Source organism: Nymphaea colorata, chromosome 7, assembly GCF_008831285.2.
Source record: "Nymphaea colorata isolate Beijing-Zhang1983 chromosome 7, ASM883128v2, whole genome shotgun sequence".
NCBI lineage: Eukaryota > Viridiplantae > Streptophyta > Magnoliopsida > Nymphaeales > Nymphaeaceae > Nymphaea > Nymphaea colorata.
Window position 1 is genome coordinate 14,296,046 of NC_045144.1, and position 72,089 is coordinate 14,368,134.

Consider the following 72,089-nt stretch of genomic DNA (forward strand, 5'->3'; position numbering starts at 1 on the left):
AGAATAGAAATAATGAACCTTTATATCAAAAAGTAGAAGATATGAACTCCTTTTCTGAAATTACGATGAAAGCATGTTTACATTTGAGAATTGTAATAGTGGACTTTATATAAAAAAATAGAAGAAATGAAGTCCTTTTCTGGAATTTCCATGAAATGATGAAGCTTTTGATGAAGATTTCCCAAAACTGAAGAACAAATCAAAACAAAAAGGACAAAAGAAAAGAAAGAGGGCAACAGATTAAAGAAGTAGTGGAAACTGAAAAGAAAGGAGGAGGCCTCATCTTCAGAAAGAGGAAAAGAGAAGGAACCCCACCAGGAGGGGAAGGAAGGGAGAGTCACCGCCAAAACCAGATTTTGAGGCACTCGGACAACTCACCAGCTGAGCTCATCCTCTTTCTCTGTCTCTCTCCCTCTCTCTCTCCCTCTCCCTCGGTGGGTGGAAGAGAAGAAGAAAGAACCGAGAGAGAAGAAGCGCCAGAGGGAGAGAGAGGGAGGCGTTGTTCCCGAGGGGATGCTGTCGGATACGACCGAAGTTGGGAGGGCTGCGCGGCCGTCGCCGTCCATGGTGGACCACTTCGACCGGCTGCCCGAGTCCCTCCTCCTCCTCGTCCTCAACCGCCTCGGCGACGTCAAGGCCCTAGGCCGCTGCTCCGCCGTCTCCAAGCGCTTCTCATCCCTCGTCCCCCTCGTCGAGTCCGTCGTCGTCCGCGTTGACTGCGTCATTTCCGGCGACGACGACGACCCCGCCGCCTCCATTGCCGCCCCGGCTTCTTCGTCGTCTGCCACGACGGCCGCCTCCTCCGCGGGTTCCAAGCCCCGGGGGGTCGTCGCTCACCTGTTCAAGCTCCTCCTCAGCAGCATCATCCTCCGTCCGATCCAGGTAATCCAGCAGCTGATCGGCCTCAAGAGGGTCATCCTCGCCGAGGTCTCGCACCACTCTCCTGGGGAGGTCCTCCGGTGCTTCACCGAGCTCCGGCGGCTCCGGATCGAGCTTCCTGGCGGCGAACTTGGCGTCGACCGGGGGGCACTTCTCAAGTGGAAGGCCGAGTTTGGGAGCTCGCTTGAGAGCTGCGTCATCCTCGGAGCCACGTCCTTCCGACGGTGCGACGACAGCGAGGCGGAGGAGTCCGACTCTGCCGACAGCGAGAGAGACCCCAATTACGGCACTGACGATCAGGGCAGCATCCCGGAGTCGTTCTACACCAATGGAGGGCTGAAGCTGCGCGTCGTGTGGACGATCACCTCGTTGATTGCCGCCTCCGCACGGCATTACCTTCTCCAGCAGATCGTCGCCGAGCACCCAACGCTCGAAAGCCTAGTCCTTACGGACGTCGACGGGCAGGGGATGCTCTGTATGGGGAAGGAGCAGCTCACGGAGTTCCGAAGGTCGCCGATCGCGCCGTCGACGTCCTCGGCGAACAGGACGCAGGTTCCGGCTTTGAACATGAAGCTGTGGTATGCCCCTCGCCTCAAGCTGGCGTCTGGTTACGTGATGGAGGGTGCTACCCTCGTCGCGATTAGGCCAATAGATTGGCCGATCAAGAAGGAGACAACGGAAGCATTCATTGCGAGTGCCTTCGATGAGCCCTTCGGAGAAGCTGCAAGAGCCATGGTAAAGAGGAGAACTTACCTTCTGGAGATGAACCCATTTTGAGCGAAACCTCGTTGCAAACTTTGGGGAATTTCTGATTTCGCCCTGGCGAAGCGAGACGGAAGGGGAAGAAGATCCTGAAATTGGGCGGAAGGGCTTGAACAGATGGGAGTAAACTGGATACTGTACATTTATCCGCGAGGTTGGCTTGTGATGATCTGAAGTAAGATTAACGACCCACGGACTACGGTGATGGTCGTCATGATGATCATGATAATGTTGACGATGAGGAACTCTGTAAAACAATCCTCAACAAATGTTTGTAATAACGATTTCCTGATGTAATTTCTTTTTTTATTTAGTGCTGTGAATTTTGATTCTCTCTCAAAATGATGGCGTTCATCACTTATTCTTTTTTACTGTTTCTTCACCTTGGACTGATCCAATGCCCGTGGGGAGAAAATGGTGGACTTTGCTGCTTTGAGTAATTAATATAGTTGGGGTGGATCAAATATATCTGTTGGATAATAGAAAATACTTTGCTTTTGCATTTGATATCTGAGATAATTGTGTTTCCATGTCGATCGCTTGTTGTACAGCATTTGACACTTTCCCGTCTATATCTTGTTTCAGGTTATGTGATATTTGTTAGGATTTTTCAGCATTTTCTTTTGGTCGCTATCTTGGTTCCTCGTAAAGCTCCAACAATATTGGTTTTCCTCAATCTTGTCATTAATTCCGTTGTGCATCGTGTCCCATTTCTTTTTAAATCACTTGGTTGTGGTGTATTTAGCTGTTTGTGGTGAGCCGCTGAGATTTGGACAGAAAACATGTAAAGGTATGAACACGTATCTACCTGAAATGTCGATGATTCTTTTTGAGTCATATTATTGGTCTTACCAAGCAATAATAGTGCATCCTGGCTTGGAATGTATACAGGTTAGTTTCGTCTCTATCTTTTAACATGGAAAAAACCCATCTTGCCTGGCTATTAACAAAAAAAAATTGACTATGGCCTTGGCCAAGTACCTGTCTACTGATCCTGAAAATTTCTCTTTGTTGTTGTTAAGTGTATACAGTTAAAATATCGATTATTTTATTTCATGAGTCTTGGAGATCATTGTACCTTTAGTTTACAGTGAAATGCAATTTGTAACATAAAACGTTTGTTCTTATGTGGGTAACAAGTTTTGACCTGTGTGCTCTGTTTTGTAGAGGATGTTGAAGCAGTAAAAAAATATCTCCGTCGTTGTTACGATGGTGCCATTAAGTTTGACTATCTCCAGTAGCTGCTGTATGGAATTATGACTTAAAATGAAGATCATTATGGACACTAGTCTGACATTCATCCTGGAAGATGTAATTGCAAGATTATCTTCATCCCTTCTCTGTGTGTTCACTAGTCCTCATGACCTGTCTGTATTGCCGGCTGGTGGCATTTTACATATTTAGGATGAGTATATTCCTAAAGAATGGCACCCTGTAAGTTGTCTTTTCTTTCCCTTCTACTAATTCTGTTAGTTGTCTCAATAATGATAAGCTATATGATAGGACGATGAAGATGGTGGTTACCTGATTAACATATATATCTAGTTGACATCATTGCTGGATTTATTTTTATAAAGCATTGTTACCACATTAAATCCTTGTTCACTGGTCTGGACCATTTTTGATTAATAATGATATTACTAGTCTTTAAATATGGGGGTGGGTCATGGCTCAACTATCTCTTCTCCACTACTGAATAGAATGCTCCTTTCATCCTTGGTCATCTAAAAAGGTGTTGATTGAACTTGAGAGCATCATTCACAATTTTTTAAATATCGGGGGTGGTTCATGGCTCAACTATCTCTTCTCCACTACTGAATAAAAGGCTCCTTTGTCCTTGGTCATCTGAAAAGGTGTTTAAGTGAACTTGAGAGCATCATTCACAATTTTTTTTTGGGTCTCAGCCAGATTAAGATCAGGCGTACCATCTTTTCTGTAAATTTGTGATAATGTCTCTCATAGGCAGATAGACCTTCAGTGTTTTCACTGTCATTGACAGAGTCATATATTTCCTTTATTGGTAAATTACTAAATTTCTAGAGTAGGTTTGACCTACGTTGTAATGATAAATAAAATATTTCTTATTGATTTCTAGTAATCTAGTTTTATATGAGCCTTTTTACTGTTTAAATATCTGAATGCTAGATTTAAGATGAAAATTTTCTCTTAAACATCTGTTAAAAGATTTACCCTCTTATACAAGTAGTCATAGCACTTAATTTTTGAGGCTTGGCATTGTCTTTGAAACTCTTTGATATCAAACTAGAGAATGGCTGGAAACGATTGTGTGTGTAACTCGACTTTTTGAAGCGACACTTTTTTAGTCACTTATACAATGTCTCTAAGATGACTGAAACTAATGGGCTAAACGTTTTCCATGCGAATATACCATGTACTAACGGGTACAGATAAGGTAAAATGTACATTACACCACATATAATAAGTGCTGGTAGTACTTATCGAATTAACTGCGAGTAAGTTCTCCTGGTGTGGAAGAACTCGTCATAGCATGTAAATATAATGACCTAGTATTACGAAATTTCCCCACCATATATTACTTGGTTTTCCAATTCATACTTTTGGAGCTCAAGCATACATCCTACTTCTGTTCGGTCTAACTTTTTGAGTAAGAACCTCGTTATTGGTTATAAATTTCCAATCTCAATAGTTATGGGCACTTTCTGCTTGGATGGAGCACATGGCTCAGATGTCGAGTTTTAGTTCAGAAAATTGGTTGTTGAGGAGTTATTTCTTCACTGAATAATTAGCAGCAAAAATCAAGAATAGTGGATTCAAGCAAAGATGAAATGGCATCAGAAATAAGGAGATTTAGGGACCCAAATTGACATCTCAAATACTATGCAAGCTATTTGTGTCTTTTCAATCTTCCAGCAACTTCCGATCTGAGTAGCCTCTTCTTTCAAGTCGGTTTTCTGCAGAAATGAATTCCACGCAGCTTCTTTTCTTACTAATGGACCACCACATATGTCAGAACAGTAGCCTTCTTCAATTCTGTGTGATACCTTGGTTGTCAGTTACTAAATCTATGTCACATAGGTGCGGTACTGGTAACTGGTGTCTAGTATGGAAGGGCTATAGCGGGTTTAAAGGGTCGTAGTCTTTTTTTTTTAGGAAAAATTAGAGAAAACTTTGACAAATTTTAAAGCAACTAATTTTTTGGCGATAAAGAGAAAGGTGGCCAAAATCTTTAAAATAAAATGTGAAAAATATGGAAATAAAATTCTGGTAATAAAAAACTTAAAAGAACACGAAAAATGAAAAAAATGGAAGAGCGAGAAAAAATGCAAACACCTATTTTTTTTTAAGTTTTTTTTTTCGTTTCTGGTTTTTTTTATTTGAAAAGAAAACGTGTTTCCCCCCTTTTTCGGCTGCCCTGTTTTTAACGTTTTTGACATTCTTTTTTTAAAATGCATTTTCTGTGGCTATATATATATGTGTGTGTGTGTGTGTCTATATATATATATATATATATATATATATATATATAATCCACAAAAAATAAAAGATAAAGAAAAATGGGAGGAAAAATATGGAAGCTGGATGGGAGGTTGATTAAACAGAAGAGAAAAATCATAATTAAAGCAAAAAATTATGTTTGCATAAACTTTTCAGTTTTGAAATATAGCTGTACTCAGGTGTCGCCTTACCCGTGTACCAACATGGGTATTTGGGCTTTTCACACGTGCAATGTTCAAATGGGCCATGATTTATTGATTTCTGAATGTCACCATCGTCACTTAAATATTTCATCAAAAACTTGGTGGTTAATAGGACCTTGAATACTGTATTAATTTGGGAGGACCAGTTTACATTTGATGATCATTATGCTTGTCTGGCATACATTAGAATATGAGATATGTCTTTGAGCCTGAGTAGATGAGAAACTAAGCTCAAGATTTGATTAGGCAAATAATTTATTCACGATCATAGCTTTCTGCCTTTATTTTGTACTGGAAGGAAAAATGTATGATTGGCTTTGTTGATAGTTGCATCTATTTGAAATTGTAAATTAATTTCAACAGGCACAAATATGTGTTCAATTTGAATATCCAGAAGGCTAGCATTTTTAAGAGCAAAATGACAAGTAGCCAGAAGAATTTCCAGGATTGGGGTGGGGTTTGGAGGGAAAAATTTTTTGAGCCACGGAAGTGGGAAACCATTTATTGTCACTTTCCACAATCTTTGGTGTATAATCCTAGCATATCCCCTCTTATCCATTGGGTGGCTATCTTTTCTGCTCCACCATCAAGTCTTTGAGTGTCCACCCTTCTTTTTCAAACATGGGACAGGAATTTACAACAACCCACTCTTTAGCCAGGTCTGGGGCTTCATAGTAGGTGAACACTTTTTTTGAGCAGACGTGGATAAGTTTTGGCTATCTTCGTGTCCAACTACTTAACTTTTTGGTAGGAGAATATAATAGATGGGCACCAAGGCTGCTGATGTAATATGTGATGTCTATCTGGATAAGATCATATTGCATACATTCTTGTTGAGCTCAACCGAAGATTGTAAGCATCATTCCTCGCTCTTCTGAATTTTTGAAGTCTTTCTTGCCACACAATTGGGATCATAAATATCATTGTCGCAAGTGGAAGGACAAGAATGTGAGGCTGGAAGATAGCAGAAATGATATTGGAAAGCATATTGTATTGTTTTTTTTTTTTTTATAACTGAAGGATCATGGCGTAAAGTGTTTAATCACATTATTTGATTTTTAAATGTTCTCCAAAAGGAAGGACAGTTTATAATGCCTATCTTTCTACAGTTTTTCTTCATAAAATCAACTCTACTTTTCATCCATTGTCGATTCTGATTTGTAGAGATTTTTTTTTTGTTCAGACCATGATTGTTTGCAGCATCAGATAACTTTGTCATTTAGTGTCTGTACAGCTCTGAGGGAAATTTAGCGAACCTTCTACGTCAAATCAAACTGTTCTTTCTTGCATTGTCAAGTTTGGTTTGAAAATAGTTCATTTGTTCAAACCATTTTTGTTCATCTCTATTGCAGTTTTGTTTGTCCAGCGTTTGCATAATAACTTGCTGTGAAGGAAATTTATTAGTTTCTTGGTTTGATAGATTTTCAGGGACCCACAGGAAGGAGATACAAGATCAGTTGTGTTTTTCTTCTCGAGAATGCGGAGGGGATCCTCTTCTCTTGGTTAACCTTGGATTGCCTCTCGGATTCTACCTTGATGCCATTGGACTTTTGTAAAGTTTCAGATGGATGTGCCCTCTTGACTTGTTAATTATCATCCTTTTCAGAAATCTGGATCCATGCATTCCGTAAAGCTAATCCAACAAAATCTCTGCATTTTGCAACATCTGGAGGAATTGATTGCATTTTGGAATCACATTGTGGAACATGCAGCAGGTGAGCCTCAGTTGAGTTTGCATGGAACAGGAAAATGGGGAAAAAGTGAATCCCAATGTCCACCACTTTCATTGACCTAATTTGCAGTCCTTACTAGCTTGGTTGAATAAGCTTTGAATAGTTTCAGCATGATAAAAAAATAAGCTGAATATGGAACCATATTATTATAGGCTTATGGACCATGTTGAATGTCCTGAAGAAGTAAAAAATTTGATCTGGACATGTTTATTATGCAAATACTGTTCTGAGGCCTTGTTCTAGAAAAGGCAGAACCCGGTGCCAGAGGCCTACATCGTTATAGTGTCCTTGGGTGAGCGACTGCATGTGTGAAACCTTGCCAGAATCACAGCGAAACGCAGCTAACGCCGGAGGAAGAATGAACTCGCGAAGCCCTTGGAACGGCTGCCAAAGGGAGGAAGAATAACTTTTACTACATTGATGTGGATATGTACTGCTGTGTCATGCTGCATTTCTGAAAAATTGAGAGTGCAATGGAGGGCATCCATGAGTTAAGCTGGGAGGCTTGACCTTGACATGTGTAGCTTAGCTCAAACTTGGTTCCAACGAGTTTGAAGAAACAATAGCTTGGCTCGGCAAAGCTCGAGACCTATGTCACACGGATACTTGGGTTTGGCCCACGTATCCGTATCTATACTCCGATACCTGAATCCCGATACCGATACTCCTTGGATACGTCTGGATCGGGTCTGGGTCAAACCCGATCCCAACCCGTTAAAGAAAACCCGATTTTTTTTTATCGACCTTTCTTTCTCCCTTTCACCCGACGAGGTCTGTGCCCAGATCATGGGCAAAGATGGCGGATAGTTTAATGTTTTTTGTGATGAACTATTAGTTTAAGTTTAATGTTTTTTTTTCATTTTATCATTTGATAATATAAAATTAGCCGTATCCGCGTATCCTAAAAAATTTAAAATTGCTGTATCCGTACCTGTATTCCCGTACCCGTATCGTACCAGTATCCGTGTGACTTAGCTCGAGACATGCCGTGAGCCAGGCCTACAACTAAGCGCAGGTCAAACCATGAGCTGAGCCGAACGACAAGTGCAGGTTAAGCCGTGAGCCAAGCAGAGCCGAATAAAGACTACAAAAGTAAATGTCATCTGACGATTTGGAAACAGAGAAAAGGCATCATAACAAAATCAAAGGAAAGTGTTATGTAAAACGTGTATACGGGGAGTTCAAATCTGCCGGTTGCTGCTGTCAGTGGCTAAAAATTTAAAATGTACTCGTAAAAAAAAATGTCAATATAGATTATAACTGATGGTTTTTAATGCAGACATAGTTCATGAAACTTTTAGCAACTTTTAGTAATGGTTCATGATGTTTCACTAATTGAACTTTAACTTTCAGCCCTACCACAACATCCAGAAAACACACACACACACACACACACACACATATATATATATATATATATATATGTGTGTGTGTGTGTGTGCTCATCTTCACCATTATTGCACAATCCTACTCGAGCTACAACGAGTAAAATTCAACTCGCTTCACAATTAAATTGAGTTCGAACTGAGCTTACACAAGTCGAGCAATTGGACTTGTGCAGCCTTAGATGTGGGTGTGTATTCTACTTCTTATGTTACTACTTTAAGCTGGACAGAGGGTGGATTTTTTTTTTTAAGACATCAGCTTGAAGCTCAAATATTTCTTTTGTGATTTTTGCGATAAAACATCATCTAATTGTAGCTGAACATCGGATTTTGTTAGCATTTAATAAACAGATTTTAATGATCATAAATTAGAATGTAAAGCACATAGCAAGTAGATGAATTTATGAAAAGGGAATGGCCACCTTCATAAATTGCCTTGTGGGATCAGAAACCGATGTTCAATTTGTTTCTTTTCTCGATAACTAACACACACATTCTCGCACTCTCTCTCCTGATCGTGAAAACGTGATAGGCAGACGGTAGCTTGTGTTAACATAGAATTCATAGGGAAGAAGAAACTGTTTTTGAGGTTTATCTTCACAAACTCTAGTTCTCATCATCAATGCTAGCATATCCAGTTTCTCTGCAATGCCATTCTCATGAGCTCTGATCCTACTAGCCACAGTTTTTACCAAATTAACAGCAAGCCATAAGGTCTACATTCACTTCATAATTAGGACTGAAGCATCCTGCCATACATGCATTTAGGGGCTGTTTGGCAATGGAAATGAGTTGCTGCTGTTCCATGAATCTTCTTAAAAAATTGAGGTAGATTCATGGAACACTATGTCACATTATTTCATAAATTTGCTCAATATTTGGGGCCAGTTCATGAATTAATAACAAACCCTTACTGTTGCCAACTATAACACGTTGTTCTTGTCCATCACATTTGCCTCAATAAATGAAACAAGTTCATGAAGCACTTTAACGAGTGTCTCATGAATCTACCCTATTTTTTAAGGTAGACTCATGGGACATGAACATTATGTTACTATTGCCCAACAATCTCTTGGGGATCTTGATAGCAGTTGAGAAATATTCATGGGACAATAGTTCTAATGTTCTACAAATTTGCTCCATTCTTAAAGTAGATTCATGTAGAACAAAAAACCAAGGATTCACCGACGGCCAGATAACATTGGTAAAACAAGGATACATGTCGATAAAACTTTTACCAACGTCTGATAAGGTCATCATTGAAGTTAGCGACAGTGAAAATTTTCACTGACAATCCATTGTATGCATTGGTGTAGATGACCTACACTAGCACAGTTAGCGCATAGGTAAAATAAATTATTATCAATGTTAGGTGACTTCAATAGTAAAATTCTTACCGGCATGGTTTGGGCATCAGTAAAACATTTATTGACATCAAGACCGAATGTCGGGAAAACTTTTTATCCACATATCAGCTGATCGTCAGTAAAAACTTTGTCCACTCAATTTATCAGCATCTTCTTTCCTTCGTGATGTATCACATTTACTATATGTATCTTTCGTTACATTTTTATTTTTGATTAACATACAATTATTGGGACACATCAATTTTTTGAGAATCGAACCCCAACTTCTTAGTGATCTTCTTTTCTTCATAAACTGACTTCAGTGGCTATATCTTTGTAGGAAATGCTTCCATTAACAGCTCAAATAACAAATCAAAGCTTTAGCGAGACCACTCACATAGATTTTTTAAATGAAACAACCATATTAAAAAACTCACATTTGTTATTATACTATAGATATAGTACATGTTCAACATCTTTAATCAATTTTTTATAGTCAATGCTCTTTTAACAATCTTCAGTATTATATACCCTCTGAAAACAATGTATTCAGTTGTATATGAAACATGTCGGACAGTAACCTTTGAATGTTTTTGACAGCTGTTTTTGATGCACCATCATGTGAAATTCTTCATTCCCTATGATATTATCACCAAACATATATTTGTACAAAGTCATTACATATGCTGTGATCGATGATAAATTTAGCTGTCTTCGTGATGACATTATTACATATCGCACAATAACATCTCATTCTTTCATTTCATCGTATTATATGTGATAATAAAGTCGAAAATTTGTTTCACACCTTGTTTTTGTAATCCAACTTTGGTTATCCATCATGTAATAGGTTAATACAAGTAACTTCAATATGATCGACTCTCCATATTGTAAATGCTATATTTTAATAATTTTGTTTCCAATTCACACAAATAAATACTCATTGGGTAGCTTATCATATTATCTTTCAAACAAGTACCTAAATAATTTATTTCGATAATCCTATATCTTTCAAAGAATGTCATAATGTGACACCTTAAACGTATATGCAACACAAATATCATGTTATCCTTAACTCAAACATAATTATAAATGATCAATTGTACCATTTAACGGTGAAACATGCTACACAATTCCTAAATGAAGCTACAATTCAAACGGTTCAAGAAGATTATAAGTCCTTAGTCGTTTAAAGAATTCATCAAACACTTAGTGAGTGAGTAAAAGGTTAGGGACTGAAAACATTTGAACAACACAAAATGCATTCAAATGATAACCAATCAATGTAATATTTTGTAACTAAGTTCATGCGTGGTAGAATTAGACATGTTTAAAAAATGATGCTGGAATCCGATGATGACAAAATTTAGAAAAAAATTGAGAGTTTTGTGTTTGTGTGGATATTTCATGCAATTAATATAAAAAATTGAAAGTAATAAGCTCAACAATAGTTACTATAAAGTTTTATGGCCAAATACTACCAAAAACTAGCAAAATCTCACCGAGAAAATTTGTATATATACCATAAAAGAACGTTATATCCTGAAACCATTCACCAAAAAAAAAAACTTAACATCAAGATGGGGTACCTACATTGTCGTTGGTTAGATGTCAAAAAGCAATGAAGAACGTTTGGGCCAAAAAACTTCGTTCACTGTTGGTGGAAAGAAGATGGAGGAGAAAGGAAAAAAGGAAAAAGAAAGAGAGAGAAAAAAGGGTAGAATGGAGTCAAGAAGTCAGGAAAATCTTACTGACCCATGCGAAACATCGGTAAAGGTATCACTTATAAATGTTGGTGAAAGTATTGCAAAAACTTTCACCAATGCGTAGTGGATGTCACTTATAATCATTTTACCCATGTCTATATAAAATGCGTCGATGATGTTTTTTCTTATATTGATACTACTTCTTGACATCTATAATGCTTCGTTGGAAAATAATTTCACCTACACGAGAGTGAAGACATGTAGGTGAAAATGTCTTTTTACTGATGTTTGCATTCTAGCCGTTAGTAAAAGCTTCTTTTCAATGACAGTGCCCTTCAAGTGTCAGTGAAGAATGATCTGCAGCAAAGTTTTCACTTTGGACGTTGGTGAAATTCGATCTTCATTGACTTTACTGACATCCTCCTTTTCATGCATCGATAAATTTTCTATTTTTTGTAGTGAGGGACACTCCCATAATATCCTGATGCCAAACGACCTTTTAGCGGTATTGTTAGTGTTCCTTACTTGCGTTGTCCCACTTAAGGATGCAAATTAGAAAATTGGAAGTGGTGATAGAAATTTGCTCTCTCTCTCTCTCTCTCTCCCCCCATGCCTCCATATTCTTACTCTATTGTTAGCTATATAAACAATTAATGAATAGAGAGGAAATAAGGAATGCATAACAAAATCTTTCAGCTCCTACCAAACACATACTACCAGACCTCCAAGAACCAACAATAATGCTTGGAAAATATCAAGCCTACTAAAGCAAGGCTGCAGCAACCTCCAGCGTAGGCTCCTTCCTGCAGATTTCAAAAGTGTGCAAGAATCTTAGTCTCCATACGAGACCCTTGTGAAGACATTTCCACTCCTCTAGGCACTTCTTGACCAGATTAACCATCTAATTCCTTGATTAGAAGTCAACAATTAGTTTTATGCTATTTCCCACCATCTGGCTCAAGATGTTCCCTAGTAGGAAATTACAAGGAGTTGGTATTAATTTATGCAGAATTGCTCCACATATAGTTCCCCGAACCACATTTTCCAAGCGAACCAAAGACAATCTGAATTGATCCTGTAACATATCTGCTACAGAATGAATACGTTTATTTTCCAAGTGATTCATATCATCGAGTGTACCCATTCCAAATTTCATTCCGATCAAATGATCGGCAACAGCCAATACATCTCGTGGTAACAAAAACATATTGTTCTGGGGTATATCAAGATTCAGTCTCTGGTTCATATTTCGTCGGCCAATCCTTCTTAACTCACATCTTTGTTGAAAAAATTTCTTTTGTAATTCTTTACATAAGGACTCAGAAAACACCGTATCACCGCCTACACAAGCAAAATTTTGATAAAACTCTAAAATGGCATTCTCCTTTGAACCAATCTTTTTTTTCTCCTTCTAGTTTGGGAAAGACAACAAATTTCAGGGTAGCAAACATTGTCTAGAATTTCTCTTAGACTTGAACCCATAGCTGATGATAGAACTAGAATAAAATTTTTTTGTTTCCTGCTTACACGGGCCCATATCCTTTCTTTTCTATCAATCTCTAATTCTGATCTTCCTCCCCAATCTGATATTATTGTACCAGTATTGACAGAAATTCCGTTATGATTCAATCCTGTATTGTAATAAATACCGGGACTTTGTCTTCCAATTCTGTTTTCCTTATCCTATCCATCTTTTTACCCAACTTACTCTTCCTCTAGTTGAGATCATTTTCTTAGATTTTCTAAGATCTATTGTATAGTATCTCAACATAAGACCTAAAAACTTCCCTTTTTATTGATTGCATTAAAATAAAAAGAAAATAAAGAATAAATTTCCAGTCACAGTCACTTAATACTTAATTGGAACCATGAACTATTTCACGAATGTGAATGTGAATTTACAAATGGTTCTTTGGATCTCCAAATGCTTTACCTTAATGTAATAAGAAGAAAATCAATCAAATTAATACATGACGAATCAGTATCAATCCAATTCAATTCCAATTAATTATAATAACAACTATGTGTTTTTGTAAAACCCAAACAGTAAGATAGCTTACACACCCTTATAGTCAATCATGATCCATTTGGAATAGAAATTCATGATATAGCACGAACGAAATATATATCCAAGTGTAACTGCAATAAAGTATGGGCTAGCGAGATTAGCTAGCTCCGCATTACTTCATCATCCACATTACTTCATCGATACAACTCCTCTTACGTACATGCAATTGTATTCTAGTAACAACTAAAATGAAATGGTCGAAATAGATCCCTCCTTTGTGTGAATTATCTTTTGAACAACGGAATCAACGAGCTAAGTGCTAAAATAAAAGCCACCCGGATTTTTCTAACGTTCTGATTATTCTGTCTCTCTATCATTTATATAACATAGATATAGTAGATATAGAACAGATCAAATCCCGAATCAATCCATTTTTTGGGTACCTAACCAGATCTGATCATAATATCATAACATAATTGATAGATAAAAGGTAAAAGATATACAAAGAAATTGGATCAAATAGACCATTTGATATTCTCTAATAAGTAATAAGATTCCATAGGTATGGTATCCATAGGATAGCCCTCTCTCAGCTTGAGAGGTTGCTTAGACACAAATTTGCGTGCTATCTAGACACAGCTCCCTAGTGTTAGTAACAAGACAATCACTAGAAAAGGAACCAAATCTATGCCACATCTTGCATTTCATCAACTCTACTGTGATAAGTTACTCATTATTTTCATTGCTAGTACCATTTGGCACACTACTCAAAGAAATTTATCTTTCAATTTTTTTAGGATAATTTTTTTTGATAATCTAAAAGAAATTTATATTAAGTAGACTATACAATATTAGGTTGATGAAAAATTGTGGGACTAGTTAAATGTTAATTTTATGTTTGTAGATAGTGGTATGTGTTTTGGTATTTTTTTTCCATTTTACAGTGTAAGTGTAGTAACTCTATTCTGGATCACCCTAGCTAAGTATATAATATATAATTACTGAGTGAGAGCTTGCAAAATAGGAATTGTTGTAAATTCTAACTTCCATTGTGCCATGAAGAAAAAGGAGGTGAAAATGAACCTTTGTGACTGTTGAAAGATCATGTATTATGATGAAGACAAAAAAATAAAAACAGTACATGGCATCTTGTTTCAGCAACAATCTTTTATGTGGTTGCATATATAATTTTCATTGCAGTCGCTGACTTATTGCAGGGACCACACAACTCATCTCTATTATCAGGAAATGAAATGAAATACGTATGCACATATGATCTCACATGTTCAACATGAATCCGTAGCATATCCAAAAAAATTTAAAATATTTCAATAAACATTATAACTTACATGCTACAATAGTATCAACATACAAACGAAGGCATTACCTTGCACTTTTTTGGGTGAAAAAAACAATTACTCTATCTCTCTTAGTGTTCATGTGGCCTCCTCTCGGTGACTCCCTCTTAGCAACCACCTTCCCTACCGGCTGGTGGGCTGACCAAGAGCAGTGGCCATTTTTGGGTTCTAGTTGAGAGATGGAGACAAAGTCTCCAAAGGCCTCCTAGACATATATTGTTGTGGGAGATCCCATCGAAGACCCAGAAGAGGCTCTCCTTTCGATTGAGGTTTCTGACCACAATGGCCACCCATGAATCTTCATTATTGAAGAATCATACTAGCAAATGTTGAAGCCGTTCCAATGGACCTCTATCAGATGTCTAGTTAGGGTTGCAACCAAAGCTAACCTCAATACAACAATGTCTTCCATGAACTTTAGTAAAAACAGCTGGTGATGCATAGTTTCACTATTCTCTATAGGGGAGACTTCGTCATCATTTGAGAAGCAAGAAAAAGCTCAATGTTGTTCCTTGCAAAAGGGAGTACACTCCAAAATGATCGTGCATAAACCTCCATGTATTTTGGATTCCCTCAACTCAAGCAAAGTTGTTCTTATGGCTTGCTGGTATCTAAGGATAGCTCTTCAAATAAAGTCTATACTCTTGACCCCTTTATGGTAAAAACTACAGGGACTTCCACTACAGAAGGTGTGGTGTCAACATGCACCCAACACAGAAATGGCTGTCTGAGGAGTCCATTGAATGATTATAGGTGGCTCAACAGAAGTCCCAAGGGGGCCCATAGATCTTAAATAAAGGCAAGGAGATGCCTAAAGCGAGAGGCTCTTGTGACTCAGGTGGCCCCTGTTTGCATCCCAAAATTTTCGTTGGTTTTTGAGTGCTCCAGAAAAATGAGGTTTTGTTTTGAAATAAGAAAGAAAGGGACTCGCCCGTTGGTATGAAGATCAACCATTCCCGGTGCCCTTACCAGGGGTAATCAACCTAATGACTATGTTTATCATTGATGCATTTTGTTTTAACTTAAACATTTTTTTGATTCTATATGTGGTGTAGAAAAATATTGAAAGTTTGATGTTTCAAACTTTCGAAAAGACACTTCAAGAGTTGCTTGAGAATGTGAAATATTTTGGAGAAAACAAAAATTGAAAAATATCATTTGGAAAACTTGAGAGACCATTTTGAAGTCATTTTAGTGTTCTCTTAAGACTTTTAAGTAGGTTTGAGATTTTACTCTAATTCAGTTACCACCTACTTAGAGCTTCATCTCAACTTCCTTAAGTTCTTATAGAGATGTGATTGTGCTCATTTGTGATATTAAGTGAATGTGAATACATGGATGCATTCATTCTATATGATTGGAAGATAATAATGCATTCATACCATGACATTCATATAAAGTCATTCCTACCATAACACATATCTAAGAATTTTGTTTTTATAATTATTGTATATAATAAAGAAAAGTTTTTGAAAGGGGATTGAGATTGTATACCATCAAACATGATTCCAATATTGGATCATTACTTGGTTTGTGGTCTTAATAAAGTCGGTAAATAAAAGGATCATGAGAGGAGAATTTTAAAAAGAATACAAGAGATAAAACACTCTTCTGAAAAAAAAAGAGAGAGATAGAGAAAGACATGCATATATGTGTACATACCATCACATATACACATATATGAAAGCTTATGAGAAAAAGATGTATTGATTTTAAGAGAAAGAGAGGTTTTAGAGAAAAAGAAAAATATATACATACGCATATATGAATATGTATAAGAAATTTTGTAAGGAAAGATATTTATCTTGGAAAGAGGAATAAAATATTCGAAAGAGAGGAAATAGAGCACATGTGCATACACATTCATGCGCATATGAAAATTTGTAAAATAGAAAGTGAAAGCATAGAGAGAGAAAGATAGAGGGATCATCATGTGTGCATAGATGTATATAACATGTATATACATACATATTTTCATAAGATTAGAAATCAAGGAATAACTTAAAATTACCAACTTCATGTTTAATGTGGGCCGGAGGGAAGCTTGGATTTATGCAAGAGTCTAAGCTAGGTCCCTAAGGCCGTATTAGAAGGTTTTTTTTTTTTAAATGTTTTGGAAAATATAATTTATATGTAAACATAGAATGTTATTACTTAGTTTGTTACAAGGGATACATTTCTTCCACCATTGGGTATGTAAGAAAAAACAAGCAATATAACGAGGCATTCGTTAGAGTTCCTAATTGGGTGATTAAGAAGGAAACTAGCGCCAAAATGACATGCAAATGCATATTAACATGTACATTTTATGCTCCCAATGCACTTGAGCATAGCCTCTTGTCTCTAAAAAAAAGAGATTGAGTGCTATCTCCTTTGGCCATGGGGAGATGAAGATGAGAGGAAAATGAAGAAAGAAAAACAATGCTATATCTAATAAAAGAGAAAACATGATTCAATCATAAAATGAAAGATCATCTCACCTTTGTATGCTCCCAGTGCACTGGAGCATAACCTCTTGTCTCTAAAAAAAAGAGATGAGTGCTATCTTCTTTAGCCATTGGGAGATGAAAGTGAGAAGAAAATGAAGAAAGAAAAACAATGCTATATTTAATAAAAGTGAAAACATGATTCAATCATGAAATGAAAGATCATCTCATCTTTGCATGTTTCCAGTATACTGGAGCATAGTCTCTTGTCTCTCTAAAAAAAAAAGAGAGATTGAATGTTATCTCCTTTGGCCATGGGGAGATGAAGGTGAGAAGAAGCTGAAGAAAGAAAAACAATGGTGCTATCTCCCAGTGCACTTGAGCATAGCCTCTTGTCATCTCATATTTACATGCTCTCGGTGCACTTGAGCATAGTTCTTGTCTCTAAAAAAAAGAGATTGAGTGCTATTTCCTTTGGCCATGGAGAGATGAAGATGATAAGAAAATGAAGACAGAAAGATGTGAGATATTGATTATATACCTCTAGAGAATAATTTAGGGAGGATGAACACCTTAGGTCCTAGACTTTCTTAAGTTGAAGCTCCAAAATGGTGAAGTTGTGGCCTCCAAGAGAGTTGTGATTTGATGAAGCTCGCTCCCAAGTGTTGGAGAAGGAGAGAGAGAGAGTGAGAATGGGAGAGAAAGAAGGCAATGGAGGAAGAAGACTAAAATTTTTAAGTCTTCAAGTGAAGATTTGCAAGAACTTTTGCTAGCTCTCACCCAAGAGAGAGGAAAATGGGAGGTATTTATAAATGATTTTGAAGCCAAAACCCAAAATTCATTTTTTTTTGAAATTTTATAACATTTTCATCTGAATTTCAAATAATTTTGAATTATTTTGAAAAAGAAATGGTTTGAAGTGGGTATGATTGACCATTAGACTGCAAAAAATATTTTCTGATGTGGGCAAGGCCATTGCCCACCCAAAAGGACCAAAACCGCCCCCCTAAAGGGGTGGTTTTTCTTTTGTCAAAGGGTGGAGGGGGAAGGGGGGGTCATGCCCGATGCCGCGCGACCACGACACGCGCGGTCGCACGATCGTTCGATCGTGCGATAATGATGCGCGATCATTCGATCACGCGATGCCGACGCGTGATCACAATTAATTAATTTTTTTTAAGTTCAAATTGAATGTTGTTATTTTAGTTAAAATAGAGACCTTAAACCATGGTCCATGCACGCGCGACGCTCAAATGTTGTCGTTTCGAACTTAATTGGGTTTGAAATGCTTGATTTGGATCTAATCAGTGGTTTTGGATCTAATTTGGATCCAAAAATTAGATTTTGGGCTTGGAAGAATTTGTGGTGATTACAGCCCCAAATCCCCTGTTGTCACTCTGTCAAAGACTCAAAGAGGGTGAATAATGAAAAAAGGAAGATTGATTGAGCACATCATGAGCTGGGTTTGACTTCTCTGATCATGATAAAAGACTAGGTAGTTCTATGCTCCCCTACTATGAAAGAGAGTTTTTTTTTTTTTTTACTTCTCTTATCATGATGAAAGACTAGTGAATGAACAACTCTTATTGAAAGTACTCTAGATAGAACTAAATACCAACATTGAAGTACAACATTCAAGAAAATAAACCACGAAACTAGGACTGAAGTATCATTTATTTGAAGGAAAACTCCAATATATAATTGATCAAGTTAAAATAGCCAGGCAGTTGAAAACCTCCTCCCAAGAAATAAGAAGAGCTTCATGGTGTGAAATTACTATAACCTTTCATAGTGACCCAAACAGAGATGCCCAGTAGGCCTTCCATCAAGGTTGTAGAGGTAAGATCATGATTGAATACTTTGAACAATTATCATTCATAGTATTTGGACCCTGTTATAAAAACATTCAAATGAAAACCCAAATTTTGGTAAGCCATTGTAATCATGCTGATGTTGCATAAGGCTAGAGATTCTTATTGTGAATTTCAACGGGTTGGTGAACTGAAATTGAATCTATCATCCTCTATAGATAAGTCAAGTGAACTTAATGATAAGGCTAAAAAGGATCACAATAAAAATCTTTTCTTATCTATTGTAAATTAAAATTGTAAAAAGAGAGACCCAACACATTGGAAAATCTCCTCAATATTTGGGCATGTGGAGTTGAATATCTTTTAATAAGATTCACTCTTCTCGTGGTGAGAGAAAATGAGAGAAGAGAGGGCTAAGCTGGAGCATTATCTCTGAACCATGTCATGCATGTGTTTTTCCTCGTTGTACTCTTTCATTTTCTATTTTTCATTTTAATATGGTATCAAAGCTTTAGCAAGGTGGCTATTTTGTTGCTTGTTGTGGAGGTTGACTGCATGTGCTTTCTTCTAGTCACTCTCTTGTGGTTTTCCTAGGAGCTTTTCTTTTAGCAATATGGTAGCTTCAGATTGGCTCTTACCTGCCAACTATGCATTCCATCTACTCTTCAAGCTCCATTAAACCTTCAACATTTTTGAATGTCAAGTTGAATGCCAAAAATTTTTATTGTGGGAGTCTTAGTTTACTCCCCTTTTGAAAACATAGGATTTATACAACTTCATTGATGGCACCAAGCTGTGCCCTCCTTAATGTATTACTAAAATATTGCTGATAAAAACCCAGAGTATACTGCCTAAGTACGTCATGATCAATTTATATTGAGCTGGCTGATCTCATCCTTGACAAAATTAGTTCATGCTCAAGTCATGGGACTAATGACCTCTTGTGAGGTTTGGAATGCTTTGATGCTGACCACTCAAGATCTCAAGTCATGCAGTTAAAAAAACAATTGCGGATACTCAAAAAGGGACTTCTAAACCTGTCAATGAATAAGATCAGATTATGCACATCATGTGAGGGCTTCCAACTGCATATGCTGCTTTTAAAAGTTTAGTCTCTACACGAGTTAATCCTTCACTCTCACTGACCTGCATGGTCTACTTATTGTTCAAGAGACATGACTCACAAACCAAAAAAATCATTTGATGTCTCTATTCTTGCTGCTGGTAATGTGGCACAACATTGTTTTCAACCTAAGGGTACATACTTTAAATAAGGAGGAGGTAATTTCTATCATGAACATGGACACTCTAAATGAAGGCATAGTGGGGGACAATAAGATAATAATCCAAGCCACTCGCTAGAACTTGTTTTTAATCACATGCATGAAGGTGCAAAAAAAAAAAAAAAAACAAAACAGTGGCAATAATGAAAATGACGATTTCCATCCTTTAGCTCTACATATTGTTAATGACAATAGTTGGTTCCCAAATTTAGGAACGAGCCACCACATCATTAATAGCTTACAAGGCCTGTCATTGCACAAGTCAAATTCCCACAATGATGCTATTAAAGTTAGAAACAGTTATAGTTCTCACACATCTTTTGATATGGCTTCGCATGCTCCCCAAATGATCCACAATCTCCTAACTGTTAACAAGTTTTTTGGAGACAACAAGGATATATTTGAATTTTATTTTGGCGAGTGAGGTTTGGTTAAGAACCAACAAGGCGGTGTTGTACGGTGAATGCACTTCTCTTGATTGGTGGCAAGAGAGGCTAAGACATGTCACATTTCTCATAGTGAAAAACATGACTCAGTAGTTTGTTTTTGTGTGCTTTGAATTTTTGTTAATGAAGGCAATATTTGTGATGCATGTCTATGCAGCAAATCTCATACACCACTTTTTGCTAATTTTGTTTATGAAGCTAACGAAACATCTTGAAATAACTTGTTTTAATGTTTATGGACCTCTACCCATTCCAAGTTTAGACAGATAAAAATACTAATTATTTTTTGTGGATCATTATTCTAAATATATGTAATTGTATTTGCTTGAAAACAAGTTAGATGTTGAGCATTGCTTCAAATTGCTTAGAGCCAAGGCAAAAGTATTTTTAAACAAAAAAATTAAATATTCCAAATCAAATCATGGACGCAAATTTTTTACTACCAAATTTTTTCTTAAAAAAGTGGAATTTAACAAAGAATTTTGTGTCCCTACACTCATGAACACAATGACTTTGTTGAAAGAAGACATTGCATGGCTGTTAAAAAAAAACTTTACTCTTATGAAGCACGCTGATATGCCATCTCACTTCTGCATATGCTTTAAGTACAATTGCTTATTCATGATTAAGATCAACATAACATCTTCTGCCATTTCAAATTCTAAGTATCCTTTTGATATGTTTTTTTGACATTCACCAGTCTTCAATCCTTACAAGTGTTTATATGTAGTGCACACCTATTCCTTGAACTATCAAAAAGTACAAACTTAAGTATAAATTCAAACAACATAGGTTTCTTGGATATTCTGATGTTCACAAGGATTGCATTTGTCTTGGTTTAGGCACCAAGACAATAATTGTCAAACATTTTCTTTCAAGTGACCTAAAATGGAAGGTGCTTATAGGAGCATTAATTTTTAGATACTCCAAACATTGGGAGATGCACACAACATCTAAGGAATTAATTGTGAAAGCATGAGCTGTTGATGGAAGAGGTGTCCAATGCCTGGATTATTATTTAAACTTAGATGGGTCAGAGCTTGTTTACATTAATGGAACAAAACTGGTTTAGAAAGGATTGGTGTCACTATTAACATACTTTACAAAAGTTGTCTAAGCTGCAAAACACAAGTAGCCTTTAAGGAAGGAACATGTGCATGCAGATTTAACAATGGCTTTGGCATAAGAAGAGATAATGTCAAAGTAAAATGCTCAGATTAAATGAATACAAGAGGGGGATGAAAACAACATATTTTATGTTCTTTATGTAGAGCAAAATGAGAAATAATTATATATTTGAAATTGAAACAAATGAAGATTTCTTTGATTACCGTATATCAATTCAAAGTGCTTGTTCTAATAATTTCAAAAGGAGAATTGTACTGGTACTCTCCCAAATGATATATGGTAGGTTGAAACAGTGTCTATGGAGGAAATGCAAAACTCCCCCATTTTAGACAAGGAAATTTCTTGGGCTGTGATGGGAGCAAGCTCAAACAGTTTGCTTGGTCCAGATGCGTTTCCTAATGCCTTTTCCAAAGGCATTAGGACAGAGTAGGCACGGACATGACACAAGCTATTCGAGAATTTTTTGTGAAAGGAAACCTAGTAAAAAAGGTAAGATGCACTCATATGGTATTAATTCCAAAGAAAGGAAATTCAAGATGTATTTAAGATTTCAGGTCCATGGCTCTCATGAACAACATACTCAAGTTCATATATATAGGTCTATATGGTCTTGCAAATGAAGTGTATTCTTGATAAGCTGATTCCTAGTAAGTAGAATGTGTTAATTTTTCATCGGTGTGATTGTGAAGTAGTCACTAACACCTTTTGTTAGCCCACAAGATAATTCACTCAATGTCAAGAGCAAGGACTGGCAGCATATGAGCCAAAATTGATTTGTCAAAGGTGTAGATTGAGATTTCTTTAAGGTTTCTCTGATTCATTTGGGGTTTCATCCAATTTAGATTGATAGAGTAATGAATACAGTGATGACAACCTCGTGCATGATGCTTACTAATGGGAAGAAAGGCAAAATTTTTTGAAATCTCTAGAGGGTTGAGGTAAGGTGATCCTCTATCCTTGTATAGTAATGAAATTTTTTATACGATATCTTAAAGGCAAAAAGGAGAGAGAATATTATGCTACCGTAGTCCGGCAGGGGTGTGCCAAGGGTAGCGTCAATTATGTAGTGGGTGTGTATTACTATTTACAAGGTGACGATGAACTCTTTATATAATATGCCCACTACTTTAGAAAACTTTTGTGGTAGAGATGGTGCAAAAGTTAATGAAGAGAAAACTATGTTTTCATTTTCAACTTGAGGAGGTTGAGGATAAATAGTTTGAATGGATGGAAAGTGTCATGCTGTTGTCCCTAATCAGCTTTATGTGGCAGACTAAGATAAGGAAAATAAATATTTTATCATATGTGCGCAAGCTTCACTTGATAAAGTATGTTTTGAATGCTCGACCATATATTGGTTTTTAAATGGCATGGGTCACAATTAAAGGGTTGCAAGATTTCATAATAAAATTTGTGGCCATTTGATACTCGATAACGGAGTACTATCTCTTGCTGTTCTTTCTCTGCTTTAAGAGTAGGAGATGGTTTGATTATTTGTAATGTTATTTTTTTTTTATGTTCAAACATTCTTTATCCTTTCGTTCTTTGTTAAATAAATGAAAGGGGAATTCACCATCTCACTTTCGGCAAAAAAAAAAAAGACTGTTAATTGAAATATAATGTTTAATGAATGTCGGTTTCCCTTTCTTGAAGAAAAACCTAAATAGCATACTCAAGACTCAACATGAGTTTGTATTTCTATGCCTTACCAATGCCACACTCCCTAGATTTGTTAGTCCTTGCTAAACCTAGTCATTTTGAACGAACCAGTCAAGAACATGAAAATCAACATGACCACCCCAATGAACCTATTGAATAGTCTTCATCACCTCTATCATCTATGACTTCTATTTGAACCCACCATATGGTGACAAGTTCATAAGACAGAACACGGACCCAAGGTATATCACTTCACTCTCATCATTTTTCTACGGTCCTTACTACTAGTAATGATGATATAAAACTTAAAATCTATCACCAAGCCATAAAACATACTAAATGGAGATGGATAAATAACTTGAAGCTCTTCAGTGCAACAACATGCGGACCTTGTGCTTTCTCTAGGGCATCTAGTCATTGGGTAATAAATCTGTCTACAAAGTAAGCAGTAGTTGATGGCACCCTTGAAAAATATAAACACGTTTGGTTGCAAAGATGTATGATCAAATAGGAGTGGATTACTTTTGATACATTTAACCCTGTGGTTAAGTCTGCTACCATACATACTATGTGGTCTCTTGTTGTTACACATGGATGAAGTATTTAATAATTGGATGTTAAGAATGTTTTCTTGAATGGTATTTTACAAAACACATCTACATGGAACAACCACTGGGTTACTAGGATCCTTGCATACCATTATACGTGTGTCACCTTTGGAAAATTTTTATGGGCATAAGCAGGCTCCACTAGCCTAGTACTAGAGTTGAGCTCTTTAATTCATGTTGGGTTTGAAGTTGCTTCCGTAAACACATCCTTATTTATTCTTAATCAAGGCCAACTCAAAATTTAGATGATAGTCTTATTGATGACATTCTCATTATAAGGACATAAAATTCACACCCGCCCTTAATCAGAAGTTTTCTCTAAAAGATCTTGGGCTATTAAATTTTTTCCGTGAAGTGCAGGCTACTAAGACTCCCACTGGCCTCTTGGGATCACAACACAAATATTCTCTTGACCTTCTATGCCACATGGAAGGAGCTAGCTGATTTGGACTCCCAATGCCCACATCTACGGCCTTGGTTTAGGTTGGTGTTCCATTTCAAGATCGCACTTATATTGACAAACTAATTGGAGCTCGTCAATACTTGTCCTGGCCCTAGCTCTCATGGCTTAGCCTATGCTATGAAGAAAGCATGTCAGTTCATATGGCCTCCTACTGGTGAACAATAGACTACAGTGAAATGCATATTGTGTTATCTTAAAGCTACTTTGCATTATGGTATGCTCATTTAGCCTAGTGTGGTTAGGCTTTCATGCCTATGCAGATGCTGATTGGGCTGGCTGACCAAATAATTGCAAATCTACTGATGCATATCTTATCTTTCTTGGGAAAAAATTGATCTCTTGGAGCTCTAAAAAGCAACCCACAATCGCTTGGTTCCCTTCTAAATCTGATCATAGAGTGATTGCTAACATGGCTTTTAAGGCTGTATGGTTACAATACCTTCTTCATGATTTGGGAACTTCCAATGTGCACATACCTATTATCTGGTGTGATAATGTTAGTGCACATATAAGTTGGCAAATTCAGTTTATCATCACAAAAGCAAGCATGATGAAATTAATTTACATTTGTGTTTGTCATGTGTTGTCAACTCATCAGCTTGTTGACTCTTTCACCAAATCCCTTGCCATTGATCATGGATCTAAAATAGATGTTCTTCCGGGCCCATTGAGCTAGGGGCTAGAGGAATGTCAGAATAACATAATCAAATGAAGTTCTGGATTTTGGTGAACCAAGTATAGCCATGTTGAACCTGGATCACATGGGCTGGAGATGCTCACAATTTTGACAATATGTTGAAGATTGATATCATAATTGGAGAAGCTGACTATGTCCTTGAGGGAGGCCTGAACGAAAGAATTCTACATAAACAAGATGTTGATAATGTAACCATCAGCCGACTTAGAGCTGAAGGATGCCCCCCGGTATGTGAACCATATGCTGCCAATTAGATACTTCTGCCGTCTGTCGCCTTTGTTTTGACAATAGCTAGGAAGTCTGGCTTAAGGATCCGAGTGCTACTGGGTAAGAGCAATTTTTCACTAGGGAAATTTATGCCCGTGGCGTTACAAGAACAGTTGGAAGGATGTCTTGGGCACACACACACACACACAGACTGCCTGCCCAATTGATGTTTTTAATTTCTAATTCTGTTTTAAACTGATTACTAACCAGGCCACTCCTAAGATATAATTAGTCTAGAGTTATTGGCCTACACGATCTTTATTGGAGTTTTGGGAAAAAGCCAAACAAAAGCACCGCCAATTTAGAGAGATAAGAGACAGTTCTTGTATCTCTAGCTCTTTAGCCCTGTCATCGATCCACATAAGAATTGCACTTATTTCTGGCAATAGCGCTTTCACTTGGCCCACATCCGGTTAGTGATTTGTCAGCCATGCCTTATCTTATTTTAGCTTCCTGCAAGCAGGTATGGACTGACTACCCTTTTGGCACATGGAATCATATTGGAACCAATATCTACTTTTCGCATAGATATCCCAATAAGCGACAGATCAAATTAATGACAGTGACATTTGAGAGGCTGATGATGAAAGCTTTAACAAAGCACCCTCCATCCAATCTGAATCACCCTCCATCCAATCTGAATCTGGAAGGTCAGCTTTAACAAAAAGAAAAAAATCAGAGCCCACCGATTTATAATAACTAATCAATTACGGGTTGGTATTAGATGTTTTTACTGAATTTGATGGCCATCCGGGTTTAGTTGCATGTAAGATTTCGTTACATGCAAAATTTCTTACAGGTTTACAATTTCTAATTTAAACTTGAATTTGACTAAACAACATTTTCCGATCATCACATATAACGATGGTTTTTTCCTATCTGAAGAATATGATCCACTGACATCAGTACCGGTTTCCTTCTCACAATAAAAGCTCCAAAGGAAGGGAAAAGGGACATGGTTTCTCTCTCTTTTGTCAGCATATATCACTGTATTGAAGGGCTTACTTTGGATCCGCTAAAGATGTTATTATTATGCCGAAATAGGCTTATTACTCCATTTCTGGAATTCATCTTCCACTAAAATGGTGGCATTATATATATATATATAAATATGTATCTCAAAAGCATAAACAGACAATCATTTCGTTACGATCCCAAAGTAGGTAAGTTCACACTTACAAAGCCGCTATTAACCCAACCTTTGGAGTCCACTTTCAAATGTTAGCCTCGAGTTTGAAGCCTGTCATCTTGGAACATGTGAAATCTTGCGGTTTCTCATATAGTCGTGTTAGCTGAGAAGTGCTTATTCTTTGTTATGAAGCAAGAAAGTAGGTTACCATCCTTCTGCTCAGCGTGGTTACGCTGCTACCGACCAGTCAAGGGCTCCCACTTGAGGTTTTGCCAAAAGGTGGCGCAACTAAAAACGATCTTCTCAAAGGATAAACTAAGAGCTGTAAGCATGACAATATTGTTCATTTGTTTAAGCAAGAAAGTAACAATGAAGGGATTAATTAAGGCCTGCATTTATGGGGGAAAAAGTGCAACGAGCTATTTCTTGAGCAGGCAGCAAGGCGTTACTTCATTTCAAATATTCCAAGAAAAAAATGGTTGAACATAAATTCGTCATGTATGGAATAGGGATGTAAACGGTTCATATTCAGGTTCAACCTTGATTCTGCCTTATGTAATCAGATTCATAATGTTTGGATTCGTATTGCGACCCCATTCTTTTAAACTCTACAAGATCCAACGTTTATATATATTTAACCGGCCGGGTCCTATTTTATCATATTCAAGTCAGATATTGGACTCGGATTCAAATATGGTTATAAAACTACTCACAAGTTCGTATCTAATTAGTAGTTTGATCAAAATTTCTCTGCCAGACCCGTCTAAATGAATTTAAAACTGTAACCGTAGTTGCATATATATAGTCGATCCATTTGCATCCCTACAGGCAGTTTCTAAACAAATCGAATTTCAATTTTGCGTCAAATTAAGACAAATGCATGCATGCAGCCCACGTGGACAAGCTTCTCTCTTTATAGCTGCAACAGTTCAAGGTATATGTGGCTTTGAGTCATGTTTAGGTAAGCATAAACTGTCGTTATAAGAATTGGACATATGCGTGCTGCTTAATTCAATTGAGCCTCTAAAAGGAAGAAGCGATGGAGAGGAGGATCTGCTGCATATTCCCGCACTCCCGGTTGGAGGCCATGTGCAGGAAAACAGTTTGTTTTTATATAGCGGAAAGGGAAATTAAAGGACATGAAAAGAACAAAATGTGCTGCAGTGTTGGAAGCACGGACTTGCTTTACGGGTCATACTTGATAAGTTTTGCTCCATATGGTGACGTGCCATGCCTTTGCTTTTTCTCTTTCGCTGTTACTCTCCTTGCTTTAATCCAAATCTGTGTTCATAAAGCGAGATCGTCCAGCCAAGAAAACAAATCAATAAACAAAAGCAAAAGAAAAGTTAAAGCTGCGCACTGTGTCCCCCCCTGCTGCTTTTCGGTAAACTCCACAAATATTATCCTACTTTTGCTTTGTCTCGTATATTAGTATCTTTTACTCATCATAGCTTCTTTAATGGAAGACTTGTGGATAAAATAGTAAGTAGATTATTATTAATGATAATGTTGTATAATGTGTACAAGGGCCTAGAGTTTACATATACTATATTCAAATACATGAGAGTTTCTCTTATTATGACTGACATCATATATATGTATATATATATATCCCATAATGAGCTGCACATGTGGGTCACCTACAAGGATAGAACAATGGGCAGGAATCTCTCTGTATTTTGTCCTTGTCCACCCTCAATTTGTTGATCTTCTGCTCGCACCAATGTAACTGTTCTTCGTTGAGTCGTGCCGTCTTCAAAACCCTTAACACCACTTTGACATCTATCAAGGCCAACAGAACTTCAAACTGGTCTGCGCTTTTCAGCTTTAATCTTCTTGTGAAGTATCTCCGCCTTCTCAGCATCTCCTTCAGCTCCTTTCTCTTCTGCAAAATTACCAACAAAGTTTAGCTGAACTGGATGGTAAAACGTATCAAAGTGCAATATATTCGGTTGTTAACCCCACATACACACACTCTTTACTGTGTGCGGTGTGTTCTAACACGGTTTATGCGTTTGGTCGGGCTTTATGCATTTCTTTGATGACGCTGGTTATATACACAGGTCTGTGCACGGTGCACAGGTCCCTGCATGACACATCCTATGATTCGGCCAAAGATACATGTTATGCACTGGGGCTGTGCATGCTGCGTCGGTGTGCACAACCACCCCTCCGGTCTTTTATGTTTTGAAGGAGGGGTTTTTTGTTCTTTCAAGCACTGGACCATTTAGACCCCATGCACACACCCACACGCACGCATATGTTGTGCTTGCCTTGTGGACAGCTTTCTTTATAGCCAGATCTGGCATGCAGATCTACACACACACACACACACACACGCATGTGCTTCTTGCCTTGTGGGCAGCTTTCCTTATGGCTCGAATACGCGAATTATACGCAGACCTACGCAACCTCCGGCACAATCTCCTGAAGATGACACATTTGTCCTCTTTTTCTGCCTTGAGAAATTCCATGAAAATCCTGATTGATTCTTCCATCAACTCAAGGAGTTCTGCTGTCGAGATCTTTGTCTCCTCGGTGGCCTCACCTTCCACATTGCTTTCTGATTAAGTTAAAGAGAAAGAAGCAAAACAAGGAGCCATGTGATGCCATCACCCTTAACTTAAGCAAGGAACTGATTAACGATAAGAGCATTTGAACACCGACTAATTAAGGAAACAGATTCAGATGCAAACGCTCTTACTGTACAAAAGAAACAATAGAATGTTTTGATTGACCAATAACGTACCTCTAAGTTCAGGAACTTGAAGCAATTTCGAACTGGAAATCCTCGTTCTTGCATAAATTTCCGGTCGGCGGCCATGCTCATAAGGCTCGATCTCTATAAACTGCTGCAACAGGACTTGAAATTGCTGAAACTGCTGAGCAACATGAGCGTAGTAGCCGAACTCTGCATCTTCCTTGCCTGCCATCAGCTTCTTGAAGTTCTTGTAGTTCCAGTTAAGAGCTTCCCACGTCAAGCAAATTTGGGCAACATAAGCGGCTTCAAGTTCTTGCTGTGGATTCCTAACGTCCTCCCTGAGCCTCGGTGTCTCTTCTAAATATCCTCTCAAGTTGATCATTATTCTCTTTGACACTGATCTTGGCAATGGGTTCATCATTCTGAAGGATTCTGGGATTTTTAACATTGATTTGGGAAGGCCCACAAGACATCTCAAATCAGAACCATACAGTTCGCAAGAAATGATAAAATCGTTAAATTGGCAATTGAACTATTGCAAGGACTTGAAAACCTCTTGCTTTTTGGCAGCAAAAATGTTGGTGAAAAAATTGATAAAACACGAACGGCAAAAGATTTCCACGAAACAATAAGAAACAAAAGACCATTTGTTATCCAACTATCTAATGATTTATGACAAAGTGACGAATTTGTAACATGAAGTCTTGAATTTCATCGTTTGAGGGAAGAAAAAACAAATTGACGTGGAGACAAATCCGACAAAAGTTGCAAGGGCCACATATGTGAAGAGAAAAATGCAGAGTTCAATGGCATTTAAATCCAAGAAGCCAATGTGGCCTAATCATGCTTAGAGTGTACTTGACTAGAAAAGCTGCAGAGTGATAATGTGAAAAATGAAACTTTGCTTGAAAATTCAAGCTCAGCAGGACTTTAAGAAATGATGGCTTACAAACAAGGCCATCAAAGACCCTGCTATAGCAACTCTTTTTACAAGCAATTAGCTAGAGAGAGTATTTAATTACCTGTTTCTTGTAATTTCTGGGCACTAATTTTGTCATAAAACATCATCTCTTCGTCATACTTTTTGATGAACAAAGAATCAGCAGAAGAAGAGGAAGAGGAAGAATATAGATCTTCCATCTCTGAATCCCTGTAGTTGGTGGAGCTTCTCCATTCCCATGAGCTCTTCGACGTTGTCTCTGCAGTAAACTGCACCATTGCCATGAACCCATCTTTCCTTTCTTCACCGCTTGCTCCATCTTCCATTGCCATGAATCCATCTTTCCTTTCTTCACCGCTTACTCCACCGTCCCTCACTTCAAGCTCTAGCTTTCTTGGCCTTCCATTTTCTTCACCATTATCTCCATCATTCTTCTCTTCAAGCTCCTCTGGCTTTCTTGGCACTTCATTTTCTTTAATTTGTTTCTCTTCAAGCTCCTTTGGCTTTCTTGGCACTTCATTTTCTTCAATTTGTGTCTCCTTTCTCTCCTCCTTAGCATCCGTTTTCGTCTCCTCACACTTCTCGTCATCTGCATCCTTAGGATTATATTCTTCAGGGGAGATCGAATCAGAGTTGCAGATAACTTCATGGGCCTTATTCACTTCGCATATCTCATCAATTGCTCCTCTTCCGTCAACTTTGTAAGGCAAGAACAACAGAGTCTCCCCATTGAGAACGTCTGCAATAAGATCTTCTTCCCTCGCTGAGTTCTCTTCAATTGAGATGTCCGAACTCCCATCTTGTGATTCACTTTCTTGAGGAACCCTGCAAAAATGAAAGAAGGAAAAAAAAAAAGGAACTAAATGGGTTGTCGAGACCAGCGATGCATCGTGAAGAAGTTGGGCACAAACCTTTCGAAGCTGTTTCGGAAGAGGATTGATTGGAAACACTTGCAGATCAGGAAGGAGGAGAAACAGAAGAAGAAAGTGGGATGGAAAAATTGGAGTAGCCTTAATAATATTTTTGACATTCTTAATCGATGATCTAGAGGTTGGTAGGCTCCATCGCATGGGGGAGAGAGAAAGAGAGAGGGAGAGAGAGTGGCTGTATAAATTAAGCTTTGTAGCCTGTATGTTCTAGAACAGTGGAACCATGAAGGAGTCCTACCGGTCCCCTCACATGCCAAAGCTGCACCTAGTGTAAGATAAAGAGATCGGCGATGGTGGAGACAAAGTATTTCAAGCAAAATTTCCCTCTTTTCGATTTTCAGTTGACAAATATCTTCCTTGGTTCTTGGTTTAGCCTTTGCACTGCGGGAATATTTATCAGCTGCAAAGATGTCGACAGGAGAAAAATTTATCATCTTTCTATATATTACGTTATTAACCCGATTAAAGTGATTCTCGTACTGTTTATAATGTTCACTTTCATAGTCAGGTCATGTGTAAAGATGTCTTTGAAATATATACAGAGGAGCTGAGATCCTTTTGGCCATCTTGAGCTCCATCCACTTACGGCTGCCTGATGCTAAAAGCTTCTTAAGGAATTTTCAGTGACACGAAGAAAAATTGTAACAGTAAGGTGTAGTTTGGGAGTTGGAACTATGTTAATGTTTTGTAAATCTATATTCATGAAACATTAGAACTAGGTACCTATGAATCTGCCTCAATCTTTAGGATAGATTCATCAAATATACTCACAAAGTGTTTCACTTACAAAAAACCCATAAAAGACTACTTTTTTCTGACTGTAAACACCCCAAAATTTCCACCAATTCAAATTTCATCTAATACACAAGAGGATATGGTGAACAACTTCTAGATTAGTGGATTAGACTTTTGCAACTTGCAGAAATGCCTATTCCATTCAGTTTTCCGAGAGAAAGCAATTTAAATTTTAACATCTTTTACTGAACTTCAATAAAATTATATTTTTCACGTATTTAATTGTGTTAATCTTAGGGGTCAATTGTGTTAATTTTTAGAAAGGTAGACGGTAATAAGTTGATATATGTTTTCACTTTGAAAAATGATTGTATGTAGCAATCATTATGAACCATCAAATTTATTCATTGTGCAAATTTTGCTACAATATGTATATATATACACATTTCTTGTGTCGTTCTACAGTGTGCTATTTTGCAGCCATTTAAATTTGTTTTCGTTAGATCCGACCATATGGATGCCGTTGGAAAACGCTAAAAGCTAACTGAGAAAAGGAGTCAGATATATGGCAGGAATGGGTATCTTAGACACGGAAACATGGCCGCGCGTACACACACACACACACACATATTAAAAATAAATAAATCAAACTCTTTTACATAATAGGTACTTATCAATCTTATAAGTTCATAATAAGAAACAGATAAAGTCCCTAATACAGTTTGACATCGTTAACAAACTGTTTAAAATCAGGCTGCTAAGTCATACAAGAAAACAAAGTGCCTTTGTTGCTATGAACTTGTCAGTTATCAGTTTCTTATTACATAATAAACAGACATTAAAAAATTGTGTCAAATTCAGTCAGGAACTGCTTCTTCTCCTTTGTATATAGGCTGTGAGTTGTTTTTTAAAAAAAGCACAAACGTTGAACCACAATAGACTTGCTCAATTTTGATGAGTCCAATACTGGTCAGATACAGCTTTGAGCACATTGACGGCATCAGATACGGTCAACGACTCAACCCCATGTGCTAAGCAGCTAAGCTGCACCCATACCCGCAACCATTTCGAAAGTGTGTGTTACATAAGGAATTAGAAATATATGATTTATTAAAGAAATTATTTTATTTTACAAAATCATCTAGCAACGTCAGATACGTTGGCTCAAAGAATCTAATTTATACATTAAAGTGACTCAAAGCACATGTGAGTAATTTGATTCACTGAAAGCAACTTCTGACCCCCTCTCTCTCTCCACATACACAAACAAAAGTTAATTGCGGTGGGCACACACAAAGTGGAGGGCACAAGAATTACAATTAAATGATTCGATCTATTTAGTTGACAATTCACAAGATAAGCAGTAACTCTAGTTGAATTTTTTGACCAGCAGCATTACGGGTGAACCATCAACTAGTTTGATCGACCCGAGACTAATAGTAGTGTATAAGTGTATAATAGTCTTTATATTTACTTTAGTTTATACATCACACTATAAACTTAACTAGTTTGATCGACCCGAGACTAATAGTAGTGTATAAGTGTATAATAATAGTCTTTATATTTACTTTAGTTTATATACATCACACTATAAACTTATATATATATATATATATATATATATATATATAGGAAAACTGAATGATAACATTCAGTTTGTGTAGACAGCTACGCATATCAATGGACCATCCAATTTAGAATCTAGATGACTTATATTTTTCTCTTTTTCCCTTCTCTCTCTCTCTCTTTCTCTCATTTTCTCAAGGAACTCAGCAGGGCAGGCCATCGCCACAGGCCAGCCCGTGGGGAGGAGCCGCCAGGCTCCCCCTTTGCTCTCTACCCATGGCTAGAGGTAAGGGGGAGCCCTAGCGGCCTCCCTTGCCATCGCCGGCAGGCAGATGACACCAGACAGCATCAGCCCTGCCGGCAACAGCAAGGGAGAGTGACTAGGGGGCTCCAACCTATAGTCATCGGCGGGACAGATGCTGCCCCGCGGCGTGCAGTGCTGGTCCCACTGGCAAGGACTGGGGGGCTATCTCCGGAGGGGCCACTGATCGGAGCGACGCCGGACACCGGCCCGGTGGCTAATGGCTTCCCATTGCAAGTGTAAAGTGGGAGAGGGAGAGAGGAAGGAGAAGGATCGAGGAGAGAAAAGGAGATGGAGGGAGGGGGAGAGAATTAAAAGATATGGACCATTTGATCTTAAATGGACAGTACAGATTTGAGGTTTTTGGATGTATATTAAATCCAGAGTCATTCAGGGAATATATATATATATATATATTGGCCTTTTTTTTTTTCTCTCTCACTTTTTCGTCTTTTTTTCTTTTTCACAACTAACCTTCTCTCCTTTCAAGTGAGTAGGAGACTAGGAGTATTTCATCTTGTTATCTGCCTCAGAACTCAACCCTCCACCCTTTCCCTTTCTGGGAGCGGAAGCCCCGCCATTCCCCCCTCGTTCTCTCCTTACGTATGTTTGAAAAAAAAAAAAAAAAAGACGCTGATCTAAATTACTTTAACTTGTCATAAACTTGCCTTTTTGGTAGAAAACATATGAAATCGGAATGTTGTAACCTCATTTAATTGGCAGTGGGGTTAATGACACACTTTTACGTCTAAATAATATTTTTCTAATAACTAATTCATGTCTTCACATTTAGTAATACAACCGTAAACAGAGACAGTTTTTCATAAAGAAATTTATATATATATATATATATATATATATATATATATATATATATATATATATATATATATATATATATATATATATATATGCATTTTATATGTGATAAGGTTAACCTCAAACTAAAAGAATTACAACATGATAATTGATGGACATTTAGTGTTTATGGGAAAAAACACTTGTCCAGTGTCGAACTCTCAACCTCCTCTAGTTTGAAGAACTTTAAGACTAAATTAACTTTCGATTGGATAGACATATTGCCACATTTCATTAGTTAATTATATCAGAAAGCATGTAATCAGTCACGAAATTGTTGATTCATTAACTATTAATATATTACTTAAAAGTTGGTTTAATCTACCTAAAATTATCATTAGCTTTATTCTTCATCAAATTTGGTGATAAAAGTAAATCCCATCCAGCCATCCAGGGGAGATTCCCAACCACGACCAACTTTGTTTATATGTCGAGATCTTGGAGTAGGAAGCATGGTCCACGGGGATATCGGCATAACTTGTACTTTGATCTATTCTAAAGATCTGATAGGAGAGAGAAGCAGATCAAATATAGCAGCTGAACGGCTTCCAAATTAAAGCACTTCAAGACGGGTTGGATTTCGTTGGTGATTATCCATTTCATGATTTCAAAACTTAGTTGTGCTTCCACCTTAATTTCAATTGCCTAAACTGAATTCTAAATATGTATATGTACATATATGACTCTTTTTTTTGGGGTTTCCGTACTTAGTAATTCAGGATTAGGTGCCATCCGATCCAAGTATGGCATTTCCACTTTAATGTGACTTTGCTGTACGTAGAAATTTCAAAATGACATTTGTCATTATTATCAAGATCACGCTTGTTCTAAATCTGTTTCAGATTTAATTGGAAAAATTCACAAGTTTATTCATGTCAAGGTAATCGTTAAATTTAAAAAATACCATTATATCTTTTGAAAAAGCTACAAGGGTTGTAGCATTACTGGTAGGACAGGCGGTCATGTAGAAAGCACATTGTTGGTTTGATTCCTGTGGATGTTATTCCTTTATACTCTAAATGGTGGAATGACATCACTCTAATTAAGGGATGTATTGTACTTCACTGAAATCCCAACACAGCCTATGAGCCTTGGATTCCAAGGGGGTGGGGAGGGAGCTGAAGGAGGCCTTTGGTCATCTTTTCCATGAGAGATTTATTAATCTATGTCATTGTACTGGGTAACTTTTTGGAGAATAATAAGGAAAAGAACATTTTCTTAATCAATTCCATATTAATTAGAAAAATTAGTTTAACTTGGTTTCCTTAGAACATATATTTGTGGAATTGGGTAGAGAAAAAAAGATCAAGACATACAGACTAGCCGTTATAGTACACGTACTTTAGTATGACTTGGGTACACCGTATTTTCTCTCATTGATTGAAACCGGCAGTTATGACAGAGTCACAGACTTTAATCTATCAACTGTCCTTTTTATTTCCAATTAATGACTTAGGTGTATTTTAACAATATTTATGACTTAAATGCGTTCTTTGTTATTGTCAAACCTTTATGTGTATTTGAATATGACTTTTTCTTGCTGATATTCCAGTACCATGACATGTATCTTAGCGTCCAATCAAATATCGGATCTGTTTCAGTGCAAACTCAGACTGGAATCTACTTTTATCATTTTGGATTGGCTTTGGAAGTAGCAACAGCTAATCGCTAATATATATATATATATATATATATAAACACAAAAAACTACTCTTAATCTTGAAAGGATGACGAGAAGAGGGAGGCATTGTCTCCCACTCGAACGTAATATTCAAAAAACAATAATTTTTTTTGGCGATATAAACTGAAAAAGAATCTGCTTTAGTTTATGGGAGGAAGAAATTGAATTTGCAAGTTGAGTGGGACCGAGGCATAACGACCGATCGAACACCCACTGAATCCTGCTGACAGACATGACTAAGCCACAGCTCGAATCAACTTTCTACCTCACAAGGTTCTATCTCACTCAACAAGTAATGAATTGATTCAAGAGACCGGATGATGTTTAGGTGCCTGCTTTCCACAATGGTACTGTCCCATAATTTAATGCTCAAATCTTAAGCCCAAAAGCAGACCCACTTGCTTCTTACTCTCCCTTCTGAAAATGGAAAAGAAATGAGCATCAAGCTCGAGTACAAGAAGACCTACCCTTCTGTCAAACCCTTTTTAAAAGGTGGGTGGGCACACGTACTGGCGCCAAAAATTAACCAAGTGGGGTCCGATTCTTTATGTACATATTCGAGCAAGGAATCTTTGGCTTTTGTTTAATTTTCTGCTTTTGGAGACTCAGATCTTAAGGAGGGAGCAAGCTGCAGTCTTTAGGAGGGAATACTAGATCCAATGCTCTCATCTCAATCCTATTGGAAAGGGGCGATCATGTCTTGGGTCTCAATGTTTCCGGTTGTATCAGTTCTTTTACTTGGATCTGAACGCAAGTACATAGCCAGATTCCCTGACTAGATTCATCATATTAAAACTTGGGATATGGTTTCTGGGTTTTTCTCCAGTCGTTTAAGGGGTCGTTTCGGATTGTAATGAGGATCGGGTTGGACAAGGGACCAAGTATTGTTTTTCATCAAGGTTTGGCTTCTTGAAGGTGAAGGGTCATCAAATACAACATTGTGGCATATAAATAATCTTTTGGTATGTTGGTACGAGCGCAAATATCATTTACGTTGAACACCATATCAAAAAAAGATGTATTTCTAAACTTTTAAAATTTAATCTTATCGGTATTGTAGGGCTTCAAGTGAGGGTAACACACACAACCAACGGTTTTCAGGTTTTCATGAAAACATAGTCTGGCTCTCTGTTAAAAAGAATCTGATAAGGACTTCACATCCCAACATCAAGAGGGTGGTCTATTAATCAAATAAACAGCAATCAAGAATGCAGCAAGCGGACGCACATTAAAAAAAAAAAAATCTAAAGGTCCATCGACATTGTTTGATGTCAACATGAAGGGTAATTCATGAAACTTTTCCATTTCACAAGCCTCACACATAGTCGACAACTTTTCATGAAAACTGAAAGTATATGCATATTAATAATATGTCTAGCAATTCTAAGAGAAGGATGTCGTAAATGCCATTGACCAAGGGTTTCCCTTTCTCCAATCCACACCTCTACCTGATTGCATTTGATATGTCACAAATCCAGCTTGTAAAGCCCATGCTCATGCCTACTGGGTGGTGTTCACACCCCACCCCTTCCTTGAAGGGTGTTGAAATGTGAATCAGCAAAAATTCTTTTTAAATGGGGGTTTTGAGGAAGAATTTTAAGAAAAAAGGGTCCGCCTGTCGGTACGAGATCTAACCGTTCCTACTGCCTTTAACAGAAGTAATTGGACCAAAGACTAAGAATCATTTGGATCATGTATGAGTTATTGATGCAAATCCTATATGCTTGTGCATTGAGGTTTTGGATTCAAAGTTCGTCTTGAATAAGTGACTTGTTTTTTAAAATGAATTCCTTGGAAAATGATTTGAAAAGTTATTTGAAGATTGGAGGCTTTTTTAATTGATTTGAAAACCTTTGTTTTGAAATCCATGATTAGAGATTTTGAAGATTGAAATTGAGTTTTTTGTTGTGAACTCAAGATGATATTTGGGTTGAAATTGTGATAGTCTTATGATCAATAGCTAAGTTACCTTAGCAAACAAAATTGATTTTGCATTCTTCTTTTGCCAAATCGTGTGATTTGGTCTAAGATATTTAGAAACTTGTGATTTGGTTAGGTAAAGCTCATTCTTTTGATGAAACATAGGATCCAATTTGTTAGAAAACGTGTTGTTTTATAAACATATTTTGGCCAATATTATGAATGCATTGCTTGTGTTTTTTTTGAAAGTTAAGTGAAATTTTCAAATTCTTGTTGCAATATGACTTTGTTACTTTTTGCAACTCAAATTTGAATCACTTAATTTCTTGAGAATGTGCATGTGTTGCTATTGACTTTGGGTGAAGGTGAATGCATGAAATAAGAACGGAAACTACATGAAACATTCATCCTTCTCTCTCTCATAATCTCTCAAGATTCATTCATATGAAACATTCATTCTTCACTCTTTCATATCTCTCAAAGTCTATTCATTGCAATTACATGTCATACAATCTACACATAAAGCTTGATTTTAATTAAAATATAGGACTTTCTCTAAATGTACTCATCTTATTATTAAGCACTTGAATTAGAGATATAGTCCATATGCTTGAAACTTAACAAAATGATGAAGAATGATGCCAAAATCAGTTTTTAAACTAGATGGGAGACATGGATGACATCCATCGTTCTCTCAAAATAAAAAAAAAAAATCAGATTTTGGGCTGATTTAAATAACTGAAAATTGTAGAAATTGATTCCAGGAGAGAGACTCGTTTTTTAAATAGAGATGAAAAGTCTTTCAAACCTATTCAAAATTCAGATTTCATACAAATAGAATCATCAACTTCTTTGGACGATTTTAGGATATTGCTCTCCCTTTTAGGGGAATAAAAAAATGAAAATTTTCAGCATTTTAGAAGAGAATTAATCTCACGCAAATCTGAAAATTTATAAATGAGATCAACAACCCATAAAAAGTGTTTTAGGATGTCGACGGGATAGTTTTAGAATTTTTTTTCCTCAAAGCATAACAACTTTGTAGCTGAAAATTGACATTTCAATTATGTAAACTTTGACATTCTTAAGCCAATTCCTATAAAGCATGGTTTGATTTCAACAACTTACATACACCCTACATATGGATTGCTGAAATTAAGCAAATTTTAAAATAAAATAAAAATAATTTCATAGTCATATACTACAAAAATCAACAAAATGATTCTTTTTCTTAAAAACCAGTTTGGAAAGTATCCCAACCTGATTTCTAAGGAGAAAAATGATTTTTAACAAGAGATTGCACGCGTGTGTGTGTGTGTGTATATATATATATATATATATATATATATATATATATATATATATATATATATATATATATATGTATCCTACTCTTCAAAATAAAATTTAATCAAGGGACCGCATAACTCATGAATCATGATGATTCATGATTGGGTTCTTTTACGTAGGAAGATTGAAAACTAGTTTCTAATCTCTTCTACCACCATTGATCATTTAAATAGGAAGACATTGATCAAAATGACTTAAAATGAGAAGGAAAAGAAGACAATGTTCAAGCTAGTTTGTCCATAATTTCGCCATGTAAAGGTGGATCACATTCATGAGAATGCATCCATCCTTAAAAGGCTTTTTCGTCATATATGTTGCAGCAAAATCACTCTCTCGTCATAGGATTCTGTCATGGTGGGGAGTTCAAAATGGTTTTAAGCTGATTGTTTTGAAAAGAACGTGGCCTTGGGGTCCTTTTCAAAATTTAATACATTGGTTCATCTTTTAGAAAAACCGACTTATGCATGCATTATGCATTAACATGTACATTTAATTGTAGTTTTCTCCTAGCTGGACATCATTCCCAACTATAAAATAAATGAAAATAAGCTCTTCCTATGAATTGCTGAAATTAAAATGAACCAACAAGAAGCTAAAGTAGATGAGAAATGAGTTAAAATCACCTACCTTGCAGTCGGTCTTCATAATTGATCTTCTTCTTCACTTATTTTCTAAATCAAGCAATCATAAGCAAGAATCCAAGCTTGGATTCGAACTTAGCAAAGCAAGAAGAAGAAAAATGACTTGCTGGTGGCAGTGAGAAAGAGAAAGCTTCTCTCCACGAAAATCCTAAGGGTTCACTTAAGCACCCTAATTTAGCAAACTCGATAGAGACAATAGGAGAAATGAAGAAGAGAATGAGAGAGAGGGGGAAGAAGGCTTGGACGAATCTTCTTTCTCCTCCTTGGCTTCTCCCTCCTAGCTCCTTGGCTGCAGCAACTTGATGAAGACCTTCAAAATTCGTCCCTCCCCCCCGTCCTTTGTTGCCAATAGAAGGTTTATATAGAGGAGAAGAATGGTTCAACCACCTTCTTTAATTTGCCTTGAAAGATTAATCAAGGCTCAAGGAGCTGAAAAATGAATTAAATGAGTTTTTAATGACTCTAATTAGTCATTCTTATCTCATTTATACAAGCTAGGTGGGCTGGGCTAGGTGTGGTCAACCTTGGTTCAGACCTAGCTGACCAACATTGACCAAAATTTTGGATGAAAATGCCCTTACGCAGGGTTTTGCCTTGGTTTATCCTATTTGATTTTTTCTTAGTTTGAAATTGAGCTTGTTAGGTTAAAGCCTAGTTACTAAGCTCTAAATGTTATTGAATTATGACAATTCAATTAAAATTTGAATAAAATTTGAAAATTCTATCAAATTTGGTTCGAAAAGGGCATTTTCACCTAAAACTTGATCGAAGATGCATTTCAATTTAATCAAACTTTGGTATGAAATATTGAATTTTAATTTGATATTTGATTTATACATTTGACAAATCCAAATGTATATTTACCTTTCATAAACCAATTTAGGCTTTGTAATCTCAATTCGCTCATAAAAGGACAAAATTGTCTAGATGGGTCAAATTTAACCAATTGACCAAAGTCAAAGTTCATTTGCGAGTAGTTTGACTTTGTTTGAGGTAATTTGATAAATTTGAGCTAAAAAAGCTCTTAATTGAGCTGAATTATACTTCAACTAAGTCTATTTTTGTCCACTAGTTGGATCATGTGACAGACCTATCTTTTGGCCAAGCTGAGCACGTGTTGACTGAGCTTAACTGAGATTGACACCATATTTGGGTGCACTAGGGTCAAACCTATTTGAATTAAGTGGGTTTGACCAGCCTAGTTATTGCTTTTTAGATATTGACCCCTCTTTAAAGAGGACCTAGTTAAGGAAGGGAGAGAGACATAAGTGTCTCTCTTTTCTTTGGTTTCTAGTTATGATATCATTCATTTCTCCTTGAAATGATTTTTTTTTCATTTAATTGAGAGAAAATATTTTTGAAAAAGTAGGGTGTGTGACTTCTTGGGGGGCTCTTGACCACATGGGCTAGGTGGGGCCCACATGTGGGTCCCACATAGCATTTTAGACTAAATTACATCTAATTCTCGGATTTAAGTCAAAATTTGAATTTTGCAATTGGATTTGTAATTGGATTTGGATGTCAAATCCTAATTTGGACATAGTTCGGACTTGTAATCCTGCATTGGGATTCATGTCGCGAGTTAAATTCATGATTTGAATCTAAATTGTTCTTTAGATTTGAAATTGGCTTTGCAATTGCATTTTACATACTTCTTTTGTAAAATATTGACATTGCTTCAATTCTGATGTGAAAAAATTTGGAGTGTTAACAGGTGGATAAGGTGGATAAGATGTATAAAATTAAAAAATACATTATTATGTTTATCTAAACATCCTTCAATAAAAAATTTGTGGTGCCATAAGTGTAAGTAGCATTACCAATGTTCTTTATCTCTAGACCAACATAGTTTCCAATCTTAACTTATTCACCACTACAAGAAGCATGTGAGGAGGTCATATTGTTAACGTCGGTAGCAATGTGTGGGGTTATATGGAGTCTAGGTGCCACCCACTAGCATCCATAGATGACATAGTAGACATAAGAGTCTTAGGGTAAGCGAATGTTTCTCCCCTTCTGAATGCAACAACTCTTGTACTTTAATGCACCATGTCTCTTTGCATAAATGCTTGACACATAGTTTTGTAGTTTGCAGCTATATGACCATGGCTCCACAAGCAAAAAGGTCAGCAACTTGGTTCATATCACTGTCAGTCTATTGAATATGAGCTGGATGAACAAGTAACATAGCAACAAGGTCTTCAAGGTTAATAGGCTCAACCCTAGTGTCCAATGTTATCCACAAGGATCCATACTTGGCAATAGGAAGACTAACCAGAATAAAAGAGATCAAACCATCTTTGTCTACTAGTTTAGATGGTAGAGCAAACTAATGGGCAATATTCTTTACCCTACAAAAGTATTCATTGATCCGTTTGGTTCCCTTTTTATGGTTTTAAATGTGTCATTTCATTTGTTGTATTCTTGCTCTTGACTAAGCGTAATAAATCTTCTTCAACAACATTCATATCAAGAAAGAAGCTGTTAGGTCACAACTTATCTGTGTATATTATTGGGTAAGGACGATAAGATCCAGCTTAACAGAAACTGATACATAAGATTTCATTCATCATAAGCTAAACTTCTAATTCTAACATTGTTTTGACAAACATTAGATCCATCAATATATCCCATAACATTGTAGCCCTTTAACAATTGGATGAATTGAGGTTCCCACAAAAAAAATTATTTGTGTCTAGTTTGACAAGAAAGTATTAAAGGTTTGTGGGTGCTAGTAAAACAAGTAGAGCCTGGCCTGCAACAGTGTCATGACACTGCATACTATTATGATCTTGAGAGTTGTTGGACTCTTCTTCATTGTTGTCATAGACATTTCTTTCTACCCTGAAGCCAAGCATAGACCAGGAACTAGATGTAGCCAAAATGGACTATTATTATAAAAGGGTACAAGGAGAAGAAGAAGAATGATGCACAATGATATATGTGGTTCAACTCTCTTAGGATCACTTCCATGTTCCTCAATGTTTCTCTCTCTCTTGTTATTTCTTAATGAAAAGAGAGGTTCCATTGATAAAAGCAATATCGTTACACACCAATCTTTTCTCCTTAATCTTAAAAGAGTTGCAAATTTTTACAGCATGATTTTAGGATTTTCCTCAAGCAAATCTTTAACTGCTCAATTACTTTCTTTATCTTGAGCTTCTTTGTCATCCAGTCGATATCCAAAAGAAGATCAAGATCTAACTACTTTAATACATAGCAGCCATATTTGCTTCTGCTAAAGAGTGCAAACCAATTACCCCTTCTAGGTAAGGCCTACACAACTACTTCCAAGCAAGTGGAGCCTTTTATTCTTTGGCCAATCATTTCAAAGAAAATTTGTCATCATCCTCTCTATGTCCTTTAGAATATCAACAATAATTGGTAAGGTGGAAATCCAATATTCAACCATTTGGGAAACCACTTCTTTTAATTTAATAGGTACATTTTGTCAGCATAAAAAAGGAGGTTACTTTTACAACCTGTAAATAGTTTAGTAATTTTTCGGTGGAGAAATTCGTATTGAATTGCTATTAACTTTCTTAAGTATAAAAGCATACCTAACTAGTTTCTGTGCAAGTCAGTACGATTCCAACTCTAAATCTCTTGATGACATCTTGAAGCTGTCTCCATTAAAGAACATGACATTAGATTTACATTCATTATCTAGAAGACCATAAAACGCTCTTTGAAGGCCTCTCTAATGGAACAAATAGAGTATTTTGATGTATTGGAAAAATACAACAATATCATGTGCATAAATGATGGAAATCAGGGCCTTAGTATCATGGGAGATGGAAGAAGGAATGTATCTAGACTTTCACATAATCTCGATAGTCTGTGATGAAAATTTTCTATAGCAATGATAAAAGGATATGGGGAGATGAGGTTGCCATGTTAATAACCCTTAAGTCTTTAATATGTTTGTCGCTTATGTCATAATTTTATGAACCATTGAGGGTAGAAGCCCATATATGAAAAACAATTGTGGAGGAAGTTCCAATTAAATGTGACATAATATTTTGAAAGATTAACCTTCTATAGAATGTTGGATGTGAGAAAGACCTTGGATTGTCCTATGCGCAAAAAAAAATATTATCACTTATTATTCTCCCTTCAAGAAAGGCACCTTGCTCTAGGCTAACGACACTTACCAATATAAGATTCATTCAATTTGCCATGATATTAGTAATAAATTTGTATCAAATAGCCATCATTCATTCAATTTTATATCATCTTACGTATATGACATGGATAGTATCAAGTAAGATCAATAAACCTGGCTGGTCAACCTACAACAAAAAAACATGGGAATGCTGCCCGGTGTATGAATCCCCTCTCATTCCATGATGTTTGACAATAACACTTATGCAATTGACTTTTTGCCATTATTATTGCTAATGGTAATGCGTTACAGTTTGTTGAATGGTTTGGTCAAGAACTTACTGTGGATTAATTTGGAAGGTAGAAAGGTTCTAAGCGTGGTATTTTCTTTTGGTAGTTAAGTAACTGTTTTCTAAATTGAAATGGAATTAGGTGTTCACATTTAGAATTCAAAACTTGTGAAGAATAATTCCTGGATTTGATCCGGAATGTAGAATAGTAAGCTAAATTTTGCTAGCTGATTCTGTTTTTTTTATAGAAATAATATTAGGTGAATTAGATATTGAATGTAATGATCATCGGCAATGATCCTTAAACCTAAGGCTCTAAAATTAGAGGTGAATGTAAGTGTAAAATTGAATTGCTTGGCTACTTCCATGATTTATCAATTTCAAGGCCGTGATCCTCTGAAATCTGTCTTTTCAATATGCCTTGATATTTAGCATTTGTCATGCTTCCGTTCACAATGTGCATTCCAGTGTTAGAACCTGATGCAGGAGCAGAACATGAAAAGAGAAATTCATCACAATTTAAGTTTGTTTGTTAGTTTATTTTATTTGATTCCATCAATAGTATTTTTAGGCTTTATTTATTATTGTTTCATTTGGATCCAAATCCATGGATCCGTTTATACCCTATTTAAGAGTATTTAAGCCTTGTTTGTAAGGAGTTTTTTAGTGAATGAAAACCCCAGTCATTTTGCTTTCTTTTTTCATTTTTTCAATCTATTTTGCATCCATTTTTCATTTAACCTTATATTAATTAGGCATTTGATTGTAGATTAAATGGGAAATCATTTTTTCCACTGCAATATCAATTTGGTATCAGAGCATTCACTCATCTCCCTCATATTGATTGTGATGATGCACAACTCTAGAAAGAGTCTTGAAGGTCAATTGAATATCATGCAATATATGAACGATTTTTTCATTGAATTCAAGAGAAGAAATGATGCAATCAGAGAGAAATTGCAGCAGATCAACAAGAAACTCTCAAAACCATATGAAGAGCATTGCACAACTGAAACTCATCATTTGGCAGCGAAAAGGCAGAGAAAAATCCAGCATGTGCGTGTAGCATAAATTGACAATGATGGATGCATCCCAGTCATCTTCAATGGTGGAAGGCAGCAAGGAGATGCCTAAAAATAATGTTCTTCATTTCCAAACCACAGGGCAACACCAGCTATTAGAGAAAGGATATGGTGAGCTGCCTACCACCACACCCAGGCAACCCACGGTGCAATCTATTGGTGGAGAGTTTGATGAGTCGTCCGCTGCCATACCTAGCTGACCCACAGAGCCATTCGCCAACGGAAGGAGGCCAAACGATGATTTTGGCTGTGATTTCATTGCTGCAAAAGAGGGGTGACAAACTCTTCTCATTTTTTCCTACCAAAGCGTTTGGCACCCTTTGCCAACCCACCCAGCAGCACTGCTAGCATCGCAAGCTAGCCACCAAGCGGACAACATCGGTCTATTGGAGTCGCAGCGGAATGGCACCTTATATCTGATTTGTGTTTCCTCAGCAAGTTTATCAGTGGCATCTCCAGGATGAGCACACGAATGTCAAGTGGCAACTGGGGGCAGTGACAGAGAAGAAGAAGAAGAAGAAGATAGAAGCAAAAGGAAGAAAGTTAGCCGGGTTTGCTTCTGTGTGGCACTGACTAGGGTAATCAACCAGTAAACCGTAAATAATGAAGTGTTGGGGATATATAGGCCACCTCATAGGTTTTCCCATAGCCCAATGGTTAGGGCAAGTGAGAGATTATCGATAAAGGTAGGTAATGTAAATCTTTAGATTTTATTTGATAAAATCTTTATTTGAAAACCGTTTGTAATTTTATCTCGTAACTGCAAGTTGGCCCCTTCGTAGTTACGAGATGAAGGGATAAGGCTCAGGGCCACTATTCAACAGCTCTTACTTGGCCATGAGTTTGTTATTTGCTTTCACTATGTGTGGGTTTCCTTAATCTTTAGTTACGTGGTTTTTCATAATTGGTTTATCCATCATAACTTGAATATTTTCATGGTTTATAGCAAGGTTTTCTTTTTAATGGCTTTCCATCGCAACTTTTCTGATATATCTTAGTTCCATATGGGCTATATGTTTGGTGAATAGATCTTTAAAGATTCCCTTAATTAAGTGATCAACTACCACATCATTGGTAGGCATGTAATCAACTGAGATTTCATTTTTCTCAATCATTTGATGAACATAATGGTATTTCACCATTATATGTTTACTCTTTGAACTAACAACTCTATTTTTCATACGAAATATATTGTCACAATATAGTTGAACTGATTTATGATCAAAATCTAACTTCAAGTCTTTCAAGAACTGATTTATCCAGACAACAAAGGTAGTTGCGACATTACATGTGTGCGTTGAGCAATATATCTATGTTTCTAACAGGACCAGACTATGACTCTATCTCCAAAGAAAATACATATCTAGTTGTGGACTTGCTGGTATCTTTATAGCTAGCAAAATTTGCATCTAAATAACCAACTAGAGTTAACTCATCAACTTGGTAGGACAATTTCAATCCTTTTGTTTTATTAATATACCCAAAAAATTCTTTTAACTACTTGCCAGTAAGGCCAACCATCATTATTTCGGTAACGGCTCACAAGACCAATAGAAAAGCTTATGTTCGATTTTGTACATAGCATTAGATACATTAAGCTGCCAACAGCCTGTGTATATGGAACATCTAATTTCTATTGTCCTTCACCAGGACAATCAGATCTACTTAAATATGCTCCTTTAGCTATGAGAGTTCCAATAGATTTGCAATCTTGCATTCATAACTTCTTTAAGATATATACAATATATTGTTCTTGGCTAAAACTCAAAATTTTTGTGTTTCTATCTTGAGTGATCTTTTATTTCTAGGATATAGAATGCTTCACCCATGTCCTTCATTTCGAAGTTTTCGTTCAGCCAACTCTGTGTTTTGAGTATTATATTGTTATCATTTCTTGTCAATAAAATGTCATCGACATATAGCGACAGGATGCAAAAGAGACTCCTACTTTTTCAAACAAATACATAGTGATCTAGTTGATTTCCTACGTCTGCAAGCTTTGTGATTGCCTTATGAAAGTCATAGAAGGCTGCGATAACCAGTATCATTCTGATTGATGCAAAGTTCACAACTGGTGAATAGGTTTCTAAATAACCAATTTTTTCCTTTTGAGAAAAATCATTCGCCACCAGTCTTGCTTTAGATTTCTAGACTGATCTGTCAGCTTTATACTTTTTCATTAGCACCCATTTGCATCCAATGGATCTTCTATCCTTAAGAAGATCTTTTAATTCTCAGACTTTATTTTTTTCTATGAATTCAATTTTCTTATCCATAGCATTTACCCAATCTAACGATTCATGCGAATTTATTGTTTCATCATATGTTAGATTGTTTGACATTTTGACAATACCTGTTAAATAACATAGCTCCTCTGCTACATATACGTAGTAATCATTCAAATATGAGGGAGGAGCTCTAGGTCTTTTCTGACCTCACAAAGTTTGAGAAGATGAGGTACTCAGATCAATTGGTTCATTATTAAATTGTTCTCCAGTCGGTTCATTGCTAGAGTATTCCTCATATGGTTCATGCCTAGTTGGTTCATCACCAAACTGGCCCCCAATCGGTTTATTGCCAGACTATTCTTCTGAATAAATTAGATCATCCACTATATCGGTTTGATCTCCCACTAGATCGTTTTCTTTATTATTGAGTTCTTTTAGGAACTCTACATCCCTACTTTTGGCATATCCCATAGTCGAGTGTTATAATCTATATCCTTCCAAATATCCAATAAGCAAACATATTATAAATACGTTATTTAGCTTATCCATTTTTTAATCTAGAATTTTCATATGGGCTACGAATCCCCATCTCTTGAGATGTCTCCAATCCATCTCTCATAAGGAGTGGTCATGACTACTTTGCAGGGCACTCGGTCCATAGTATACATAGTTGTTAATACAACTTTACTCCAAAATACTTTAGGTAATTATACACCTGCCAACATGGATCTTACCATATTCAAGAGGGTTGAGTTACACCTTTCAGCAACACCATTTTGTTGTGGTGTTCTAGGCATTGTTTATTCCCTATTAATGTCAAGGTCTTTCCAGTATTTAAGGAATTCAATTGATGTTATACTCACCTCCTCTATCAGACCTTACAACCTTGATGTATTTCTCAAGCTGTCTCTCGACTTTATTAGTGCTTTAGATTTATGTTTCATTAGGTAAAGATGACATAATCTTGAGAAGTTGTCAATAAATGTTATGAAATATAACATGCCACTATGTGTTTGGACCCTAAAATATCTACAAATATATGCATGGATAATCTCCAATGGATCAAATTACTTTAGATGGAAATGATTTTCTTGTCATATTTCCATATAAACAAGACTCACATTTTGTGAAATCATTTATATTTGTATCAGGTATTATACCTTTATTGTGCTAGAGTTTTCATCTTGTTGATTCTTGCATGGCTTTATATTTCATTCCATAAGTTTGCACTCACACTCAATGCACAGTTAATTTAAGCAGAACCTGAAGCGTTATTCATTTCATTGAGTTTAAACATGTCATGTTCTTTTACATATTTCCCTTCAAACATAGTCCTTTTATGTTTTTCCACTATGATTTTCCCTGGAACAAAAAAAGCTTCAAAACCTTTCTCAGTCACAACAAGGACAGACACTAGGTTCATTCTCATAGAAAAAACATACAGAACTTCATTAAAAATGACACTGGTGTCTTCAACATTGAGTCGATATGACCAAATTCTCATGACATCATAGTATAAGTTTTCCCATATAGACCTTTTGAACTCCTAGACCCAAGACTTTCATATGAATCACACCTTCTTTCATTTTTTCAATGTGATGGGTAGGCTCTGAATCTACCCACCAACAAGTCAGGTCTCCATTTGCGAATAAACACTCTGACAGAACACAAATGACTTCTCTGTTGAAGTCCCCTTGAATTTTCCTTCTGCTATTGTTGTCCTGACCATTGTTATTCTTGTTGTTCGAAAAGTTTGTCTTGTAGTTCTTCTTGATGTGCTCAGGCTTTCTGCACATATAGTATTTCACTATAGTTGTTTGAGGTCTTTGAGTACATACAAAATTACTCTTAAACTTACCATCGTTTCTCTTTTTAAATTATTTGCGTCTTACAGGCACATGACTACTAGCAGGTTTATCCTAGACTATTATTAGTTTTGCATTATTTCTCTTGGCCAGGTGTTCATGTTGAATAGTTAATTAAATGGGGAGCTTAAAGTTAGAGTCTCGAACTAGAAACTCAAGGTTGTGACTGTCATATCCCCGAAAAGAGGTAAGCTATTCAGGATCGTAAAGATATGCATGTTTTTAGATATCACATTTCCTAGTATGCTTGGTCCTTAGCTATGACTAACATCTTGTTAACATGGTCAACCACTCTATCTGACTCTTTCATTTTATATGAATTATATTGTTCTAGGAGTAGCTGAACATGCATCGTAGTAGTGGTGTTATACTTTGAGTTGATAGCACCAAACAACTCATTAGTTGTTGAATAGTCTTCAAATACCCTTATCAAGTCATCTTCCATGAAGGCTAACATGATGGTTTTAGCCATCGGGTCATTAGTCTCAAAGGCATCATATGCTTTCCTTTCCTCATCTGTGGGCTTATCTCTTAAAGTGACAAGAGGTTTGTTGATGGCATGAATTAGTCTTTCAAGTATCAATGCCAACGTGATCCTACACTTTCTTGCATGAATATTGGTTCCATTGAGTTTTTCCATCTTGGCCAGTTCTGAGGCTCCCACTCTAGAAGGCATTTTTGTTTCAGACGATAGTGATCTCCCTGGCTCTGATACCACTCTTGGAGTTGCATCGGAATGGTGCCTTAGATCTCATATGCGTTTCCTCAACAAGTTTACTAGAAGCATAAGGAAGAAAGTTAGCCGGGTTTGCTTTTGTGAGGCACCGACTAGGGCAATCAACCAGTAAACCGTAAAGCATGAAGTGATGGGCATATATAGGCTGCCTCATAGGTTTTCCCGTAGCCTAGTGAGTGGTTAGGGCAAGTGAGATATTCTCAGAGAAAGGTAGGTAATGTAAATCTTCAGATTTTATTTGATAAAATCTTTATTTGAAAGCAATTTGCAAATCTATCTTGTAACTACAAGTGGCCCCTTCGTAGTTACAAGATGAAGGGATATGGCTCAGGGCTAGGCCTGGGCATCGGGCCGGCCCGGCCCGATTTAGAAGCGCCTTTAAGAAAATGGGCCGGATCTAACCGGCCAGCTACCCGGCCCGTTTATTAACGGGCCGGGCCGGGCCTGATACTGGGCTTGATATTCCCAGTCCGAGACCCAGCCCGGTCCATTTTTAAATAGATAGCCGGGTGGGCCCTGGGCCCAGCTGTTTGGTCCAAATTCAACCCATGGGAAAACAAACAAGGAAGAAGAGGAATGAGGGGAAGGAAGGAGGCAGAAACGAAGAGGAAGAAAAGGAACCAAGGGGAAGGAAGGACGCAGAAACGAAGAGGAAGAAGAAGAAGAACTGAGGGGAAGGAAGGAGGCAGAAACAAAGATGAACCAAGGGGAAGGAAGGAGGCGGAAATGAAGATGAACCGAGGGGAAGGAAGGAGGCGGAAACAAAGATGAACCAAGGGGAAGGAAGGAGGCGGAAACGAAGATGAACCGAGGGGAAGGAAGCAGGCGGAAATGAAGATGAATCGAGGGGAAGGAAGGAGGCGGAAATGAAGAGGAAGAAGAGGAACCGAGGGGAAAGAAGGAGGCAGAAACGAAGAGGAAGAAGAAAGAAGTTGAGGAAGAAGAAGTTGAGGAAGAAGAGGAACCGAGGGGAAGGAAGGAGGGGGAAACGAAGAGGAAGAAGAAGTTGAGGAAGAAGAGGAACCGAGGGGAAGGAAGGACCGGAGGCAGCAGACCGGAGGTCGACAGCGGCTGTGGCAGACCGGCGGCGGTGCGGTGATGGTGGCGGTGGCTCAGCTGTTTTTCTTTTCAAAGTGCAAACGCAAACCGTAACTCCCTGCCTAGAAAGAACAAAAGAAATTTCAAATCAAACTCATTTGACTTGCCAGGCCCGTTATGATGACGGGCCAGGCCGGGCATAATGGATTAAGGCCCAATGCAAAAAATATTGACCCGAACCCGGGCTCGGACCGGGCCGGGTACCGGGTACCCGGTGGCGGCCCGGCCTGGCACCCAGGCCTACTTAGGGCCACTATCCAAACCTACCAGGAGAGGCCTTCAGTCCCGTTGGGTGGCTCTTGGTCGAGCGATGTCAGCCAGCCTGATTTTTGGCCTCCTCTCCTACCGTCGCAAGTAAAGGAAAGGAGGTAAGGTCAAGCGCCCAACCATCGGGCAAGGGTTCGACCCTAGCCCCAGGTCTAGACCGGATCACTAGGTCCAGAACCTAGTTCAAGATCCAAATGGGGGTTTTCGTCGTGGATGATTTCAAACCCAAATTCAGATCCAGACCTCTTGAGGAATCCAAAATTGATGGGGAAAACATCGAGCAACCTACGAACCATCCTGGACCTTTTTAACTGAGGCAAAGTGCGGACTTGTTCACCTCGTTTGGGATCCAGGGTGGCCAAGAATCTATTGACACACCCCCTTGAAGCCTAGTACAGTCTACAAAGTTGAAAGATTTGAATCATCGAGGGTGATTTTGTTCCAACCTGAGGAGAATGATTGAGGAGCAAAACATGAAATGAAAAATTCAATCACAATTTAATTTTCTTTGTTAGTTTATTTTATTTGGGAAAGCTTGAAACCAGTTCTTATAGTGATGGATATAAGCACAATCGGGGAGTGCTCGTTCGTAGTGACTGAGGAGGTTGGAGACTAAAAGTTGAGGTATTTATACCAAGTATTCTTCTTATGGCTATATCAAATCTCCTAGTCCTCGTGAAAAAAGAATTTCACGTTCTTCCTATCATTTTCAGGAAGAGAAGATTAGGAAAATCCTATTGATTGCTGCTTTCTCCAGACCTCTAGGAAAAGCATGAAAAAAAGGCTCGAAAGGTACAATCTCTCCATCACCCCTTTCATGTTGGGATCTTGGGTAGAAACTGGTGATGTTTTAATAAGTAACTAAATAAACTATCTTAGCTATAATAAGCTAAGGTCCCAATTACTTACTAAACTTGCTCACTATTTTTTTTATGTTATGTGAGTTGAACTCGCTTATCTCAGAAGTTAGAGCATCGTATTTGTAATGTGATGGTCATCGGTTTCGACTCTAACAACTGGCCTTTTTTAGTATCGATTCTTTATCCATCATTGATAATGTCTCCTTGAGATAAAAGAATAGTGAAAAGACTCTTCCCTTTTTTCTTCCACATCTCAGGTTCCCGTATGGTTCTGAAACGTAGATTCTTGGAATGAACGACTATTCTCTTTTGCGTCTATTGTCGTTTAACCCTAGTTTAGTAAGGTAATTGGTCATAGATTAGAGGGAAGATCCTCTCTTCCACTACATAAGAGTGACAAGCTCAACCTGCAAACACAATCCTACCTACAAATCCATGAGCATAGAAGCTTTGCTCCCTAGAATGTGCAGAAGAGAGATATCATAATATTCACTAAGAATCAATATTGTCATAAAGCTAACACCGCATGAGAATGCATTTCATATGAGTTTTGTAAAATTTTAATCACAATTTCTAGCAAGATGCTTTTCAGCTAAACCTTTGCTTTTCTTGTTTTATCTTTAAATCCTTCAACTTCTATAAATGCATATATTGTGAAACAATCAAGCTCCAATTGCAGCCGCTTGGAGAAGATTAGAAACTTCTGGACGCCCAAAGCAAAAATGTTGGGTGAGTGAACAAAATTCACCACCTTCGAGCATTAGTGTTAGGATCCTACTTCATTATGGTTTCTCCTCTGCAAAAGCACGATAGATTGTATTAAAATAGCCATAATCCATCTATGCTTCTCTATGGTACCGAGTAAAAGCAATCTATTTGCTACCATATAACATGCCATGTGTTGTAGGACTCAAATTTGAGTAGAACAGTTGGCCATAAATCAATCTGTTGAAAATAAAAGAGCAAAAGTAAGGCCCGCTTTGATGCACATGAAAAATCCTGTGCATTGGGTGAAAATGGTACAGGCGGGTGAAGTTTAATGCACTCAGTGTAACACACATCAAACGTCGAGAAATTCCACCCGAAAAGACTGTACGAGTGGGTGAAGTTTAACACGCAAAAAAGTCTAACCTGTGTAGGTCGAATTTTTTCACGTGGATTTTTTTTAGAGCCGTTAGGGCTCTCTCGTTCTCTCATTTTTTCTCCTCTTTTCCCCCCGTCAACGCCTTTCTTCCCCTCTCCTCTCTCGCGGCCTCACCTCTCTTGCTCTCTCGTTCCTCTCCTCTCTCACTGCATCACCTCTCTCGCTCTCTCATTCCTCGTTCCTCTCCTCTCTCGCTGCATCACCTCTCTCGCTCTCTCGTTCCTCTCCTTTCTTGCTGCCTTTCCTCTCTCGCTCTCTCTTTCCTCTCTTCTGTCGATGTTCTTTCTTCTCTCGCTCTCTCAGTCCTCTCTTCACTCGCTGTTCTCTTGCTCTATCATTCCTCTCCTCTCTTGCTCTCTCGTTCCTCCCCTCTTTTCCCAATGTCGCAAGCTTGCCGCCCCAGGTGAGCCCTATGCATCTCTTTGTCGCTCTCTCACACGCTTATTTGGTGAAAACCCATCTCTCTTTACTGTTTTTCATGCATGTCTGGTATGAAATCGTGGAGGTTTGAAGTCTAAAGCATATACAACAATTGAAAAACGCATGATGGATAGATTCGGCCCAGAATTTAGTAAAGACAAAATAAAAAACAAATTGAAGTATTCCAAACCCAACTTGACAGTCATGAAGGAAATTTTGAATACAAGCGGGTTTAGCTATGACCTAATTAACAAATGTATTGATGTCGACCCCCAAGTATGGAGTGACTACATTGAGGTACGTTATAGAGTTCATAGTGTTAGGTTATGTCTGACATGTCTTTACTTGTGCAATATATGAACACATAAATTTTTTCAGAAATGTCCTCATAGGAAAAAGTACAAAGGGCCAAAGTTATGGAGATACTATGATGCGTTCGCCAAGGTATATGGCGATTCCCATGCAACTGGCAAAGATGTAAACACATTAAACAACATGTTACATGATGACACTGAACCACTCCCATCTACACCTGCATCTCAATCGACTCCATTCTTCATGCAACCTGAAAGTTCATAATCATTCACACATATGTTTTATGAAGATAATCCTCCCCTACAATCGCCAGTCCCTCCAACTCCTACAACTGAAAATCCGACAATGACAACTAATAGAAGTACACATACGTCTAGAGGGAACAGGTCAATCAATGATGATGAGTATTATAATTTGTTGAATGGTATAGCTGAGGATGTGAAGACCATGACACGTACTTCCCTCAGACCAGGTGTCATGGTTGAGGCGTAAACTTGTTGATTCGTTGGTAAAAGTTCATTGTTAAAAATTCAATGGTTCATTATTTGTATAATTCATGTGATCCAAAACATTTCTTGTGTTTATTAGTATAATCTTATGATCTTGGATTTTGTTTGAAATGGTTGTTGTTCATGTACTCTGTTCTTGTTCATGTACTCAAATACATAATTGGAATTTTGTTATTCAATAAGTTTTGTTATATGTACATGCAGTTTAGTCGAAATGGTCGATATTGACATATTCGATGACGACGAAGAACGAGTGCTTTACTTCATTTGACTAGTTTATGCCTTCATCTTCTTTTGGTTAAGATGACTACCTCAATCTAGGAGGATTATTCATCCATTTAGAGATGCTGGTACATCTTTTGTTCAATTTATGCTTCGAGGACATCCTAGAAATTGTATCGACTTACTCCGTATGGAAGAGCACACATATATGACATTGTGTAACACTTTAAGAACTAGAAATTTATTGGAGGATGCTCGTGACATTAGCGTAGAAGAACAAGTCGCTATTTTTCTATTGAAATTGGACATAATGAATGAACGGAATCGTGCCGCTCAAAATACGTTTCAACATTCTGGACAAACAATAAGTAAATATGTCAGTCTTGTCCTTCGAGCAATATGTATATTGAGTAAGGAGTACGTTCGGTGGGCCAATGATGAGATGCCAACACATATTCGGCGATCTAAACGGTTCTTTTCATATTTTCAGGTAATTTCATAATCGTAAACTCAACATGACACATACAACATGACTAACTTGCATATATTCATATAGGATTGTATAGGAGCAATGAATGGGACCCATGTACCTGCATGGGTCTCAGCATCAGATCAAGCAAGGTTTCGCAATAGAAAAGGATTCATTTCTCAAAATGTCATGGCTATAGTTGGATTCGACACTCGATTCCACTACGTTTTGGTAGGATGGGAAGGAAGTGCAACAGATTCAAGAGTATTATACAATACACTTGATCATCCAACCGACCCATTTGTTGTCCCAAAAGGTACGTAATTCCACCAACCAATGCATTTTTTTTACAAACATGTAATAGTCTTTAAATAATTTGTGTTCAATTGTAGGCAAATATTATCTTGTTGATGGGGGTTATTCAAATATTGTTGGTTTGCTAACACCTTATCGAGGGTTATCATATGTCTAAATTTAACACCCCAGGGGCATGCACATCTAGAATTCTAGAAGAATTATTCAACCATAGGCAATCATCACTTCGGATGTAGTTGAAAGAACTTTTGGCATGTTGAAAGGTCGTTTTCCAACATTAAAAAAGCAAGTATGGTATCCATTCAAAAAACAAGTTCAAATGGTTCTTGCTACATTTGTATTGCATAACTTCATAATTAAACACAATCCAAATGCTGAGCAATTTGTTGATAAAGATGCACCTTTGAATGATAACTTTGTCTTAAGCAAACCGGAATTGCAAGGCAAACACATCAACGAGAAAGCAACAATTCTATAAGAACAGCTATAACAACACAAATGTTTACATATTATCAATTGAATAGTAAGTTTATTTATCTCATTTGACCATTGTTGCATTTGGTTGTTTGACGTTTGTTTTGTTTTGAATAGGACAACGAAGATGATGCCTCACCAAAAGTACTATGTCGTGTTCGAAAGGTAGGTCGCAAGGAATATATGACAGTTGGGAGCAGTGCCAACCTTTAGTACATCGATACAAGGATGACCTTTTCAAATCGTTTGATTCATTCAAAGTAGATGAGTGTCACATGAATGAGTATCTCCATAACAAGTATGGTGGGCAAGTACGTAGGCCTACAGTCATTGAAAATGTTATCGCAAAACAAGAAAAAGAAGACACGAAGTTTGTTGAACGGAAGTGCAGTCAGAAATGTTGGATTATTTGTTTTTTGATTACATGTTTTCTTTGTTGGATATGTACTTGTTAAACTTATATACTAGATGGGAATACACGCTTTGGTTAAGGTTTTATAACTTTCATACAGGTTTAATTGTGTTATGGTTCTAACTTGTAGTTGGTTAACTACATTGAACTCGTGGATGTTATGGACTTCTTCTGTAATTATTTGTGGATGGTATGAAAATCATGTTACTTGTTTTTGTAGCTTCAATTTTTTAGGTACTGGATGTTTTGTTTGTTGTTTTGGAAGACCATCTTTCAATTTTTTCCCACATGAAATTGGAGGAGAACAAAAAAGCAACAACAACTACTGACAGTCCTGAAAAAAATCTCTCATATATTTTACCTTGTGCATCAAACAGGGTTAATTTTATCCTACAAAAAACTGCCATGTGCATCAAACAAAGTTAGTTTTACCATGAAAAAATCTACCCTGTCATCAAATAGGTCCTCAGATTGGAAGAGAAAAAAATTTCATCTTGTATTTTTGTCCATCATTTTTTTCATGGTAAATTTACCACATTAAATTCTTTTCTGCCATCAAATGGGGCCTACAGGTAAATGAACTCACAAACAATTAACATGGTTCGGCTAAACTCAGCCTACATCCATGACATAGGGAAAACTCTCTCTCTTTTACAGCAGAGATCTAGTAATCATGGATTTTTATTTAGATAAACATGGCAACTCTTGAATTTTGAATTCTCTCTTTTTGTTTATCTTCAATGGATTGCTTGATTTTAGGAAGAGATATTCCATTGCTATCTTCAGTCGTTTCACGTAATGCCTTTGTTTTAACACGGCCCCACGAGCCAATACTTGTGTCAACAAGATTGAGCTTGTCTTTGAGAAAATGAAAATTGGTAATGGTTTAGTTAAAATATCTGCTATCTGATATTCGGATTTAACAAATTTAACTTGAATTTCACCTTTAGCAACTTTCTCTCTAACAAAATGAGTCTATTTCGATATACTTTGCTCTATCATGAAAAATGTGATTTGCTGCAAGATCGGTGGCTCCTAGATTATCACATGTTAATATAAGAACTTCTTGTAGTGGGACTTGTAAGTCTTTGAGACGGTGCCTTAGCCATATAAGTTTTGTAGTAGCTCTAGCCATGACTTTCAATTCTGATTATGTCCTTGAGCGTGCTACTGTATGTTGTTTACTTGATCCCCAAGAGATTATGTTTCCTCCTAACATAGTGACAAACGGATTCTGTCATCAGGGCAACCTGCCCAATCAACATCTGAATATGCTTCAACTTTTCAATGTGTTGATGCATTTGTATGTAGATCATAAGATGGAGTTCCTTGAAGATAGTGAAGAATCCGTTTTACGTGAGTCCAGTGAAGATCAATAGGCATATGAAGAAACTTATACGGCTTGTTAACCGCAAATGCAATGTCTGGACATGTAAGAGAGACATATTATAGTGCACCCACAATGCTTCTATATATAGTTCCACATTTGGTTTTTCTCCTTCAAATTTTGAAAGAGATATGTTAGGGACAGCTGGTGTGACAACAGCTTTGGCTTCTTCCAATTTGAACTCTAATAAGAATGTCGCGTATGTACTCTTTTTGTGAAAGAGAAAGCTCAGATCTATTCTGTTGAACTTCTATCCTAAGGAAGTAATGGATCTTTCCCAAATCCTTGATGTAGAGTTTGTTACTCATCTCATGAATGATGTTCTATATTTCAAGTGGAGAGTTACTTGTCAAGATAATATCATCAACATATTTGAGAATATAGACAACGCATATGTCGAAGTATATATGAACAGGGATGGATCATATCTAGATCCTGCAAATCCTTTAGATATTAGATATGTGCTCAAACTTTCAAACCATGCCCAAAGGGCTCGCCTAAGCTCATATAAAGATTTCTTTAATTTTCATACATAATGAGGATGATCATCATCTTCAAATCCTAGCAGTTGACTCATATATACATCTTCCTTTAGAGTACTATGCAAAAAGGCATTGTTAACATCTACTTGGTGAAAATTCTATCTCTGACTAGTAGCGATAGATAAAACTAATCGAATAGTAGTTGGTTTAATGACCAGACTGAAGGTGTGCAAATAATTGATTCCTTCTCTTTGAGTATACCCTTTAGCTACAAGTCGAGCTTTAAACTATGTTACAGATCCATCTACATGTTGTTTGACCTTGTATATCCAATGGCAACCCACAAGATTATAATAAGGCTGTCAAGGTACTAATTCCAAGATTTTGTTTTTGTGAATGGCATAGATTTGACTGGCATGGCATCGACCCCCCTAGAGTATCTTTGGGATTCTTGGAGGTTTATGGGTTCAGAATCTTCTATAGATGCCTTGGTTTCATTGAAATAAGAGAAAAGTTTGGGTCTTGGTGTCCCATCTTGTGATCTAGTGATCATAGAGTAATGTCTGACATAGTCAGTATGTGACGATGTTGGTTGAGGTTCAGGTAGATGAGTGGGTTCAATGTGTTCAAAATTGGGTTCAATTCTAGAGGGAGTAGGCTCAATATTATCATTTTCATGTCTAGAACTTTGGTCATTTGGTTCAATAACAATGGAATAATGGTCTGGCAAAAGAGATTAGAGACTTTATTATTGGTGGATTGGTTTTATTGGTCGCAAGCCACTGAATAATTTCTTTAGCTGTAGTAGGTGGTGTAATGCCTGAGCAAACAAATGTACTTTCATCAAATATGACATGCTTAGAGATGATGGTACATTTGTCTAAAGGATTATAGCAAATGTAACATTTATGACATTTAGCATAACAAAGAAAAATGCAAGCATAGGATTTTGGTGCAAGTTTGGATTTGCATTGATGCCCAGCAAGAGGATACGATACATTCAAAAACCTTTAGATGCTCTAGTTGAGGCTTTTCACCAAGTAACTTTTCATATGGTGTCACCTTGTGCATGTCAACTATAGGCAATGTGTTGATAGTGTTAACCACCATTTTAAAAGCATCAATCTAGAAACGTGCTGGATACTTGCCTGAATGAGCATACTCAATCTCATGTCCACCATATGTTGATGTTTTTTCTTTGCAACACCATTTTCTTGTGGTGTGTGTGGGCATAAAAGCCATCATCGAATGCGTTGAATATTAAGATAATCAAAATAAGCGTGGCTCAAAAATTCTCCACCAGAATCACTATGAAAGATTTTCACTTTGTGTTCAAGTTGTCGCTCAACAATCTTCTGAAAATTCTAAAAACAAGCAAACACTGCTGATATTTTGACTAAAGAGAAAACCCATATGAAACGAGAGTAATCATCTACTATCACCAAATAATAGTTATAGCCTTTTCTAGAGGTACATGGAGCAGGTCTCCATAGATATGCATGAAGCATTTCAAAGGGAGAGGATGCCTTGAAATCTGCTTTAGAGAAAAGTAATTCATGCATCTTGGCTAAGGAACAAACATAGAAGAATTTATTTTTATGCATAGAGTCAGCAGAGATTAATTTTGATGCAACCATCTTATTCATCAAATGAGCATTTGCAAGTTCCAAGCATATATGCCATATATCAAATAGCTTATCTGTCTTATTAAAGTCATCTAGAGAATGTTTAGAAGCATCAACAAGTTCCTTGGAAACAGAAAAATATGTTTTGCGACCTTCATGTTGCAATTTATTCCTTGCACCAGCAGCTGCAATGTCTTGAAGAGCACTCGACCATGAGTATAATCCTCTTTTAAGTAGTCTTTTGTGCACTATCTCCTCGGTCTACACATTCTTAACATTAAAATCATGAGAAGTATTCCAAGAGTTATTCTTTGTAAAATTTGTCAGAAAAAGTAAATTATTGATGGCACATGCAGAACATTCTTTAAAGTAAAGGAAGTATTCTTAGATGGCAGCGACATATTACCAATACTTTTAGTAGGAAGCCTTTTTCCACTGCGTACAACAACATAATCAGATCCAGAATAAAAAATGATACCTTGCATAGCTTGATTGGTGATGTGGTGGATGGCACTTGTATCTGGGTACCACTCTTGGCTATCATAAGCTGCATTGGAGGAAGGTGCAGTAGTATTGGATTGAATTGTGTTTGTCCAACATTGAGTGTCATGGCCATAAATGCTTTTGGTATGTCATAACGCTGGCCAGCTGTATGATTTTTGTGGTCACAATATTGACATGTAACTCCTTGAGCATACTTGAATTTGGAATTATTATTTCCACACCCACTATAGCCATTGTTAGTATTGTTATGGCTGCGGCCACCATTCCCACCACTGCAACCACCACCTCTACCTATTACAAAGCTGAAGCCATCTTGGCCTCCCCAACATTGGGCCACAAAGGTGACGACGTGGGAGTCACTATTAGTGTTCGATGGTGGCACAAGAATAATATGATTTTCTTGAGTGACCAGCATATCAAAAATTTTTGAAAAACTCGGTAATTGCTTAAAGGTGGTAACGGTGGTGATAAATGCTTCATGTTTTACGAGATAATTCATTAAGGGTATAAAGAACTAGATCGAAAACTGAAACCACATGATTGACAACATCTAATGAGTCATGCATAAACTTAATGCGATTCAAGTAATCAGCCATGTCACCCTTTTTCACATTTTGTAAATCACGTTTCAACTGAATGATTCTTAAATTAGAATGTGAGGCATATTGTTGTTCAAGAGCAATTGATGCTTGACAAGTCTTGGTATAGGAAATTAACTGAGATAAAATAGGTTCAAACATAGTTGCCATAATCCAACTCAAGGCTAACAGGTCTGCATATTTCCATGTATCATACTCTGGATTCAGGTTGGTTTGAGCAGCATCATGATATTTTGGTGGAGCATCAAGAGAACTATTAGCATACCTCAGTAAGCCTTGACTTTTCATCACGCTGGTGATCTAGGAGTACCACAAGAAATAATTGTTTTTGTCCAATCTGATAGAAACAAGGCTGAAACATGTGTTTCAATGAGTTCCTGGATTAGGGGTAGGAGCCACAGCTGAGCCATACGAGGTTGAATTTGCAGCAGCCACAATCAACACGATGATGGATCGTAGATGGCTCTGATACCATGAAATTGAAGGGGCAAACTTAAAGGTAAAGGAACCACAATCAACATGATGATGGATCGGATCGTAGATGGCTCTGTTACCATGAAATTAAAGGGGCAAACTTAAAGGTAAAGGAACTTACAAACAATTAACGTGGTTTGGCTAAAGTCAACCTACATCCATGGCAAAGAGAAAACTCTCTCTCTTTTCACGGCTGCAAGGAGAGAGTTCTTTATTGATATATATTTGGAGTTACAGCAAAAATCGAGTAATCATAGATCCTTATTTAGATAAACATGGCAACTCTTGAATTTTGAATTCTTTCTCTTTTGGTTTATCTTCAACGGATTGCTTGATTTTAGGAAGAGATCTTCCACTGCAATCTTCAGCCGTTTCATGTAAAGCCTTTGTTTTAACAGTAGCTTTACTATGATGTTAACAATTTTATCTTAACTTACAATTTTATCATAACTTACGGTCGAGCTCACGCTTGATGTTTTAAATAGTGGATACTGTTAGGCTGGTTCAACTGATAACACTAGGTAAGGATGCGTCCGCAATGAATAAATCGAGTTTGACGTACGTTCCAAATTCTCCTCTCTCTCTCTCTCTCTCTCTCTCACTCACACACACACACACGAACTTTTTCTGCGTTTGGTGTTCTGATGTCAGCAGAACTGGCTAGCATGCACTTTCCTTTGTATTTTCTTCCACGGAAGTCTCTTCTGCGTTGCAGCGTCCTCCCCTTATTAGCTCAGTGATAGGGAAAGGCGATCACGCCATCTTTGTGGTTTCTATGTCGACTGAACCGCTGGCTCGTCGTTACTTTTGTAAACCGGTGACATGACTATTGGTCATGCAGCATTCCTTCAATGAAAGCTGCAACGTCCTAGTTCTTGCACATCATGCAACCCATAGTAGCATCTCTAGTAAGACACGCTGAGAAGAGAACTTTTGGCGTGGTCACCTATTACAGTTCCAGTACGAATGGTCATTCCAGCTCGCACTTGCGGACTTGTGGGAAACTTAATTGGCTTCTTGGCCGGTAATGTTGTTTATTATTTCGCTGCTTCTTGAGTTCGATGCTCCTTGATAAGTTTCTATCTCCTACTCTGAAGATTGGACCATGCAATGTTACAATCTCTCTCTCTGTCTGTGTTTTGGGAACAGTTCTGGCGCAATCTCATTTAATAGTAATCGTGAAAATATTCAGTTTAATGTCAATCATTTTTCAAAATGTCTCCACATTTTAAAATTAAAACCGTGTCTTCGGTCAATTCTTTAAAATTGTAAATTAAATAGAACCAACCAGGGGCAGAACAAGGAAATTCTGGCTAAAGGGAAATAGCTATGAAATTGTGAATTTTTAAAGTGCATCATACTCCAGAAAAATTATCCAGAAACATCGATAAAAAAAATAAGCATTCTTTGTTGGTCTTGCTGCATAGTTGCCGCACCTGCTTCCGCCCTTAAGGAACCTACTCTATAAGGATTGAATAGTTTACAGTCTAAAATTTCTCAAACTTTTTAAGGTATAAAATCAAACTAAATATCCAAAGGAACTGATCATGGAACATTTTCTGATTTCTTGAGCACAATTTTAGATATGTAAGAATGAGATTATAAGATAAAACTTGTTTCATGACTTATTAAGGATTGCAATCGTGCAATCGCCCCAAGGTCGTAAAAACATTACCCCCATGAGAGTAAGCCGATTGAAATATAATGCGTGAAAATTTCTGCAACTACGTTGTACTCAAAACTTATTTAGTTTGTCAAACACACTCTCACATTTGTACGGTGTTGCAAGTAAGGTTGCCGATTTTTTTGGGGTTTTCCTTTATTTCTATGTAGGGGCCGATAGTTTACTCTGTTTGCTGACATATTTAGCGGATTTAGATCTGATACGTTAGTGCCTACAATATTTTCGGATAGTGTTTGAAAAGCAAAAGCTACTTTTATATTTTGAATTACTCCCCAAACCTTCCTGTCTACAGCTACTTTTGTCTTTGTGTTTATGAAATATAACCAAGGCAAAACTAAATAAAGCTTGTGCGCTCCCGGTTTTTGCGTTAGTTAGGCTCATTGGTAGACAATGTTATCAAAATAGACTAATAAAATTTAAGAAGATATTTGTTTCCCAATGAATAGGTACTAAGAAGAACTGATTATCTTGGATCAATTTTGTAAGCCAAAATAGTTGATCAAGAATTGGAAAGGAATTTTATTGTCAGCTGGAGAGCAGGTATATCTCTACCATGTCTTTCATTTTTGAACGAATATTCAGAAAATTCAACTTCCGAAGGTTACATTCTTTAAGACAAAATATTGGCATGGGAAGGGTAGTTTCCTCTCATGGTCACGGTGTTATTAACAACTCATTCAAAGTTAATTTAATGGTAATGACTGTTACACTTAAGGGTAGTTTGGAATAAGGGACATTTTTTAAGTAACTTATGAATCTACCCCGATGAAGGATGCAGGTTGCAGAACAATGGTTTTAGTCTCTGATGAACTGACTCAATTTTTTGGGTTACATTCATGGGACATTCATAATTCACAAAGTGTTTCTACTGCCAAAACAATACTTTATCATAACTTGGTGTCCTGCAAGAACATTGTCTGTGATCTTCACTGAACTTGGAGAAATGTTGTAAAAAATAAGAGAAAGATGGTTATTAGTTTACAAAAGGCATCCAAATTTTCATCAATGGATCCAATGTTGATTTCGGGTTCAATTGAGAGAGAATCCAGCAATCAGATACAGTATGCTGCTCGGCTTTTTCTCCATCACAACTAGGGATGACAACGGATCAAATTCGAATCGAATATACCCTTATCCATATCTGCTTTTCTGGATATTCAGAATACGAATAAAGAAATGTCATATCCGAATCTGAAATTTGAAATCCGATTTCACAATCTGAATTCGATTTTTACGTTTATATCCAAATCTGAATCCTAATTTTCAACCAAATTTTACCAAATTTCAAAATGTAAGAACATTAGATATAAGATATTTGTCTAAAAATAAATCCAATTCGAATTCTAATCTGAATCTGATTGGATATTAGGTATATTCAAATCCGAGTCTGAATCTGAATCCGGTCGGATGTCATTTCTATTATCTAAACCTGATCCGACTTTTTAATCAGATATTAAAGTTTTTTCATATCCGATTTTTTCATATCATATCTAATTCAAATTAGATATATTAACATACATAATTGAAAGCATGTGGGTCTCACCCAGTAGGGGAGCTATGTGTGGGCTGGTGTGTGTCATTGCCCATGCCAACGAATACCACTTGAAAATTTTTATTAGGAAGGGGTTGGATCTGGGTTCAGACAGATGTGGTGCCCATGCCAACTCACATTAATGCCCCATAGGCACCAAACCCATTAAGGTAAGTGCCCCTTTGATAAAATTTTCTGGCTCGGCCATTGGTCTCACCAAGTACTATGAGATCTACCATCTTGACAGTGTTCCTAATAGAAAGGCAGAAAGTATGCTTGATTTGCTAGAGGCTGGTATAACAATGCTTCTTGCGTCGTAGGAAATTTTTTCTAGCCAAGCAATCTGATGGATTTTAAACGTGGTATTGGCAAAGATATTATTATTAATATAGGCGCTCATGTTTAGTACTGCAGTTAATCAGCGAACAGAAAAAACTGTGGTTAATTTCTTTGCTTAATGCTCAGCAGTTGGGGTGTCACATCAAGATAAGACTAGACACCATGAAAGGCGGTGAAAATTGTGAGTTTCATCTAATTAGTTGATATTCTTCTTGTCTTGCAGCGTATTGAACAATTTCTTCCTCATTTTATTTGTCATGCTTGCTTCCAATTCCCATAGTTTGAGGATCTCAATCGCCTCCAAAGACAAGAAGAAAAGACAATTTGCGTACGAATTCTTCTTTTTTTATTCTTTCAGTGGAAAAAGTTGTTGGGGAAATTAAAAACTTTCTTGCTTCGACCATGATGACCAATGAAAGTGGGTTCATAGCATGCTCAGTTTACAATGTACTATCAACTAGTACAATGTTCCTGCCCCTTTGAGAGAGTGCCTAAATCCCAATGCTATGTCGATATGGGTGGGTGGTCTCTCATTAATTGAAGTTGGAGAATCGTATCAAAAATAAAAAACTGGGCATTCCTGTATATGGAAGGCCTATGGACGTCTTAGAAGGGAAGAATATATATCTTTTCCAAATTGGATGTGTTATTAATTATATCTATATTTCCAATATTTATATGTTTGGATTCGAATTCACACGAAGGAATGTCTAGGCCATATCGGAACCCAAATTCACAATCCAAGTCTGTTCCCATTCCAACTTTGAAATTCACATCTGAATCCGATTTCGATTTATAGAGCCCTCCTTACAAGGACAAATAGAAAATAAGTAGAAAACATTATAGGTTTTTGGTCCAATTGTGTTGGTTTTTGGGATAAAAAATAATGATTAAGAGGGACAGGTGGGGGCGTTCATATTTCTTAGTTAGAAGCAAAGCAAAATGAGGGGACTTTCAAAAGGAGCCAAAATATCATTTTTTCAAAGTGGATTATACCGTTTGAGTCGCTTCGCATGATAAAAAGAAAACGAGGACATGTAAAGAGATCAAAGTTTGTCCTTTGTGTTAGAAAGTAAAGAGAAAGCTTTGGTATCAAAAATCTTGAGGAAGATAGCCATGCATTCTTCGAAACTTCCACAGATTTGGGGAAATGTAATTTGGCTTCATATATACAGTCGTCTTATCCCTGCGGTTGGCGTGGTGAGGGAAGACAATTGATCATGCCACCAAAATTGACACATTTTGTTGTTCCAAAGTTTATCTTCATCGGCCTTCCTGAAAGTAATCACCAAACTTTCTTCTTTTTCTCTAAAAAGGTGGAAACTTCCGGCTAAAGAACCAATGGTTTGATGATCTTCATCAATGGTCTTCAAACTTAACACTTTATACTCCCCCCTCACCACTTGCAGTACTTACTGAATCCCGTTAGTTAGAAATTCATGGTATTTTAGTTTCCACTTTTTTTGTTTCTTCTTCTATAATTTCCAGTGTGGTTCGCTTTTTCAGGAGAGGTTTGTTTCTCATTTTCCTGAACAATTTGCTTCCCGGCAGAGAAGCATCAGGAGCTTCATGTATACTGACCTAATTCCATCTTCGCTAATCCGATTTGAACTTGAACTCCATTTCAGAATTGAATTTTCCCATTTAAAACCAAATATATATATATTGACCGAACATGCATAAATTTTGACATCTATATATGATGATCTTGTTATAAACAGTTTGGCAATCCCTCAAGTCATATTTAACTTAGATCAGTCCATGTTCCTGCAACATCTAACTATGTTGATTTCGTTGACATCTTGACGACGGAAGGCGCAACATATGTAAAGATAGATGAGGTCGGTAAATGGTACTCGTGGGAAGTGTGAATGGTATAGAGCTAGGGCTGCACAACGAGTCGAGCTACTCGAACTCGACTCGTTTAAGCTCGACTCATAAGTTAAACGAGCTGCTTCATTAGTTAAACGAGTCGAGCTCGAGTTCACGAGTCAACTCGTTTAACTAATCGAGTCAAGCTCGAGTTCACTCTAGTGGACTCGTTAAAGCTCGACTCGGCTCGATTAACATATCGATTTTAAAAAACCGGTTCAGGTTCAGCTGTCTCACTTTTTCTGAGGCGGGAAACAAGTTTAGGTTTTTAATTTCTTTTTTTCCTAAGCCTTCTAGCCCTAGGGTTTCTTTTTTTCGTTCCCCTTCGGCCTTCTCTCCGACTCCGACTCTCCCTCTCTCGCCTCTCGGTCTCTCTGACTCCGACTTCTCATTCTCTTCTCCGGCGAATCTCCCCCTGTGCTCTGCACCTCTGTGCTCCTGCCGCCCTACGTCAGTGTGCTCTCCGCCTGTAGCTGTTCTGGGCTCCTCTCAAGTTTCGATAGGTCTTCCAACAGGTGCTTGGGCAGCTGACGACGAAGGGCGGTTGAGGATGGACAATAGCTGGCAACTAGTGACGACGATGACTGGAGACGGACTGTGAGTGGGCAATGCCGATGGCAGGTTTTTCTTTTGTTAGTTTGTTTGTTCCCTTTTGATTTTAGGGTTCCCATCTGCTTTATTGTTGCAGGATTTCTTCTTCTCTCTAGTTTCCCAAAATTGATGGCGCATTCTGGCGGAATTTCCTGCTCCCTGTTCATGTTGTATTGTCGTGTTTTGAGCTTTTTCCCTTTTCTTGATACATTCAGTTCTCAACTTTGATTTCCTGCTCCCTGGTATGTTCGTTTTTTTTTCTGTGAAAACTGTAACTTGCAATGCTTGAAATAGACTACTTGCTCCCTATTGATGTCGTGTTCTGTTATGTGTGCCTTTTTGTTAGGCTTCATTCCCCTGTGCTTCATACATGTTCCCTTGTCTGCTTCCATTTGATTTCATGTGTGGCTTTCTGTTAGATTCTCTTCCATTTGCTTCATAAGTGGAACACATGTGGTTTTGCATATGCCCTTGTCGAGTTTTCAGACATGTTCATTAATTTGATTATAACTTATAAGTTATGCACTATGTAGCTTACGATTGTTGTTGACTTGTTGTTATATCAATGTTGTTTTATGTTTTTCAAGTATATTTAAGTCACTTGCTTGTTTAATTATTATTGTTATGTTATAGTATGGCTGCCTCAAGTAAAGGGAAGGGAAGTACTTCTACACCGACAAGTTCAAGTTGTGCATTGAGAGCTTCATTACAGTCACAAGAGGACCAACCACATAGCTAATTGACTGCCGTTCATCCTAATTTTCTCAGTCTGAGGTACTTAGCTTTCTATCTGATCGACTATTTTGGCAGAAAACTTATTGATGATGACTAAGGGCTTTGTGTCTAACGACTAACAATGTCATGCAGCATGTTGTTAGCATATGTATTAGAAAAGGAGGTGTAGATACTGGCCAAGGACACAATGAATGGTGTTTGCATCCCAAAATTTTCATTGGTTTTGGAGTGCTCTAGAAAAATAAGGTTTTTGTTTTGAAAGAGGAAAGAAAGGGACTCGCCCGTCGGTACGAGGATCGACCGTTCCAGGCGCCTTTACCGGGGGTAATCAACCCAAGGACTATGTTTATCATTGATACATTTCGTTTTAACTTAAACATCTTTTTTATTCTATATGCGGTGTAGAAAATATTGAAAGTTTGGAGTTTCAAACTTTTGAAAAGGTTCTTGAAGAGTTGCTTGAAAATGTGAAATGTTTTGAGGAAAAAGTGAAACTAGTAAATATCATTTGAAAAACTTGTGAAAACATTTTGAAATCACTTTAGTGTTCTCTTAAGACTTTAAGTAGGTTTGAGATTTTGCTCTAATTTGGTTACCACCTAGCTAGAGCTCCATCCCTTCTTGCTTAAGTTCTTTTGGAGAGGTGCTTGTGATCATAAGTGAAATAAAGTGGGTGAGAATGCATGGATGCATTTACCCTATATGATTGAAAAAAATGTAAAACATTCCTACCACAACATTCATCTAATGTCATTCCTACCACAACATACATCTAAGATTTCGTTATTATAATTATTGTATATAAGAAGGAAAAGTTTTTGAAAAGGGATAGAGATTGTAGACCATCAAGCATGATTCCAATATTGGGTCATTGCTTGGTTTGTGGTCTTATTGAAGTTGGTAAATAGAAAGTTCATGAGATGAGAATGTTAAAAAGAATACAAGAGATAAAACACTCTTATGAAAGGAAAGAGAGATATAAAGAAAGACATGCATACATGTGTACATACCATCACATATACACATATATGAAAGTTTAAGAGAAAAAGATGTATTGATTCGAAGAGAAATAGAGATTTTAGAGGAAAAGAAAAATATCATACGCATATATGGGTATGAGAAATGTTATAAGAGAAGATATTTATCTTGAAAAGAGGAATAAATATTTGAAAGAGAGGAGATGGAGCACATGTACATACGTATTCATGCACATATGAAAATTTATAAAATAGAAGGTGAAAGCATAGAGAGAGAAATATGGGGCTCATCATGTTGGCATAAATGTATATAACATGTGTATACATCCATACCTTCACAAGATTAGAAAAATCAAGGAACAACTTAAAATTACCAACTTCAAATTTAATGTGGGCCGGAGGGGAGCTTGGACTCATGCAAGAGTCTAAGCTAAGTCCCTAAGGCCATGTTAGAAGGTTCTTTTTGGAAATGTTTTGGAAAATATGATTTATATAAGCATAGAATATTATTATTTAATTTGTTGTAAGGGATATATTTCTTCCACCATCGGGTATGAAAGAAAACAAGCAACATAACGAGGCACTCGTTAGGGTTCCTAATGTGATGATTAAGAAGGAAACTAGCGCAAAATGACATGAAAATGCATATTAACATGTACATTTTCGTGAGGGTTTATCCTGGGTTGGACAAGTCCCAACCTCAAAGATTAATATGAAAATAAAGGGTCCCCAAACCACACTCTCATTCCCGCCATACATTCACATGTAAGTAAAGAACCAAGCAACCATGCGTGCATAATTTATAGATAACATTCAAGGAATGAAAGAAAGAAAGAGAATGATGGAAAAAGCAAAGTTCAATTAGGAGGGAAGACATGATGTAACTATGAATTGATATACCACCTCATCTTCTCATGTTCCCGGTGCACTTGAGTATAGCCTTTTGACTCTAAAACAGAGATTGAGAGCTAACTCTTTTGGCCATGGAGAAATGAGGAAGAGAGGAAAATAAGAGGAAACAAAAGAACAATAAGAATGTATTCATGAAAAGAAAGAACATGATTAAAATGAAAGATCATCTCATCTTTCCATGCTCCCGGTGCACTTTGAGTATAGTCTCTTGTCTCTAAAAAGAGATCGAGAGCTACCTTTTTTTAGCCATGGGGAGATGAAGATGAGGAGAAAATGTAGAAAGAAAAACAATGTTATATTTAATAAAAGAGAAAACATGATTCAATCATGAAATGAAAGATCCTCTCATCTTTTCACACTCCCAATGCACTTGAGCATAGCCTCTTGTCTCTAAAAAGAGATTGAGGGCTATCTCCTTCGGTCATGGGAAGAGGAAGAAGAGAAAAAAATAAAATAACAATGACAAGACCATATTGAAGAAATGAAATAACAATAACAACAAAAATATATTCATTAAGGAAAAAAATAACAACAACAAGAATATATTGAAGAGAAGAAAGAGCAAGAAGATATTAATATAGAGAAACAACAAGAACAACAAGAATACTTGAAAGAGCATGATTTAATCATAAAATAAAATATCATCTCATCTTCTCATGCTCCCGGTGCATTTGAGCATAGCCACTTGTCTCTAAAAAGAGGTTGAGTGCTATCTCCTTTGGCCATGGGGAGATGAAGATGAGAAGAGAAAATGAAAATAACAACAAGAGTATGTTTAAGAAAAGAAATAACATAATAATAAGAACATTAATGAAAAGAAAGAAGAGAGAAATGAGAGGGATGAAGATTACATACCTCTAATGGGAAATGACTTAAGGAAGATGAACACCTTCACTTGAAGATCCCCTTTTGAATGAAGCTCCAAAAGTGCTTGCTCTAAGTTAGAGAAGGAAATGAAAAGAGGAATAGGGAGAGAGAGAGAGAGCTCAAGAGAAACTCTAAGTCTTCAAGTCAGAATACACTAGAGTTTCTCCCAAGTACCAATCTTGCCCAAGAGGAAGGATATGGGGGGTATTTATAGAGGATTTTGGAGCCAAAACCCAAAATTTGAATTTTTTGACATCAAAAAGACTAAAATCACCCTCTAAAATGAGGTTTTTTGGTCAAAAGG

The 72,089-nt window shown here is 37.1% G+C and overlaps 2 protein-coding genes across 2 annotated transcripts; one reads left to right on the forward strand and one right to left on the reverse strand.

Annotated features, from left to right (window-relative positions):
* Positions 1 to 249: 249 nt before the first annotated feature.
* Positions 250 to 2,012, forward strand: LOC116257991 (F-box protein At5g46170-like). The gene has a single exon (XM_031635039.2). The coding sequence runs from the start codon at positions 514 to 516 to the stop codon at positions 1,654 to 1,656; it is 1,143 nt and encodes a 380-aa protein (XP_031490899.1). The 5' UTR covers positions 250 to 513; the 3' UTR covers positions 1,657 to 2,012.
* Positions 2,013 to 28,249: 26,237 nt separating this feature from the next.
* Positions 28,250 to 31,705, reverse strand: LOC116257085 (uncharacterized). The gene is made up of 5 exons (XM_031633701.2): positions 31,327 to 31,705; positions 30,498 to 31,240; positions 29,524 to 29,907; positions 29,129 to 29,337; positions 28,250 to 28,659 (listed from the first exon to the last, which is right to left on the reverse strand). Exons 1-5 carry the CDS (start codon positions 31,443 to 31,445, stop codon positions 28,411 to 28,413), a joined length of 1,704 nt encoding a protein of 567 aa, XP_031489561.1. The 5' UTR covers positions 31,446 to 31,705; the 3' UTR covers positions 28,250 to 28,410.
* Between the last annotated feature and the right edge of the window lie 40,384 nt (positions 31,706 to 72,089).

Excerpts from the sequence above, each read along its gene's own strand:
- LOC116257991 (XM_031635039.2), top strand. The coding sequence starts at position 514 with ATGCTGTCGGATACGACCGAAGTTGGGAGGGCTGCGCGGCCGTCGCCG.
- LOC116257085 (XM_031633701.2), bottom strand. The coding sequence starts at position 31,445 with ATGTCAAAAATATTATTAAGGCTACTCCAATTTTTCCATCCCACTTTC. Across the intron at positions 29,908-30,497 it reads CCAGAAATTACAAGAAACAG|AATCCTTCAGAATGATGAAC; the intron begins GTAATTAAATAC and ends TAAAAATCCCAG. Across the intron at positions 29,338-29,523 it reads TCAAGTTCCTGAACTTAGAG|AAAGCAATGTGGAAGGTGAG; the intron begins GTACGTTATTGG and ends TAACTTAATCAG.